Source organism: Bidens hawaiensis, unplaced genomic scaffold (assembly GCF_021521415.1).
Source record: "Bidens hawaiensis isolate Kalapana, Puna unplaced genomic scaffold, B.hawaiensis_p1.1 tig00010607_1, whole genome shotgun sequence".
Classification (NCBI taxonomy): domain Eukaryota; kingdom Viridiplantae; phylum Streptophyta; class Magnoliopsida; order Asterales; family Asteraceae; genus Bidens; species Bidens hawaiensis.
Window position 1 is genome coordinate 1 of NW_027504987.1, and position 72,089 is coordinate 72,089.

General features: G+C 38.8%; 1 protein-coding gene and 1 pseudogene across 1 annotated transcript; one reads left to right on the plus strand and one right to left on the minus strand.

The window, feature by feature from the left end:
• Positions 1-12,358: 12,358 nt before the first annotated feature.
• Positions 12,359-12,629, minus strand: LOC143609715 (18S ribosomal RNA; annotated as a pseudogene).
• A 19,004-nt stretch (positions 12,630-31,633) lies between these two features.
• On the plus strand, positions 31,634-32,594 carry LOC143609714 (uncharacterized). Its single transcript, XM_077084392.1, has one exon. The coding sequence runs from the start codon at positions 31,659-31,661 to the stop codon at positions 32,394-32,396; it is 738 nt and encodes a 245-aa protein (XP_076940507.1). The 5' UTR covers positions 31,634-31,658; the 3' UTR covers positions 32,397-32,594.
• Positions 32,595-72,089: the final 39,495 nt, after the last annotated feature.

Consider the following 72,089-nt stretch of genomic DNA (forward strand, 5'->3'; position numbering starts at 1 on the left):
TTCTATGCTAACTAACCAAATGTCAAAAGTTTAAGTTTTCTTGCAGGTTCAAAAGCACCGTGATCGATGACGGGGAATAAGAAGTTTAAAAAGTCAAATTTTTCTAAAACTTTTCCTCATTCGATCGAACATGTAGCCATTCGATCGAGTCAGTCAATCGAATGTGCCAAATCGATCGGATAAGTTATTATGAAAAATCAGTTTGAGGGAAGAAATCCATCCGATCGAATAGTGTGTCTCATTCGATCGGATGAGTCAAGCGAACAAGTTTATTCGATCGGATGAGTCAAAAATCTGTATAAATAGCAGAAGTCATTCGATCGGACATTTTCATCCGAAAAGAATTTGAAATTTCCCTCTCAAAATCGATCGGGCTAAAACCTCTTTTTGATCCGACCAGTTTATTCACTTTTTCGCGTAGATTTCAAAAATGTAAGTTTTATTGATTTTCGTCCGCGTTTCGATAGGTTTTCGGGCCGTTTTTGGTGTCGGAAACGGTCCCGACAATAAAACTGAGTTTTTTTTTTTTAGTTTTCGGGTCATGAGGGTCATTGGGAAAACATGGTAAACAACATCTTTCAATGTTTCGCACATGTTGATTGTGGTTAATCGGTCGAAAAAACCGATTCGGGTCTCGTTTGAAATCTGGGTTCTGGTTGAAGGAATCGAATGAGTCCATTCGATCGAACCAGTCTAAATCGATCGAATATATGTCTCACTCGATCGGATGATTAGTTCATTCGATCGAATCCTTTATAATTCGATCGAACCAGTCCAGAAGTTAAAAAAAAAAAAAAAAAAAAAAAAAAAAAAAAAAAAAAAAAAAAAAAAAAAAAAAAATTTTTAACAAATTCAGTCTTTTAGATATCTGTCTGTTTTAACATGTCTATGTATACAGATTCAATGGCTGAAGCTGCACAGGTTTTTGCTCCGTACAAAACGTCGATCAAACACAACATTGTGGCATTTTTAGATGAAAAATCAAGTCACGGCAAGGACTTTGCGCAGATGATTAAGTTTTTAAAGAGGTCAAGGATCTTCATTCCTATCTCAAGGATCGTTGAGCCGATAATGTCGGTTCAACAGGAGTTTTGGAGAAACGCCACGCACGACAAGTCCGTCGAGCCGTCGGTGATACGCTCCACAGTCCGAGGGCATCAAATTGTTGTTTCTGCCCAGATTCTTAGAGATGTCTGCGGGTTTGCAGATACAGACTCTGACCCGACCACATTACATCCTGCAGCAACGAGAGGATGTTTCGCACGCATGAAGTATGACGGCGATCTCAATGCCGGTCTGCTTCTCAAAGCAAATTTGTGCCCAGAATTCAAATATCTGGCGCACGTGGTGATGCACTGTCTGGGTCCTCAACGTACAAGTTTTGATAAGATAAGGGAGAGCATGCAATTCACCGTGGCAGCACTCGTGATGAACCGCCCCTTCAATTTCTCTCAAATGACATTCAGTCACATGGTGGAAAACATCACCATAAAACAAGGGGCGGGTGAGAAGTTTCTACGGTACCCGAGGTTTGTGCAGATGATAGTTGATGACCAGGCACCGGGGCTGTTGAAAGAGAATGACGGAGATGTGGTAAAGCTAGACCACATGAAGAATGAGACTTTGAACCGTCTCAAGTCGTACAAGGATCGTCCAACAAGGCCCCCACACAAACGTTGTTTTGGGCATGTGGCGAATCCGTTTTATCAGGCTCCACCAAAGAGGAAGTGGAGGAACACCTCAAGTGACTCAGATGTCGAGGACCTTCCGTATCAGAAAACCAGTGATGAATCAGACACTGAAGAGGAAGTAGTCCCTGAGGACACCAGGACTGATGCAGAGAAGGAAGCTGATACCTACTTAAATGTTGAAGATTTGGAAACCGGTGAAGAAGTAGTGTTTGAGGAGCAGCCTGCTGATCAACCGACAGGTGAAGAAAGGCCGGCGAAGAGACAAAAGAGGAAGGTTACTCGAAAGTACAGGAATTTATTTCCCAGCCAACCTCGTCCCGCAATGTTACCATCAGTTGGGACCTCTTCTACTGCTCCTCCAGCACAACAAGCTCCTCCTCCAACACCTCAGTCCGCACCGCCACCTCCTCCTCAACCTCAACAGGAGATCTCCCTCCCTCCCAAGGTCGCTTCTGAAATTGCCGACCTGCACAAGGCGATGATGCAGATGTTCATGTTCAGGACACAGCAGGAAGAGCATAACAGAATCAGAGATGAACAAATGGCTCAACTTCAAGCTGACAACGACAGGTTGAAGATTGAGAACACTCAGCTCACTGCTACTGTTGCTGAACAGGGATCTGCTATCACAGAGCTCAAAGAGTCAAATCAAAGCCTGGTAGAGTCCAATAAAAGCCTTGTGGAGTCAAACAGAAACCTTGAAGCTAAGGTGACTGAGCTTAAAGGAGACGTTCTTCGTCTGGAAGGTCCAGCTAATGTTGATGTGGACACCGACGAGCTGAACTCAGATGATGATGAAGGTGAAGGTAACTGAGTGATTTTTGAGTGAATGTAGTGAGGATTTTAATGTTTAAATCTTGTAATCCTTATTTATATCCCATTGTCATATGTAATTGTTTTGTACTTAACGTTTATGATATTACATATGTTTATTTAAAAAAAATTTCTTTTTTTTTACTGTGTTGTGATTATTAATCAAGCAGGTGATGCTGATACATCAAATGTCCAACCGCTGCAGTCAAAAACAGCAGCGGAGTTTTTTCACGTATCTCTTGGACAACCCAGATGAACAGCAAATCTTCTCAAGTGGAGACTTGGAAGAAGGTGAGATTTCGCACAATTTCACGGAAGAAGAGCTAGAGCAAATGTTCGAGTTTTCAAACGAAGAAACAGGCAAAGTTCTGGCCTTGCCTTCAACAGAATCCACATCTGCTGCAGCTGCTTCAACCGACTCACCATCACCGACGGCCGCTGATCCGACACAAGTCGATCCTCCTCACTTCGAAGATGTCGAAATAGAAGACTTGACAAGGGAAGAATATCCTGAATACTACACGTCGCAAACTGACGATATTCCCAACTCATCAAGCTTCTTTCAAAACGTAAACGAGGAGGAAGTGCAGAAGAAGGCTGACGAAAGGTCAAATGCTATGAAACAGCCGTCTGAAGCCGATCAAGCCGAATTTAAAGACAAAACAGAAGAATGCAAGAAAGCGTTCAATGCTATTCTTGAAAAGATCAAGTCTAAACGCCAAGCGAAACCGACCATTCCTCACACAAAGTCATATGATACTAAGGGTCGGAGAACCTCTGGAGAAATCCTAGCTTGGGCGTGTCTGAAAGACCTGAACTGCGTAGCTGTCAAAAGGGAAAAGGGGGTTGAGTACTATCAACGAATCACAGACTTGAAGACTCTTCCAACTTACGATCTTAATCGTCTTAATTACCTGGACATGCTATACGCAAGCTCATCTCCATTCGCATCGTACTATCAGAGTGTATTACGAAAGGAATACAACTCAAAATGGAGATTGATTACACCGCAAAGGCCAAAGCGTTATACAAGTAAAAAGGAGATCGATCCGATCACCAACAGGCCGAAAGTCATTTTGAAGTACATGCCACCACTTACAATGAAGAAGATTCCGCTACGAAAGATGAAGCAGGACTTCTACAAATCGTTCAGGCATTGGTACTACGACGGAAGACTACATGAAGCAGTTATAGTGCTCAACGACAATGGTAATTGGAGCACAATCCGCATTTTTGATCCTATGTGGCTCACCAACTTGTCAAGGGAGGATGTTTTTACTCTATACAAGACAGAAATTCTTTATGCCCCCGATGACATGGAGCAAGCGCTAAAGTACAGAAATGTCATTAGGATCTGTTTTGCCTATGACATACATGCAGGATCTAACTGGAAGGAACAACAGAAGAAATATACACAGGGAACCAGTGATTAATTGTTATATGTTTTGTTTATTTGGTTTCTTTGTAATTCAAAGTTTTATCTTCTGGTTGTAATTGTTTTTGGAGTGATTTTAATATACTTTGGAATATTGTGCTAGATTATGCTTTACTTTCATGTTTGATAATCTACTACAACTGTGCTTAAATGTTAATCTTATATTCCATTTGACAGCATCTCATGATATGTGGAACCTATGGTAAGTCTGACAGACTGCACCATTGGATCGTGAGATAACTCCATGAAGACAGGAGTTTGGTGGATGCAATGAGGGCACCACTAGCTTTGAGAACAGAGAGGGAGAGATAACTCCAAGGGGGAGTTGCAGTCGAGCAAGAAATCTCGATTGGTTAAAACATAAATAGAACTGGCTCCAAGGGGGAGTTTGTTAGGACATGAAATGTCATATATATGTCCCCAGTTCTATCAGGGTAGGTCGGCGTGAGACTAAAGATAGTGAAACCTAGTTAACGTATTGTAAATGTCAAACGAAAACTGGTTCGATCGAACAAAAGGTTGATTCGATCGAACCAGGCTCATTCGATCGAACAAAGCTTCACTCGATCGAATGAGAGACTCATCCGATCGAATGAGTCTTCGATATATAAACGTTACTTAGGGATTTTCAGAAACTAGAGCACACATAACACACATACACATCCGACCTGTTCCCCGGAAATCCTCTCTGCCCGTCAACCCCTTCGGTCCTTTCCTCCGCACCTGGTCGTCATATCATCCTAGGAATTGCTACCGTTTGTGTCGTTGATTACCACCGAGTCGCCGTGTTAGTAGGATTCCGCACTCTAACACGTTGCCCCCGAGAATCGTTGGGAAACCGTCTCCCGATCGGTCCTAACAATTGGGATACTCACTTACCACTTGTAGAGTTTTCCTATAATAATAGTTTTCACACTAGTATTGGCATGGCACCCTTTGAAGATCTCTATGGTCGAAAATGTCGTTCCCCGATTTGTTGGAACGAGATTGGTTAATTGAAAATTACCAGTCCCGAGCTTGTTCAAGAAACTTCCGACCAGATTGCTCTTATTCGTCAAAATCTCCTTGCCGCTCGTAGCCGTCAAAAGAGCTATGCCGATAAGTGTCGTAAACCCCTCGAGTTTAATGTTGGTGATCAAGTTCTCCAAAAAGTATCTCCTTGGAAGGGAGTGGTTCGATTTGGTAAAAGAAACAAGTTATCTCCTCATTTTGTTGGACCGTTTGAAATCGTTGAAAGGGTTGGTCGAGTTGCTTATCGTCTAAATCTTCCCGAAGAGCTCTCCAATGTTCATACGACTTTTCACGTTTCCAATCTCAAGAAGTGCTTAGCCGAGGGGAACCTCCACATACCCCTCGACGAAGTACAAGTTGATGAATCTATGTGTGCAATCGAGAAACCCATTGAAATCATGGATTATATGGACAAAGAAACAAAGCGTAGCCACATTCCGCTTGGCAAAGTACGTTGGGAATCCAAGCGGGGCCCCGAGTTCACTTGGGAACGGGAAGACCAAATGGAAGCCAAGTACCCACACCTCTTCGTTACAGCTTAATCTCTAATTTCGAGACGAAATTTCCAAAAGTAGGGAATGCTTTAACATTTCGGTTTTCTGTTTTTCTTTTACTTGTAATCATTACATGACCCGATTCCTATTCGGGTAAATAATCAATAAACTTCCACATTTTTAGTACATTTTATTTGTTAATTTAGATTAACTATCAAAGATGCACACAAACGACCTTTAAATAACTAAAAATTCAATTGTGTATCCAATATCAAAAAGTGAGGACCTAAGTGCAAATATTATACATAATTATAACAATAAAATAATATTGCCTTCTCCTTCCTCTAAACCGTCGGCCAAAAACCATCAAACCATTTCTTGGACCTCAATTTTCGGACATAATCAAGAAATTGATTTCACCAAATCGTTTAGTAACAAAATCGATCCTACCGACACTCTAAATTGGGAAAACGAATCAAAATCGCTTGCTAATTAACCATAATCAAAACCGTGGCTCAACCGACTCTGAATTACTATATAAACACAATGATAATTCAATTAAACATGCACACACATTCCTCATAGCATCGCGATCATAAACCCTAACTCAATTGCCCTATACGAAGCCGCCAAGAACCTGTTTGACCTTAAGCGGAGCCGCGACCCACTTGCTGTTCGTTAACCCCCAATCCGCGACCACCATAGGTAATTGAAACATGCTTATGAATCGCTTATGTCTGCTAATCAATAACCCTAAACTAATTTGAACAGACAACAACCAAATCATCGGATTTAGATTCTATGGTTTTAAAGGGGATTTGGGGTTAAACTAGAAATTAGTTATATATTAATCTGCAGGTATTTCTCACAAACCAACACACCAGCTCGATGGCTGGTGTGTGGTGTAAGGCCCCGAACCCCGAGAACCCCACAGTTGGTAATCATTCCAAACACTCGCAAAAATGATTAAACTTAAAAACAATTCTTTGCATTAAAATAACATTACAGAGTATAATTCGGCGGAAAACGTAAATAGATGAATGAGTTCCCAAAATCAAAATTAAGTATAACTTTTAAAAGTCTTTTGAAATAAAAGGTTCATAAGTAATTCTTCATTCCAGTATGCCCTTCACCGTCCAAGTAGCTCCGTACACATCCAAGCGATAAGGCATCCTCTTCCTAACCTGAAACTCACACTAACATGCACACAAAGTCAGCTTAAGCTGAGTGAGTTCAAGTTTTAAATAAGTAGCAACAGTTTTAATAGTCATTCCAACGGTTTTAAAACAGCAAATGGAAGTACATCGGTTAGGTCACCACATTCAATAAATTGTCATTCTCACGTATGAGCATCTCTATACGTGCATTCCTATATATATCAATATATATATATATATATATATATATATATATATAACATTCAATAATAACATTCAGGGCCGAGAAAACGTACAACCCAAACACGTAACATTCAGCGCATGCAAACACAAAGTAGGCATACGCAACATTCAGTAGTCGAGACGACTATAAACATTCAGGGTCGAGCAAACGTACAACCTAAACACATAACATTCGGCGCGTGCAAACACAAGGTAGGCATACGCAACATTCAGTAGTCGAGACGACTGCAACATTCGCCAAATATTGGCCATTCTAAATATATATAAATATATATATACATACACATTCTATAACATTCCAAGGCCTACCAATACTAGCAAGCCTATGTAAAACCATTCAAAACATTTCATCAAGAAAAACACTTAGGTGTGCATGCTAGCCCAAAACTTAAAAAGAGTTAAACGGGGCATCAAGAACTCACCTGAAATCAATCGAACACCTGCAACGAGCTAGGAAATCCCTAAGTGCACAATCACAAGCAAGGGCCTGTAAAGTATACACAACGTGTTACTAAGCTAGACCGTAAGAAGACTCTTGACTAATGGGCCATTCAAGCCCAACAACTTGGCCCATGGCCCAACACTTGGCCCAAGGCCCAACACTTGACCTAAGGCCCAACAACTTGGCCCAATGCCCAACACTTGGCCCAAGGCCCAATACTTGACCCAAGGCCCAACAACTTGGCCCAATGCCCAACAACTTGGCCCAAGGCCCAACAACTTGTCAAATCGAGTCGAATACACGCGTAATAAACCTTAAAACCATTTGTTAAACGAATCAGCCCCAGATGGACCAAATTCCTATTTTAAACCTTTCATTCATCATGATTATGTCACCCGAGTTGATCGGGTTGACGGTTCCTTTTTACAACTCTCAATTTGACATATAAACGAAAATTTCGCGAACCGCTGACTCGATTGACCAAGCACCAACCAAAACAGGCCCGGGCATCAAAAAAATAATTTTCCCACAGCCCTTAGACTCCCCTAGGGCCATACAAACTGATTCGATTGGTCGTTCAACCGATTTACGCATCAAACTCAACAATTTGGAATTCTACACCCGATACACCCTAGTTTTCGAACTAAAGTCGATTGACCGACCTAAACACCTCCAATGACCACGAAATTTTAATATGATGTAAATGCCATACCTGGGGATCTTTCTGCACCGGAAACTCTAATTTTTATCCACGGGAAGTGGGTAAATTACACCTTGGCCGAAAATCTGTCCAACGAAAAGTTTCAGCAAAATTGAGTATCAAAACGATTAGGGGTGAACAAAAAGAGTGTTGGGGATTGTAGTACATACCTTGAACTACTTTTAGGAGCTTGGAATTGATCAAAAAGTCGAAGAAAAGAAAGGAGGGGGGCTGGTCAAGTGACCGATCGGCAGCTGCACTTAGGTTTAGGGTTTTTTTTTTGTTTAATGTTATATTTTAAAACATTTTCATTCTAGCCCCCAAAATTTAATAATAATGAAACTTGGAAGGAATGTTAAGCGATTAGACGTACCAGGATGACGTAAAGGCTTCCGAGAAACGTCGGATAAATCCCGAGAATTATACATACTCTACAAGCTTTAATTCTTGAAACAGTAATTAAAGGGCGTTACAAGTCCACCCCCCTTACAGTGGGATTCGTCCTCGAATCCCGATGCGACAGGAACAACTGCGGATAATGCTTCATCATCTCGTCTTCGGACTCCCATGTGGCCTCGGAACCCCTACGGTGTTTCCACTGCACCTTCACTTGTCTAACCACCTTATTCCTCAAACGCCTCTCCTGACGGTCAAGAATAGCAATCGGTTGTTCAGTGTAGTTCAGGTTACAATTGAGTTCAATATCATTGAGAGGCACATGGGCCTCTTCGTCCGCTAGGCATTTCCTCAGATGGGACACGTGAAAAGTAGGGTGAATCCTCGCGAGCTCCCCGGTCAATTCCAGCCTACATGCTACCTCACCGACTCGGGCCAATAAACCTCGGACTGAGCTTTCCCCTCTTACGAAAACGAATAATGCCCTTCCAGGGAGAAACTTTTAACATAACCCGATCCCCAACCTCAAACACAATAGGCGTTCGCCTTTTATCTGCATAAGACTTCTGACGATCCTGCGCGGCCTTCATAAATGCTTTAATCTTGTCGAGTTTCTCAGTCGTAGCCTCGACCACCTCCAAACTACCCAACTGCTTCTGACCAATGGAACCCCAATAGACCGGAGTCCTACACCTCCTACCATACAACATCTCAAACGGTGGAATCCCAATCGTGGCATGATAACTGTTATTATACGAGAACTCTACCAACGATAAGTGACGGTCCCAACAACCACCAAAATCGATAACAAAAGACCGCAACATATCCTCGAGAGTCTAAATGGTCCTCTCGGACTGACCATCCGTCTGCGGGTGATAAGCAGTACTGATGAGGAGTTTGGTGCCCATCTCCTCGTGAAACCTTTTCCAAAATCTGGAGGTGAAACGCGTATCCCTATCCGAAACAATAGATACCGGAACCCCGTGCCTAGAGACGATCTCACGAATAAACACATCGGCCAGCTGCTCAGAATTAAAAGTCTCTCGAATTGGCAAGAAGTGAGCGCTCTTGGTCAGTCTATCCACGATTACCCAAATGGTGTCATAATTACCCCTAGGAGTACGAGGCAGTTTAGTCACGAAATCCATAGTAAGATGCTCCCATTTCCATTCAGGTATTTCCAACGGCTGAAGTTTCCCAAATGGCTTCTTATGCTCGGCCTTAACTTGCAGACATGTCAAACAAACACTTACTTACATACTGAGCTACCTCAAACTTCATCGCAGGCCACCAATAATTCTTTTTCAAGTCTTGGTACATCTTGGTCGCGCCCGGATGAATGGAATCGCGCGACTTGTGCGCCTCATCTAAAATTTTTACCTCTGAAACGTCCATACCTCGGTACCCATAAACGCCCATCCTTATACTTCACCCCATCACCGACGTCTTCCAACAACTTTTCCTGACCCCAAATACGCTCTGACATAATCCATTCCACCTGCAACGCTTCATTCTGGACGTTGGCTATTTGTTTCAAAATGTCGGGTTTGAGAATAAGCTGGTAGGATTTCACACGAATAGGTTTTGGTCTCTCCTTCCGGCTTAACGCGTCGGCCACCATGTTAGCCTTAGCCGGATGGTACATGATCTCCAGGTCGTAGTCCTTAATCAATTCCAACCATCGACGTTGTCGCATATTCAGTTCCTTTTGCTCGAAGAAATACTTTAAGCTCTTATGATCGGTATAAATAGTGAACACCGTACAGATAATGCCTCCATAACTTAAGCGCAAACACAACCGCCGCCAGTTCTAAATCGTGGGTAGGATAATTCACCTCGTGAGGCTTTAATTGCCGCGAGGCATACGCGATGACTCGACATTGCTGCATCAGAACACACCCAAGCCCCTGGTAGGAGACATCAGAATAAACCACCAGATCGTCGGTGCCATCAGGTAGAGCTAAAATAGGGGCATTCGTCAACCGGTTCTTCAACTCGAGAAAAGCCTCCTCTTGCTCAGTACCCCAAACGAACTTAACACTCTTCTTAGTCAACCTGGTCAGCGAAGAAGCAGTTTTCGAAAAGTCGGGAATAAAGCGGCGGTAATACTCCGCCAAACCCAGAAATCTATGGATTTCAGATGGAGACTTTGGAGACTCCCATTCATTCACGGCTTCCACCTTTGCAGGGTCAACCAGAATACCACTCGGGTTAATAACATGACCCAAGAATTGAACCTCACGCAGCCAGAAGGAACACTTAGAGAACTTCGCATACAGTTTGTTCTTCCGTAGAGCCTCCAACACTTCCACGAGATGACTAGCGTGATCGGATTCACTTTTAGAGTACACCAGAATGTCGTCGATGAACACAATAACCGAACAATCGAGCATCGGTCTACACACTCGGTTCATAAGATCCATGAACGCAGTCGGTGCGTTGGTCAAACCGAAAGACATCACCAGAAATTCATAATGTCCATAACGAGTGCGGAAGGCAGTCTTAGGAATATCTTCCTCCTGAATCTTCAGCTGATGATACCCAGACCTAAAGTCGATCTTCAAGAACCAACTAGCCCCTTGGAGCTGATTATATAAGTCGTCGATCCTCGGGAGCGGGTACCGGATTTTAACAGTGAGCTTATTCAACTCACAGTAGTCAATGCACATTCGCATGCTACCGTCCTTCTTCTTAACGAACAAGACCGGGGCACCCAAAGGCGAGATGCTCAGTCGAATAAAGCCCTTATCGAGCAAGTCTTCCAACTGAGCCATAAGTTCCTTCATTTCATTCGGTGCTAGGCGGTAGGGAGCTCGGGCAACGGGTTTGGCGCTCGATACAAGGTCTATCTGGAACTCGACCTCGCGATCCGGCGTCACATATGACAAATCATCTGAAAATACATCCAGGAAATCCCGAACAATAGGAACATTATCGACGGTAGCCACCTCGGTATTCACATTCATAGCATACGCCAGATACGCCCCGCACCCCCGATGCATCAACTTTCCCGCCTTAAGCATGGATATAATATGTGGTGTCGCAACATTCCGATCACCGAAGACCGTAATTCGAGTCCCATCCGGGGCCTTTAGACGAAAGAGTTTCTGACCACAAATGATCTGAGCATCAACATTCGCGAGCCAATCCATCCCGAGCACCACATCGAAACAACCAAGAGGCATCAAATACAATCGCACCGGGAATCTATAACCAGACAACTCGATGGAACAACCCTGAATAGCCCTAGACACGAACATGGATTTTCCTACGACAACCTCAACCTCAAACACATCGACTACGCGCTCGGGTGATTTATTCAACGAGGAACAGAAAGCTGTAGACATAAAACTCCTACTGGCGCCCAAATCAAATAAAACTGACGCCTGTAACTCATCAAGTAGAAAACTACCTGGGACGATATTATACTACTACTTGGCTACATGGTCAACACATACGATTTCAAAGGAACAAGAAGTTATAACGGTGGAATGAAAGCTAAATAAGGAAAAAGTACCTGAAACGACATCCGCATCCTCTTTCGCTTCCTTCTTGGAGATGTTGAAGGCCCTTGCCCTGGCCTTCGGCTTTCCTTCCATCTTTCCTCTTGAGGAAGTCCCCTGACCGGACCCCCCCCCCCCCCACTTACTGGTAGGACAGTTTGATAACAAGTGACCGGAACCCCTACAGTGGAAACAAGTCAGATTCGGACACTCGTAATGGGGGTGCCCAACCTTATCGCAACGAAAACAGGTGCCGGACCCACTATTACATTCCCCCTTGTGTAGTTTTCCGCACTTCTTGTAATTACCGAACGCCACATCCCTCCTAAACTCAGAAATTTTAGTCTTCACCCTCTTGCCAGACAAACTAAAATTGTTTCCCCCAGTCTGCTTACCATACGAATTAGTGTTCAAAGTCTTCCTAGCCTCGTTCGGCGGTAACTTCTCCCTCTGCTCATATAATGTACCTGCCCATTCGTTTACGGCTAGGACTACTGGGGTATCTAATCCCATTCGCTCCCCTAGCTTTCGTCTCTCAGTGTCAGTGTCGGCCCAGCAGAGTGCTTTCGCCGTTGGTGTTCTTTCCGATCTCTATGCATTTCACCTCTCCACCGGAAATTCCCTCTGCCCCTACCGTACTCCAGCTTGGTAGTTTCCACCGCCTGTCCAGAGTTGAGCCCTGGGATTTGACAACCACCGAGTGAAAGGAGTTCATGTCGGTGGTCACCACACCCCTACGAACATCCACCGGGAGGCCCTACACTTACTTCTTAATCCTTTTTGCCTTAGTGGTAACCAAATCGGGACATAAGCGAGCCACCTTGTTGAACTTTGTGGTGTATTCCCAATGTGTCATACTGCTCGCCTCCAAGGTCAAGAATTCCTGTTCAATTTTATCCAATTCGTGTGGAGGACAGAACTAATCGAGAACCAACTTCTTCAATCCATCCCATGTCATCCTCCTAATCGATCGATCACCCATAGCCTGCACCAGATTATCCCACCAACATAATGCCTCGGAACGAAACGAGGCGGTAGCATAAGTGACCATGTCATCTCCCTTACACTTACTAACCCTCAGAACAGCCTCCATCTCTCTCACCCACTGATGCGCTGCCAAAGCGTCTTTAGTACCATTGAAGGAAAGGGGGTCGCACTTCTTAAAATCACAATACGAGCAACCCCGGGTCGATGCACTAACAGTCCGCACCTCATCTTCATCCCTACTCGGCACATACACTTCCTCTTCCTCTTCGACCTGCACTTCCTTACTCTTCATTCCCCTATCCGAACCCTTACCAACCAGCGACTCCTCCATGGCCCTGACGGCCTCAGTAACGATCTCCGGAATGGTGCTATGGAGCACCTGGTAAACCTCATCCACGATAGCCGCGCGTAAAACTGGATCTAAGGCGGGGTTATCCCCCTCCTCAAGAATCGGGGTCTCCTCCCACTGGGGAGTAGGAATCTCTTTCTCGGCTGCGGCACGTGGCTTATGACCACGGCCGCTAACACTAGGACCACCTCTCTTAGCAGCTCGAGTATTAACCATGACTTATCCCTACAAAGACAGAATTTTAACACGGTCAAGTACAAGTGGTAATTAGAACATGTAAGGTAAGGGTAAACTGTTAATGACGTTGATCAAGTGTAATTAGTCATTTACTTCACCCGCCCGTCCTAACCACCCCCTGCCCCTAACCTCTTAGCCTTCCATCTAACACTTAAACAGTTAATCACATACCGGGAACTTTTAAATTTAAAGGAATGACTAAATAATTAAAAGTTACCTCTTGACGTGAAGCTACTCGCGGTAGGCATACTGGTCTCTTTTCTTACAGTTCGAGTCCAAGAATTCGGGGATGCTCGGATCCCTCGAACCATGGCTCTGATACCAACTTGTAGGGCCCCGAACCCCGGGAACCCCACAGTTGGTAATCATTCCAAACACTCGCAAAAATAATTAAACTTAAAAACAATTCTTTGCATTAAAATAGCATTACAGAGTATAATTCGGCGGAAAACGTAAATAGATGAATGAGTTCCCAAAATCAAAATTAAGTATAACTTTTAAAAGTCTTTTGAAATAAAAGGTTCATAAGTAATTCTTCATTCCAGTATGCCCTTCACCGTCCAAGTAGCTCCGTACACGTCCAAGCGATAAGGCATCCTCTTCCTAACCTGAAACTCACACTAACATGCGCACAAAGTCAGCTTAAGCTGAGTGAGTTCAAGTTTTAAATAAGTAGCAACAGTTTTAATAATCATTCCAACGGTTTTAAAACAGCAAACGGAAGTACATCGGTTAGGTCACCACATTCGATAAATAGTCATTCTTACGTATGAGCATCTCTATAGGTGCATTCCTATATATATCAATATATATATATATAACATTCAATAATAACATTCAGGGCCGAGAAAACGTACAACCCAAACACGTAACATTCAGCGCATGCAAACACAAAGTAGGCATACGCAACATTCAGTAGTTGAGACGATTACAAACATTCTGGGTCGAGCAAACGTACAACCCAAACACGTAACATTCGGCGCGTGCAAACACAAGGTAGGCATATGCAACATTCAATAGTCGAGACGACTACAACATTCGCCAAATATTGGCCATTCTAAATATATATAAATATATATATACATACATATTCTATAACATTCCAAGGCTTACCAATACTAGCAAGCCTATGTAAAACCATTCAAAACATTTCATCAAGTAAGAAAAACACTTAGGTGTGCATGCTAGCCCAAAACTTAAAAAGAGTTAAACGGGGCATCAAGAACTCACCTGAAATCAATCGAACACCTGCAACGAGCTAGGAAATCCCTAAGTGCACAATCACAAGCAAGGGCATGTAAAGTATACACAACGTGTTACTAAGCTAGACCATAAGAATACTCTTGACTAATGGGCCATTCAAGCCCAACAACTTGGCCCAAGGCCCAACACTTGGCCCAAGGCCCAACAACTTGGCCCAAGGCCCAACACTTGGCCCAATGCCCAACACTTGGCCCAAGGCCCAACAACTTGTCAAATCGAGTAGAATACGCGCGTAATAAACCTTAAAACCATTTTTTAAACGAATCAGCCCCAGATGGACCAAATTCCTATTTTAAACCTTTCATTCATCATGATTATGTCACCCGAGTTGATCGGGTTGACGGTTCCTTTTTACAACTCTCAATTTGACATATAAACGAAAATTTCGCGCACCGCCGACTCGATTGACCAAGCACCAACCAAAACAGCCCCGAGCATCAAAAAAATAATTTTCCCACAGCCCTAAGACTCCCCTAGGGCCATACAAACTGATTCGGTTGGTCGTTCAACCGATTAACGCATCAAACTCAACAATTTGCAATTCTACACCCGATAGACCCTAGTTTTCGAAATAAAATCGATTGACCGACATAAACACCTCCAATGACCACGAAATTTTAATATGATGTAAATGTCATACCTGGGGATCTTTTTACACCAGAAACTCTAATTTTTATCCATGGGAAGTGGGTCAATTACACCTTGGCCAAAAATCTGTCCAACGAAAAGTTTCGGCAAAATTGAGCATCAAAACGATTAGGGGTGAACAAAAAGAGTGTTGGGGATTGTAGTACATACTTTGAACTACTTCTAGGAGATTGGAATCGATCAAAAAGTCAAAGCAAAGAAGGGAGGGGGGCTGTTCAAGTGGCCGATCGGCAGCTGCACTTAGGTTTAGGGTTTTTTTTTGTTTAATGTTATATTATAAAACATTTTCATTCTAGCCCCCGGAATTTAATAATAATGCAACTTGGAAGGAATGTTAAGCGATTAGACGTACCGGGATGACGTAAAGGCTTCCGAGAAACGTCGGATAAATCCCGAGAATTATACATACTCTACAAGCTTTAATTCTTGAAACCGGAATTAACGGGCGTTACATGTGGGTATGATAAGCCTGGAACCGGTCCAGGCGCGGGTTCGAACCCCCCCAGGACCCGGTTTTTGTTTATTTGTTTTATTTAATTTAATCCTTTGTTTTATTTTTGTCTTTATAATAACTGAAGGGTAAAAAAACTTTGTTTTAATGAAACCGAAACTCGAAAATGTTATTTTGTCCATGGCTTTGCGTCATAAGTAAGTATATACATATAAACATAAACATACATATAATACTTTAAAACAAATATTATTTTATTTATTTATTTATTCATATTTATTTATTTATTCATTTATTTATAGTACTAAACCAATCTAGTTCAAAGGTCCGAATAAATTCTCCCTTGTTTTATATATATATATATATGAATTTGTTTTTTTATAAATTAATTGGTTAATAAATAATTAATAAATAAAATAATTTAAACCCTAAACGACTCCCAAATATTTCAAACCGATTAAAATATAATAATAACATTGAAACTAATAATACCTCATCAAATCTCAAATCGTTATTAAATCTTATCCTCATTTATTAACACTATCGTTAAACAATTAGGGCATCCTTGTTGATGTATCTCGAAGACTTGAACGTGTTCACCTTCACTCTTTATTATTATCTCATCCTCATCAATCCACCTATAATGTAAGTAATTCACATCCCCCCTTTTTACCATTTTATATTTTGGGGGCGTTATGCGTGAAACGAAAACTGTTATATTATTGTTATGTTATTGTTATGCTAGTTGTAGTATTTCATATTTACGCAAGGAATTGTCATTTTTAATATTATTTGTATTCAAAACTGTGATTACTTGCTTAACTTTATGTTGACAAACTATGTATTTTCACGCATGGCGCGGGTAGCTTTTTGGGATGAAGAAACAAGCTAAGGAATAGTTGACCTTAGGTTGCATGATGAATTAAAGACTTATTTATATCTTTTTATTGAAATGTTTATTTCCATGAGACAATGTTTATGTTTTTGTGTACTTGAATAATATGAAATGAATAATTTAGATATTGACACATGTAATTACTTTAGTGTCTTTTGAGCTATGATACAATTATGTTGCGCCCCGGCATATTCCGCCGTAGGTTGGGGTGTGACATATTAAAATAAATCAATAACGTCGATCTTTGAATGACCCGAAAGTCGCCAAAAATGTGAATATGGCAAGGGCACTTATATATAGGATGTACCAGCGGCGTATCCACTATGTCCTTATCATATTTCATTTGTCCCGTCTTTCAAAATCATTCTAGGTTTCGAGTTATTGCACACAACGTACATATTATGTCTTCCATGCGAGGACTTGGATAATTACATGTCGACCCATAATTACCTTTATCGTCGGATGGTCCACATAATCTGTCCCATTGTGTGGGTTTAAAATATAATAAGTCCTTATGTGAAAAACTTTAGAATTCAAGAACGATGAACTATACAGATCAAGATTTAATAAAATATAGAAACCAATCCTTAAGGTCAAGGATAAGCGAGAATATGAAATCATCGAAGTTTAAAAGATACAAACATTGTGTACCAAACAAAATGCGAAAAACTCTTGAGTAGTATGAAATAATTAGGATAATGGATGACACCAATTAAAATCATGAACATGAGATAATAAAGTTGAGAATAACATGTTAAGTAAGCATATCATTGAGCTACAAAATGTAAGCACGTAAGTTAATAAGTATTGGGTCCGAGAATAATAACTAAACTTTAATAAAAGAATTAAGTAAGTTCTTGGAGTCAATAATGACTATTTAAACAAATGAAAATTTTCAATAAAGAAAATATCAACGCAATATAGAAATAAATAATTGTAACTTTAAGATCATAGTAAAACATTGATTCAAATTGATAAAGCATTGAGAACAAAATAATCGAAACTTCAAGATTGAATTATGATATTGGTCCCAATTTTGGCAAAACATTGGGATTAAGGAAATTAAAGTAAAAAGTTGAAACTTCGAGATCAAATTGAAATATTCGCCTCAAATTGATAAAATGTTGAAATTAGAAACAAATTAACCAATGGAAACTTCAATATTAAAGTAAGACATTTGTCTTAATTTGATGGAGCAAGGATCATAAAGTAATACGACGAAACATTGTGCGAAAGGAAAACAAAAACATAATCAAACGATTCACATAACAATACTAAACTCAACATGTACATGGTCCCAATTTCCACCTAAACGATTATGTTTATGGGAAATCGGTTATAGACCTAAGACGATTCAAAAATGCAACCATGAATGAAAGTAGTACATTAACGACTAACCAAACTCAATATTAACTTCGTAAACAGCCTTTGAAAGAAATCGATATCTAAAATTATTTCGAAAATGTCCAAACAGAAATTAATATACGTATATAAAGAAGAAAGAAAGGAAATCAAAGTTAGCCTATGATGCTTGTCTTTTCGAAGGTAGGTTTTTTGGTATAGAAGTTATTATGGGGTGGTGGTATGGTTTACTAATCCGAAACTTGTTGGCGTTGACAAAGAAGTGAAAAGAAATTATTGATGACATTGTTTGTGAAAATCGTTTGTAGGGACGCGATGTTTTAAAACTCAAAGGAAACTTATGATAATAATCTTGCATATATACTTAGCTAGTTAGAAAATTTTGGAAAACTTTCGATGTAAAGGATTTCCTAGTTAGGTGACGTTTTAAGAAAATGTAAGTCGTTAAATAAAATAACTCGTTGATGGTAATATAATAGCCTCACGGTTTAGGAATTGTTTAAAGAAAAATATTTTATTTTATTTTAATAGTTTTATTGTAGTAATAATAATAATAATAATAATAATGGCAATAATAATAATAATAATAATAATAATAATAATAATAATAATAATAATGTATTGATGATAACAATAGTAGTAATAGTAATAATAGTAAAAAAAATGAACCATTGGAAATATTTCGTATAATATAATATATATACTTATTAATGATTTATTTAAAATAATAAAGGTTTGAAATTTCACGAAAGAGAATGTTTATAAAAGAACTAAATGTGAAAAAAAAAGTGCAAGAAATAATAACATGTTTCACTGAGTGTTTTTAGTCTATCATAATATATGATTGTTTATTGGATTACATCGAAACAGAAGGCAAGCGGGCAACAAGCTGCGCCGCTACCCCTTTTTGAATCGCAAAACCCAATCTTTTAAAAACTATATTTGCTGATCTTGGAGTCATAACATTACTATGCATGACCCGCTGAACACGGGTAAGTAGCTCCACAGCTTCAGGCTCGAGGAAACCAAAAGTGTTAAAAGCAAAAGGAATAAATACATGTTGGTTGTCAAGACACGCCTTTTCATGTTTTGCCACCTTACTTGAAGCAGCTTTTAATGCGGCTTGACCGACCGCGAAACCACTACTCCCTAAGCCCACAAAGGAGAAACCCCTGTTAAATCCACACACACGTGTTTCCATCCTATCCATCCAAACACCAAAATGTCAGCCGGTCGAAGAGATGATCTTCCCTCCGACGGGTCAGTCAGGAAATTCACAGGTGCTTCTTTCTTAACAGAAATTCCAGCTCGTCTGAATATATCAAAGAGCACATCCCTAACCAGATCGTGTCGGTACTTGAACCCCGGGAGCTCTTTACAGTGCACCGCGTGCTCCCCATATGAGTCTAAACACGCTTTACGACAAACAGGACATATCTCATCAACCGGAAATAGAGGAACCATAAGACGATACTTAAGGATACTACGATACTCCACTGGAGACATATGCTGGCCTAACCCATCTATAGGGATAGCAAGAAGAAAATCTTGAGCATGTGGTGCTTGTAGACACTCAAAAATGGCTTTTTATCTGCTTGTCATGTTAAAGTGTGACTCTATGTCGTGAACAATTTTACTAAAAAGAGTGCTCGCCAATGCATGCTGGGCTTTAGAGGGGGCGGTCTCTTTGTTAGAGAAACTGCTAAAATCGAAGCTTGGAATCATATCACGAAGACAAGCCAGAGCACAAGAATAATCAGAATCCATCCCACATATACCACTGTCTCGCAAAATGTGATCCTGAAGCACCCACGATTGGGCTCTCGAGGCCACAAACGCATAAGAGGAAGCCTCTACTGCCGAATACAATCCCAAACCCCCATTCTTAATGGGTAAGGAAGCAAGTCGCCATTGGAGGTCTCCAAAGAAAGGACCTCCACAAACTACAACACACAAAGATAAGCTACTTCACTTTAATTTCACACAAAGATAACATGTTTGAAAAGGCGAATTATTGAAGTAGAAAATCAAATAAACCTTTGAGAGGTCAAGGAACACGGGGTAAGATTTTGTATGGTGGGAACAAGTTAAGCCTTATAACTAGGGGTAATGAGCCGAGCTACTCGCGAGTTACTCGAGATCGGCTGATTAAAAAGCTCGATCGAGCCGAGCTTAATCGAGCTCGAGCCTAAAAAAATAAGCTTGTTTAATAAACAAGCCCGAGCCTGAGCCCGAGCTTCACTTATCGAGCTCGAGCCGGCTCGCGAGCCTAAACGAGCCTGTCATTTATAAAACTTTTTAAAATATATATTTAATAATTATTAATTAATATATAAAATGTTATGAAAATATAACTAAATAATATATATTATTTTATACATTTATAATAGGAAAAAATATATAAAAATAATTATACTTATATAAAAAAATAGTTAATATATAGTCAATGAGCCGAGCCCGAGCCGAGCTCGAGCTTAAAAATCTACTCACGAGCTCGAGCTCTGTGTAAGCTAAACGAGCCAAGCTCGAGCCTAGTCGAGCTCGGGCTCGGCTCGGCTCGTTTGCACCTATAACGGGTGTGCTCGAGTCACTATAATAGTAACAAGTTTGAAATTTGAACATGGGGTAAGACAGAAGGTAGGGGATAAATGGTTGGGTAACAGGTGGTGGGAATAAAGATATGTATAGTTATGAGACAAAAGTTGATGACTAGACCAAACTTAGCACCATTTGTGAACATTTCGACATCGCGGTAGCGGATTGGGGGAATCGTCCGTGTTATACAAAGAGTGGGTTCTCGTGTAAATATCTTGGTTGGGTTGGGTTTGAGTATCCACGGGTTAGGTTGGGTTTAGATTTACTTAGGTGTAGCTTTGAGGTTTGAATGTATTATTATGGTTGGTAATGAGTCTCGGTTTGTCATTTTGTGGTTTGAGTTTCGAGGGCAACATCGAGGAAAGCGAGAAGATATGCTACGAAGCGCGAAGAATTTACATGACACGGGACCTATATATGAAATTCGTATAAAAAAATCAAAAGAAACTTTACATCAAAGATTCCTAAAATCGGAATATGTAAATAAATAAGTACAATCGAATGAAACAAGATTTGAAATCGAAATCGAAGTGCTCATAAGTCAGTACTGATCTCGTAAATTTTTGAATAAAAATATATCAAATTTTGAAATAAAAACAACGAATCAATACAACCTAATATGAGTAATGAAATCGAATTGAAAATCGAGTGTTTATGTACTACCATAACTTTTCGAATTTTCAATTAAACCTATAATAAAAGAATTATATGAAGAAAACGAATTGAAAATCGACAATTCATGCATCACCATGACTTTTCGAATTCTCAATTTAAAACACACGAGAAAATGAGCATTAAAAAATCAACTATTCATGTATCACCATGACTTTTCGTATTTTAATTTAAAGTATAAAAAATAATGAATATATACAAATAAAGAAAACGAAGTGAAACTCGACTATTCATGTATCACCATGACTTTTCGAATTCTCAATTTAAAACACACGAGAAAATGAGTATTGAAAAATCGACTATTCATGTATCACCATGACTTTTCGTATTTTCAATTCAAAGTATAAGAAATAATGAATATATACAAATAAAGAAAACGAATTGAAACTCGAGTATTCATATATCCCAATAACTTGTAAAAGCCACAATATAAATGATTGAGTATTCGGAATCACACGTTGTATGAATCATCATAATTTGTAGGTTCCAATAACAATAAAAATGTGTAATCAAATCGAACCAAAGGCTGGTTATTCGTGTATCACCACGACTTGTCAGACTTTAAGTTAAAACACATTGTAAAACATTGTGGGTCGGAGTCACACGTCGCATGAACCACCATGACTTGTGTAACATCCTAAGGAGTGCAACCATATCCTTATCACAAAAAGGATATGATCACGGTTGAAAACATAAAGTTGTGATTCGTATGGCGTTTGGTGTGGTACGTTTTGGCCTAATAAGTTTCATGCCCTTCCCGAACTCTGCAAGTAAGCAACCACGTCCGATGTCTGATTGGATATATGCGTATTGCTTATCCTTAGGTTTCAATAACCTTGGTGTCAAGAGTTCGAAAAACAAGCACGTCTCCCTTCCAGTTACTACATACCCGCCACGTAGAACCATCTTTATGAGAAAGAAATATCGGAAAACCGAATTTGAAAATTACTTGAAATTGCGTTTGAGAAAACTTATTTTAGGCCTAAGCCTTGGACTTGTGTGTATGTACTTGTGTTCATGAGGCGTTAATGAAATCAGCGGTGCAGTAATATAGTAATAGTAAGTGCGTTTAAACAATCAAGTAGAGGTTCACATAATTCTATCATGCAACCCTAACAAGTAAAAAAATAAGCTATAACTAACTAGGGCACTGCGTCTAATGTCCTATCTTATAGTTACAGCTCTAATACCAATCTATAACACGCCGGCTAAACCGGAAATGCCTGAGTGTGACGTACAGATTGCTCAAACACACATGACACTATTAGGTGACCATAATAACATTATTTCATTTAAATCTTCATGTAACACAAGTTTATCAAATAATACAAGTTGTAACAAATAAATAAACAAAATGATAAGTTTTCTTTAAATATCCTCTAAGCATGCTATGTGTCTTCTAACTTTCATCCTCGTATCTCTACACCTGCAACATATGTATAAAATAAAGTCAGCTACGAACATAGTTGGTGAGATTCTCACAATTTGATATAATACGTAAAAATCATACAATTCATGGACAAGTGATAAATGAGCAACTAAAGTCCTTTCCGGTTGGTATCAACTAACATACTCGGGTAATCGCGCAAGTAAGGTCCTTTCTAGTTAGTAACAACCAACTTACTCAGATAATGAGGCCCTTTTACACCCGATACAATGGACCCGAGTGCAAAGGGGAGCGTACGATCATACTTATTGAGGCAACCACTGAGCAAGTAATTCTGAGCAAGTAATCAAGTAACACACAAGTCCAGATAGTGAATTGTAGTTTGTAATCGAAATCATAAATACTTGAAGTTTCGTAGGATACATATGCCACCCCAAAATAAGAAAACGTTTAAAAAGGGGTTGCGAGAAACTCACCTTGAAATCAAATCTAAACTTGTAATATAAGCCGCAAACATGATAATGAAACGAAGCAACCAAAAGTGTTGTAAGGTTGTAAATGGCGTATGAACCGAAAGCGTCACAAAATCCGGCTTGAATGATCCACACTAGCTAGGATAAATAATACAAGAATTTAATCGAGAATCTAACGGGATTATATATTGATAAGTTATGTTGAAGTTTTGAGATTATAATACAAGTTTTACCAATATTGATTATTATAATATTACTCTAAGTTTTAATGATTTTAATGAACTAAATATTATTTTAACTAATTTTAGATTAATAGTTTAACACAATTATAGTAAACATAATGTTTGCGAATTACGGATTTTAAATGATAAATTTAACTCGAAATAGATTATGTTAACAAATTACAATGGTTAACAAAGTTGAATTATAAAGTTATCTTTAATGGTTTGACGAATTATAAGTTAACGAATTAAAGTTTAACGAAAGAACCTAACGAAATTTAGTTTAACGAACGAATTTAAATAAACGGATTAATAATTTGTTAATTAGCTAACATGAGAATTATATTACTTGTTGAACACGGAATTTAACAGTAAAATCTTATTTTTAGTATATTAAAAGTTAGCGAGTAGTTAATAGTAATATAATATTAATCGGGTTTTCAAGAAACTTTAACGAAAATAAAAGTTAGTTTTTAGATGAGAAAAGATAATATATATATATATATATAAATTTATTTAGCTTGAAAAATAATTTTATTTTATTCATTATGATTTTTATAAGATTTAATTGATTTTTATATAATATAAAACTGCTATGACCCAGGTTCGAACCCGGGTCTGTGGTCTAACACCTTAGAGACTTAACCTCCAGACCAAGACAACAGTTTGTTAAACATTCAAAACAAATTATATAAATATAATATAGTTCATGGTCATCTTCAACCTAACAAAACCCTAGGTTCTCATCTGGTAAATCCTTCCTATGTTTATTGAAATTGGATTAGGGTTTTTGATTAACAGTGGATGAAGATCATTATTCATGTAAAACTTACCTCGTAAAGTTACGGCTTGACGGAGAAAGAGGGTCGGCCGGAATCCGATTTTGGAGGATTAATACGAGTTATTGAGAGTATTTGATGTTGTTGTGATGTTTTCTGCCAGTTTAGCCTGTTGTTTAGGGTCTATTTATACTTGTAATTGAAGCGTGTATTGATTAATGCTCGTTAATTGATTTCGACGAAATTCCGACGATTATTACGGATTTATAATACATTTTAAGGATGTTAAAATACAAATTAATTAGTTGATTAGCGTTTATTAATGAAGACCAAAGCTGTTACAATAATCAATTTGGTCAAGATGGGATTTTCGGAGGTGTTTAGGGCCTTGCCGGAACTGCTGACGCCGCCGGAAATATCGCCGGAATTTGTAGCCGAAAAACGATGCCTGGGGGGTGGCGGCTGGGTTGGGTTATATATTAAGTATAATATTATGATTTAAATTAAGTTACATAACAGGCCCCTAAAGTTCCATAGATGTTTTAAGTTACACTGTAAACTTAATTAATATAGATTTACAACTTAAACCTTGAACTTCGGATTGTTTTAATATCAAAAATTAAATATAACTTACGACTTGGATCCCGAACTTTGATATGCTTAATAAAGTATTAAGGATTTATAAAACTTGGACAATTTTCCATATTATACCTGCATAGTTTGATGACCGTTTACATCGCAACTTAAATTCTCAGAGTTTCGAAAAAGAATAATAACCGAACAAACGACATCATCGAGAATATTTATTAATGAGGAATAATAGATAAAAGGCATCAAAAAGAATTTTGTGAATATAAATTTACACACACGTATATTTGTAAACAAAACCGAAAATTTTAAATGAGTCGGGTTTTCGGGTTTGAAAAGTAACGAATGTTACAGTAGTAATGATAATAATATGGGTTACTACCCATTTGGTAAATGAGATTTCTTTTAGAAAAATATCCTGGTTATACTTTGTATAACGAAATACTTTTGTGGATATATATTTGTTAATTGAATATTTAATAAAATCGGGAATTGAAATTTTACGTAAAAGGTGTTTGTAAGAGAAATAAACGTGGGAAATTTAGTTACTTAAAAATTTTAGGCAAGGTTGATGGGTTTGAAAAGATTAATCGTTGACGTCGGAAATCGAATAAACGTTTGGTGGACAAGGGATGCGGGGTAAAGTATTGCATGGCGGAAATAAGTTAGGTCTTTCAAAGTATTGCGGGTGTGTTCAGGTTACTACAATTATGGTAGACTTGAAGTAGGAGTATACGATAAAAATATGGTTGGGTTAAATGTTTAGGTAACCGGTCATGGGAACAAGTAGGTGGTGTTGAGTATGCTTAGTTTCGTGGCAATAGTTGATGAGGTGGCCGAATTTATCACAATTTGAAGAATTGCGTCATTGTGGTAGCGGAGTGGTGGAATTACACATGTTACACAGAGGGTAGGTTTCTCGTGTAAGTATTTTCGTTGGGTCAGGTTTGAGTATGCAAGATTTGTATTGGGTTTGGATTGATTTAGACATAGCTTTGTGGTTTAAACCTATTGTTGTGGTTAGTGATGAATTTTGGGTTAACATGGTCAGGATAACGACGGTCAGTTTCTTGATGATCTGGGTTGTCGTTTTGTAGGTTGAGTTTCGAGGGCAACGTTGAGGAAAACGAGAAGACATGCTACAAAGCGTGAAGAACTTACGTGACACGGAACGTAAATATGAAATTCGTATCAAATATCAAAGGTAATTACAAGAATGATTCCTAAAATTAGAATCAGTCTTTATAAAAAAATGAAATTTCATGAGGCAAAATTTGAAATTGAAATTGAAATGCTCATGAATCAGCATGAGTTTTTGCATTTCAATAATAATCTCGTAAATCTCGAATAAACATATGAAATATATCAAAATTTTGAAATAAAATACATGGATTTAATACAAACTTAGTAGTGAAATCGAATCAAGTGTTTATGTACCACTATAACTTTTCGAACTTTCAATTAAAAACATAATAATAACTGAGGTATATAAACAAAACGAATTGAAAATCGGCTATTCATGTATCACCATGACTTTTCGTATTTTCAATTTTAAACCCAAAACAGTAAATGAATATATAAGTAAAGGAAACGAATTGAAACTTGACGATTCATTTATCACCATGACTTTTCGAATTTTCAATTCAAAACATACGAAATAATAGATATTTACAAATAAAGAAAACGAGTTGAAAATCGAATATTCACAATACCCAATGACTTTTCAAAACAATTAAGTGTTCGGAATCACACGTTGTATGAATTATCATAACTCTTATGTTCCAATAAATATCAAAAAATGCATAATCAAATTGAACCAAAATCTGGTTATTCGTGTACCACCACGAATTGTCTGACTTTTAGTTAAAACACATAAATCAAAATGCAAAATCAGGTCGAACCAAAAGCTGGTTATTCGAGTATCAACATGACTTGTCAGACTTTTAGTAAAAACACGTTGTAAAACATTGAGGGTCTGAGTCACACGTCGCATGAACCACCATGACTTGTATAACATCCTGAGGAGTGTAACCAAATTTTTTTCACAAGGAGAATATGGTCACGTTTGAAAGCATAAAGTTGTGATTCGTATGGCGTTTGGTGAGGTATGCTTTGGCTTGATAAGTTTCATGCCCTTTCCGAACTCTCCAAGTAAGCAACCGGGTCCGCGTCTGATTGGATTTGTACGCATTGTTTATCCTTAGGTTTCAATAACCTTGGTGTCAAGAGTTCATAAAACAAGCACGTCCCCTTACAGTTTACTACATACCCGCCACGTAAAGCCAACTTTATGAATAAGAAATATTGGAAAACCCAAGTAAAACTCATTTGTAAATCTTTGAAAAAATTTGTTTTATGTCGGAGCCTTGGACTTGTGTGTGCTTTGTGTACATGACGCGTAAACGAATTCAGTAGTACAGTAATAGTAAAGGCATTTAAACAATCTAGTAAGGCACACACAATTTTCTAATCATTCAACCTAGATAAAGTAACGCTCACAAAATTTTCTAATCATGCAATCTAGATAATTAACAATTAAGCTATAGCTAAACTAAAACACTACGTCTAATGTCCTATTTTATAGCCACGGCTCTGATACCAATCTGTAACACCCTGGCTTAAGCAGAAACGCCTAAGTGTGATGTACAGATTGTTCATACACGCATGGTACTATTACGTGACCAGAATATCATTAATTCATTAAAAGCATTCAAATACACAAAGTTCAAAAGTAATCATAAATAAAAATTAAATTGTTCAACAACTCTATTTTTATCTTTATTCTAGCCTAGCGTCTTCCATAGGTAATTCAGCCTCTAATCATAGCACTTGTAGCATGCATATAAAATAAAGAGTCAACTACAAGTAGTTTGTGAGAATCATCACAGTTTGTTACAATACATATAAAGCATACAATTCTATGAACCATGAAATCAACGCAAGTAAAGTCCTTTCCAATTGGTAACAACCAACGTACTCGGGATATCGCACAACGCACGCAAGGTCCTTTCCAGTTGAGGCCGATCAATGTACTCCGATAGCACGACGCACATAAGGTCCTTTCTAGTTGGGGACAAACAACGTACTCGGATAGCATAACGCACATAAGCAAGTAAACACACAAGTACATAATACGAATGGTAGTTTGAATAAGCAATAGGATATGCATACTACCACCAAAATGTAAAAACATTTAAAAAGGGGGTGTGAGAAACTCACCTTTGCAATCGAAGTGAAATACTAAAAATAAACCGAAAGCCTCAAAGAACCCAAAGCAAACGATCCAACCAAACTATAACAAGAATAAATACGAACTTCAAAGACTAAACTAACAATGTAATTAAGGTTAAATATTGCATAAATTTATTTAAGAAGTAATTGGTATTTTATTGTTATTTTTACTAATTTTAAAGCTTTTGGGTTTATAATAATAATATTGCACATTTTAACAGAAATTTGGTTATTATTATGATATGAATATTTTAATGGAAAGGAATATGAAGCTAAATGTTCGTAAAACTTGGACTAACGATTACGAGTTGAATTTGTATTTTAACGGTTTCCACGAATAATTTTTAAAGAGTTAAAGTTTACGTTTTGATTTACGAACGAATTTTAAATACGGTTTACGAAAACGAAAGTTTGGTTTTTAAATGGAAAAGTGATGAAATATATTTAATATTTAATTTATAAAATTTTTATTTGGTTTAAAAGTGATTTTATTGTTTTATTTTGATTTTTAGATAATTTATTTGATTTAAAATGATTTTTAATAATTTTAATGAATTAATGATATTATGGTCATGTAATAGTACCTGTGTGTTTGAGCAATCTCTACGTCACACTCGGGATTTTCCGCTTAAGCCGGGGTGTTTCAAAATGGGATTGGTTCAAGGAAACCGTGTCTACCAATCGCCAGGAGACTAACTATGTTTCACAAATGAAGGTTCAAGGCTAACGTTACCTATCCTGCAACTCTCAGCCCCTGTAACTCTATTTTACACGTGAGTGTATGGATCGATCTCCATTCATGTGGGGGATTGTTGGAAATTTTTTGACTAATAATAATTATTAGTATGTGTTAGGGATAAATTAATTATTAATGAGTCCAAAGAGTAAAGATGAATGCGATATCGATACTCTAAAGTGTGTAGTTGAAAACTTAAACATTGGTAAAAAGGGAATGGGTTTGTTCAATATTGGTAGAACGCTTGAAAGTTGCCTTAGTATTTTTGTGTGGTTCGACCGGGTCATGTAACAAGTGTCCCCGTGTGGCAGCACGATGCGTATGAGCTTGACAAGTGTCGGTAAGAAAGCTGACTCACCATCCACGTGTCCTCCTCTGGTGATGAGCTGCTATGTGCCGCCATGTGTCATGTGTGAAGGTGAATCAGCATGCTAGGTGTCACCTCTTGGTGAAGTGTGTTCCATGAGCTAACACATGTCATGGTGACTCATCACCTAACTCACTATATATAGAAAGGTAGCATGAGTAGTTTTTATACATCGACACATCGACAAACCACATCAGTCACGACCCGAATGCTTACACAGCCCTCTCTTGTTTACCACGCACATAGAACCAAACGGCTTCCCGACAATGATACGTTCTCTCAATTCCAACTCTCACTCAATCCCGAACTCGCGTTACAAATATGGTTCGGGTGCTAGGGTAATCCCGGCAGTACATACTGCTTCGGCTGTTGTATCCTGGGAAATAGACGGGCTCGCGGAGGTGGCCCGACATCTGTTTTAAGGGACGTCTGTTTAACAGAAATCCTCAGCCACAACCGAGAACCACAGTTTATTCAATTTTGCAGCTAGAAAGGTGTAGATGTTTTTGGGTGATCACGACGGGTTCACCAAGCGAAGCGGTGTACAAGATGACTCGAAGGTGATGCTCAGGTCTCGGTGAGCATGAGCTAAACGATGTGAGCACGGTTCCGATGCGGATTCAAAACGATGATCAACTCGGCTCCGGTCCGGTTTCAACTCGTCAAAGAATTCGGTGTTCGAGCACAAGTTAGGGACTTCAGTATGAATCAACACACACACACACACACATATAAATATATACATATATACATATATATATGTGTGTGTGTGTGTGTTATATTTGTTGTAATTCTCGTTTAAAATTTGTATACGGTATATGTACTACAATTTCCCAAATTTGTATAAAGAGAGTATTTGTTTATTTTATTGATGTTTAATAAAATCGTGACTCACACCCTACATAATTATTATTATTTAAAAGGTCAGATTATCGGTTACGTTTTACCAACGCCCAATGTTTCACGACCGAACAAATGTCGTCTTACATATTTTAAGTGTTTATATGTTAGTCTTTTTTATATGTTAATTCGATGAAGTTATTTTTTGGGTTTAATTGTGGTACCGTTTTAAATCGACACCGACCAAATACGTGTCAACTTGCTGCTGCATCATTTGGGCTTTACCAACGCCCGCGTTTTACCGACCTAATAAACATTGTTATAAATAGGTTAAATTCATTTTTATAATACGTTATACGAGGGCCACTATTTATTTTGTGTTTTTTTAATTTAAATATGTTAATTTAATGAATTTATTTTTAGGTTTAGTTCTAGCACCGTAATAAACATAGCCAATACCGACTGAATTCCCGCTGACTCACCACTACAACACCTGATTTTTACCGATCAAATTCTTTGCGCAGTTCATGTGGGAAAATAAGGGTCATTATTGTCACGACCCTTTTAATATGTTAATTTTTTTATTATAACTTATACGAATGTCGCTACTGTTTTCTGCGTTGACGGATTATTATTTTTTGTTTATTGTCGCATCTTCACGAATTTAACTCATACCATTGAACCCGCATTAGTGCACCATCATAACGCCATTGGTACATAGACAGATCCGACCTGGCCTAGCGCAACGCTATTCACGACAATACATTATTTAGTATATTATATTTAATTTTAATACAAAATTTCTTAAACGCAATTAACGACACTGGTGACCTACACATCAAAGTTTATGTTTAAGTTGAAATCTAAATACAACAAAACCAAAAACCCTAAATATTTAAAGGAAAACTAAAATACAAGAAAAATAAAAAATAATCAATACCTCACAAATCATAAAAAATTAATAACATCGATAATCGATAAGATGAAAAACAGACAAACAAAAATTTAAACGTTAAACGACCTCGACACTAGAGAATGAAACAGTAAATATGGTACATCCAACAAAAACAACAAACATTAGCCCATTGCTTATACTTGAAAGTAAACTTCACCCCAACAATAATATATGGTTCATCTCGGTTGAAAAAAAATTTACAAACAAAATGACATTAAAAGTTGCAGCTATAGTCCATATAGTTTAACTAAATTAATATAACAAATTATATATTTAAAATGATATTAAAAAAAACCACTTAATACGGGAATCAAAAGCTAGTTAAATATAAAAGCCGTCGGTTTAATAGGCAGAGGCCAGTTTTTGAAATTCTACAAATGTTATTTATGGAATTTTTTGGTCAGTTCTTTGAATGGAGACTACGAAAATATATAATGACACAACTGCCCTGAAAAGATGAGCTAGAATCATCAGTCATGCAGTACACATAGATAGATAGAGAGATACATTGTCTCTAAAGTGAAGAAAGAATTGAATATGATGATATATCATCAAAAACATGTCTTCTTTCTGAACACACGTGTGCAATGCCATCTCTTGCCATTTCACTATCCTTCCACCAAGACACGTACCATGTCAACAGGAATACACTTATCTACATATCTGCCCTGTATATAAAGTCACCTCTGAATATTTATTATTACCTCGTACACTTCACACCCAACTGATCATAAAATATGTTGAGTTCCGTGATCAATGGCGGCGGCGGAGGCGGAGGGAGGAAACAAGACCGGAGGTCCACTGCTCAGGCGAGTTCGCGAAAAGGCTGCATGAGAGGCAAAGGCGGTCCGGAGAACGCTTCGTGTACGTACAAAGGCGTCCGCCAACGGACCTGGGGAAAATGGGTGTCTGAAATCCGCGAGCCAAACCGTGGTAGCCGTGTTTGGCTCGGGACCTTCAACTCGGCACGTGAAGCAGCAATAGCGTATGACGCTGCAGCCCGTAGACTGTACGGGCCCAATGCGCATGTTAATCTTCCCGAAGAGACCGCTAACGCGCCACCGACGCCACCCGCGGTGACCGAGGCGGCAAACGAGGCTCGGTACCACCGCGCGATTCAACAAAAGAAGAAACAACAGGAGTTTGAAAGACAGATACAAATTTACATGCACCAGCAGCAACAACAGCAGCACCAGCAATATAATAAGGTCAAAGTGGAAAGTGTAACGGTGCCCGAGATCCCAGATCTTAACGGGCACTCGGGCCAAAACTATCACAGTTTCACCGGAGATAATAATTACGTCGTTCCAAATGGAAACCTGAACGCCGACCTGCCCGAGTTTGATGACTCGGGTTTGTGGACCGAAGCGGCTTCAACGTTGGATTATCAATCGCAAGTGATCGATCCGGGAATCGGTGCATCTTCATACAATGATACAATTGGCATTGAATTAAACCATCCATTAATGGTGTAATTGTCTTCATCCTATGCTCATTTTACTCGTCGGAAGGAAAAGATTTGGTATCAAGGTGACATGGCACGTGACACAAAATATTATGTATATAGTTAAAATAATGCCATAGTATATATGAGATAAATATATATATAGGTATGATGGAAGATAGTCACGTGATATGGGGAATGATAAAAGTGTAGTGTTTATTTCAAGGTATATCATACATGTGTGAAATCGTCCAACTTGTTATGTACCTATGCCGCTGTGCGTATAAAATACATATACTTTATGTACCTATTGCCGCTATGCGTATATATATAAAATACATATACTTTACTTTTGTGTTGATTTTAATATTTACGCTATAATATGTAATTACTTTCTATCATAAATAACATAGAAACCTATACCTAAAACATTTAATTTTTCTATATGGCTTTTATATCCGCATCATATATTTTTCTAACAAAAACTTTAGATTTATATTTTTATTTAAAGGAATTGACCAAAGACCAATAACAAGAGGTTATAGGTTATGAGTGCTTTGTCACTATAGATTATAGGTTATGAGTTCGAGTAAGACATGGAACAATTTAATTACAAAAACTATAGATTTATATTTAATCTAATTACTAAAACTATAGATTTATATCACCTTAGATAAAGGGATATGACCCATGACCCATAACAGGAGGGTGTGAGTTCGAGTATCATATGGAATTATATATTTTTTAGATAAAGTGAATATTTTCTTTAGATAAGGTGAAAACTATAGATTTATATTTTTTTAGATAACGGGATACGACTAAAGACTAATAATATGGAACAATTTATATATTTTTTTAGATAAAGTGAATATTTTCTTTAGATAAAGTGAAAACTATATATTTATATTTTTTTAGATAACGGGATATGACTAAAGACTAATAACAGGAGGTTGTGAGTTCGAGTATGACATAGAACAATTTAATTTGTTTCGGGTTTACTAAAAGGCTTTTTGTTTCAGGTTTAGTAAAAGGTTTTCCTAGTTGTGGATTGGGCCATCACGTTTTGTTTTTCGGACTAGCAGTGACGGACGGACTTCTAGTTGTGGATTTTCTGGTGGGTGGGTGGGTGGATGGGATGGGTCTTCTCGTTTCATTCTTCGGACTTGCAATAAAGGGAGGGTGTGGTTTCGAGACTTCTAGTATCACCTAGAGTAATTTGTTTCGGATTGAATTAAAGAAGATTTTGTAATTTGTTTCGGATTGAATTAAAGAAGATTTTGTAATTTGATTCTCTTGTGTAATTTGGTTCGGAGGAAATAAAAGAAGATTTTTTAAGTTATAGGTTTTCTTTTGGGTGGATGGGTGCACATTCTATTGAGAAAAGGTGTTTATATGTGGATGTGCAGGCATAAAATATAAAAGAGATTTACTATAAAATTAATAAAATTAAAACGTGGTATATTTTTTTAAATAAAGAGATTAAAAATAAATAAGGCTGTTTGATAAAATCAAACAAAATGGCAAGAGAAATAAAATGGCAAGAGAAATAGCATAAGCCATTTTTTTTATAATTTAATTGTTTCAATAAACTAAGTGTATTTTCTTATACATTTAGAATTTTTCAAGATATAATTATGGTTTCAATAAAATGATGGTTTCTAGGTAGACAATCTTTCGAAACACGGAATGGAGAATGCAAGAATTCGTGAAAGGCATGGGGCTGATACAGAATGGGAGAATTCGTGAAAGTGGCAGGCTTGGTCAGCCTCGTTTCTAAATAGTCCCAAGGCTTGTTCAGCCCCTAAACATTCCCCCCCGCCCTCCCCAGGAGCAGGAAGAGGGAGGGTGTTTTGTTTTCCACAAAATTCGTGAGTTGCGGAATGGAGACAGGGAGAATCCGTGAAAGCCCTTTCCTCGATCAGCCCTATTTTTAAACACCACCGAGTTCTATTTTCCACGATTTTCACCACCTGATTTTAACGGGGAATGGGAATGGGAATGTGACCGTTGCCAGTGGTTAATAGATCGTTTTAAAAAAAATAACCTTATACTCACTCAACATTTTCATATATTTCTACTCTCTCAACTCTACACCCTTCTAAATTAAAAAAAGGAATATTGGTTTTAAATAATCCCTACTATGACCTATTGGTAAATATCAGTCCCAACTTTACACTTGCCTGTTGACCGTCCCAACTATTGATGTATTTGCTTTTAACGGGTCGCGACTAACGGATGTTAACTCCGTTAGTGATTTGCTGACATGGACCTTCTTCTCCAGCCGGAAACTTGCCGAAAACCTGCAACTCGCCTCCATTCTCCCTAATATCATTACACCATCTCTCTCTATCTTTCCCCTCATTCGAAACCTAACCGACGTGCCGCCGTTGTTGTCTCCAGCGAAGTCCACCCTCGTCAATCGTGCACCATTTGAGGTAATTGACACATCATTCAACTCGTTTTTATCCTCTTAACAAAAGCCCTATGCTTATTTTGTAAATCGTGTAACATTGATTTCAAATTTTTGAAAATAAAATCGGGTTTGGTATATAGGGATTGGCCATGAAAGAAGATGAAATCTACTTAATTTTCTAATTTCCGATGTCTTTTGAAGAAGGAGGGAGACGGTATGACGATATTAGAGAGAATGGAGGCAAGTTGCAAGTTTTCGGCCGGAGAAGAAGGTCCACGTCATCAAATCACTAACGGAGTTAACATCCGTTAGTCGCAGCCCGTTAAAAACAAATACATCAATAGTTGGGACGGTCAGCAGGCAAGTGTAAAGTTGGGACTGATATTTAGCAATAGGCCATAGTTGGGATTATTTAAAACCAATATTCCTTAAAAAAAATAAAAATATATGTATTTCTATATTTCTCCAAAAACATCTCTATAGATCAACCAAATCCGATCCCATTCCAAAACCGAGAATTAGGATAATGCCACGGTCATGGAGCTACGAAGAAAACATGTCGTTGCCAAAGGCTTGGGTCCATGTATATGAAGACCAGGATCCTGTGGACCATCGAATGTTGGGTTTTTAGCAACGAGTTTTCAACTATTTTGTGCAACAGAGAGGATCAACATATTGTAATTAATGTAGTAGCTAAAGCATTAAGCAGAATAGAGAATGAGAACCCCAAGGGAGTCAGTGCATTGAAAATAGAAATCCAAATCCATCTAATCGATTAAATAAAGAATGTTAAAAAACAAGCAATAGAAGAAAACCAGATTGCTGGAGAAAAACAAAATTGTAGTATTGAATCATAGTCAAAGGAGATGATAATATTCACAGAGTTAGGAATAATCTGATAGATAAAGTTATTCAAATTCATGAGCGTTTAAAAACGGCTAGAGAGAGACAGAAAAGTTACGCTAACAATCGTCAAAAGCCGTTAGAATTTCAGGAAAGTGATAAAGTAATGTTAAAAGCATCACCTTAGAAAGGCGTGGTATGTTCGGTAAGAACGAAAAACTGAGTCCTCGTCTTGTTGTACCATTTGAAATTACAGAAAGAATTAGTAAGGTAGTTTATCGCTTACGCTTACCAAAAGAGATGAATGGAGTACATGATGTATTTCATGTGTCTAACTTGCGTAAATGTTTAGCAAACGAAACTTTAGCTATGCCTTTAAGAAATGTCAAAATTAACGAGAATCTAAAATTTTTAGAGCTACCTCTACGGATAGAAGATTTCAAAAACTAAAATGGCGGATAATAAAATTAGTCAAAATAAGATGTAATTCCCATAGAGGTCTAGAGTTTACATGGGCATTAGAATCCGAAATGAAACTAAAAAACCCACACTTATTTTATCAATCTCAAGGACGAGATTCATTCTAAAGTGGGGAGGATGTAATACCCGGAAAATTTTCGGTCCAATTTTGACTACTACAAAAGTCAAGGGACCAATCTGTCATTAAGCTAAACTTAAAGTATAAGGTTCAATCTATAAAAAAGGCAAAACTTAGATGAGACGGACTTTCTCATCCATTAAATGGTTAATATCAAGTGTGAGTTGTCCGTTAAAGATATTTATTCAGACAGATGTAACTCCCGTAGAGGTAACTCCCGTAGAGGTCTAGAGTTTACATGGGCATTAGAATCCGAAATGAAAGTAAAAAACCTACACTTATTTTTAGCAATCTCAAGGACGAGATTCATTCTAAAGTGGGGAGGATGTAATACACAGAAAATTTTCGGTCCAATTTTGACAACTATAAAAGTCAAGGGACCATTCTGTCATTAAGCTAAACTTAAAGTATAAGGTTCAATCTATAAAAAAGGTAAAACTTAGATGAGACGGACCTTCTCGTCCATTCAATGGTTTATATCAATCGTGAGTTGTCCATTAAAGATATTTATTTAGACAGATCGTATCACACACCTACTATGTGAGACGGCCCCGTCTCAAGTCAAACTTACCTCAGAAGTCACTACTAAACGAACCATTTAATCATATGACAGTTTGTCACAAAGCTGAGTCGGCAAAGAATTTTATAACACATGCCATAACATGTCAAACATGACGTGATGATGATCCAGAGCCTTGTGCCTATAAATACCTTGAATACCAACATTAACAATCCATCATAACATCATAAATCATCTCATAATCAAACGCACACTCCAAATTAGTGTTCTTAAGGTATTATAAGCAACTACTAGCCATCCAAGAAACTGTTGTAACCAGTGCGGAAGTTCTGATCAAGCTATTCCTGAAGTATAAGAGCTATCTCTAAGTCGTTACCAATTTTCTAAGTCCCTTAGCAAGAAGATAAACATGTTATAAGTGGTGTGCGTTGGATAACCCTCACAACTAAGCTTTAATTATAAAACGAAAATTCTAAAACCACACACAACCGGCAAGTGTACTGGTCGCAAGTAGTATAGACCTAGGAAGTCCGAGTATCGAACACGAAGACACGTAAGCACGCTAAAGATCACTAACCCTAGACAAGACCTACCTAAGAATAATATCTAATTGATTTTTTGATTTTTAACAACTTAACTGGACTAACTAGACTGATTGACAAAAGTTACCAAAAATAGAAAAATTAACGGGGAACTAACTGTGTTAACTTAGGATGGAGAAAAGCGTCTACCTAGGTGTGAATCAAATTGTAGGCCTAACAAGCAAATGGATTGAATGATATCTAGACACCGGTCCCTAAAGATGACACGACTAAAGATCGCTCGGGCTCACTGGATCACCTCTCGGTCTCACTCAACAAACCCTAACTACTCTTAATCGGCTAAAACGACCAAACCGGAAAACAATTGTTAACGTGTTCTAATGTTGACTCACCTCTCGGTCTCACTAACACTCGACCCTAATGGCAATGAATACTACACAACCACGGATAGAGGAATAATTCAACTTAAACCAAAATAGATCAACTAGTCGCTCAAAACACCTAAGCCTGACAAGAAACAAACTCGCTTTCGCGCAATTCTTATTCTAGCATGCAAAGGCAATGAGACAACCCTAACTTCCTATCACCTCTCGGTCTCTAAGAAGGTGTTTAACCGCTATACTTTAACCACAAATTCATGCAACAAAACCCTACGGTTGTACCTACCGCAAACAAACCCTAAACACAAAGTCTAGAATCAAACAAGCATCGATCAATCAAGACAAAACTAATCAATCAACACAAGAGGTCTAAGAAATGAATTACCAAAATTTCCAGCCCTTAAACACAACCTATTTCATGTCTAAATCAAACTTTACAATAACAAGTAAAGTCTATTAATCAAACAATCCATAAAACTCATCAAACACTAGCAATTATCATCATTCCTAGGTAGAACCGACAAAATTAGCCTAGCATACTTTTTGGACAACAGCAAATACTCAATAAAAACATCTTATACTTCATTCCAATCATCTCAAAAATCATTCAACAATCAATACTAATCAATAACAAGTCAATATTTCAAGTAATTGCAAAACTATGTATCAATTTAGCAAGAACAATAAAGATGATGAACAATGTTAATAATGAAAAAATATGTAGGTATTTTGGGGCTGCTCTTGGCTGTAAAACTGATGAGACACGATCCCAAGGCTTTCTCTTGACTCCTTCTTCCTTCCTTAGCCGTCAAAACTCCAAGAACCCTAGCCGAAAAAAGTTTTCTTCTCTCCTTCTCCCTGTTGTGTTTTGCGATCGGACCAAGGCTGCCAAGCTTAGGGTTTTTATTTTTTTTATGTTATAATATTGTTGTAAGGCTTAGGCTTCCATAGTGCATATGGGCCGGGCTTTGAGTTGTTTCTTGAAATCGTATGCGTAAAAGGCCCGTAAGCTCCTCGAAACATCCGGTTTCTTCATTCTTTCATCCATAGCCTACAAGATTATTAAAACTACGTAAAACCTATATAAAGCAAGTTAAAATACATAAAATATAATATAATAACGTAGATAAAAGGCACGAAAAATAAGTGTGTTTACAACACATCAAACATCCCCACACTTAAGACTTTTTCGTCCCTGAAAATGAATTCTACATAGGATCGTAACCGAGTTAAACCGACAACTCTTGGTCTTATTTATTTATTTATTATTATTATTATTATTAAAGTATTAGAACAAGTGACCCGTTACCCAAATATTTCTTCCAACTTTTACCTAATAAGCTAGATCAGGTCGATTGCCGGTATTGCTATCCACTTAATACTTACTGAGGCAAATAAGGCGTGACAATTTCATTAGTTTGTATGACTAAGCGGGACCCACACTTAAAAGCCCTACCGCCACTTCACCACGTTCCATTATGGTTTTACTGGGCCGAATCACCCCAATTTGACTTCAACCTATTGCCACATGATCAAAACATTTTCGACTCATATACAACCTATAAACTCTAGCTTGGTCTTTGATCGACCGACAGTAGTTTCCTTCATGGTGGTTTTGATTTGAAATATTTTTTTTCTGCCTTTTGGCTTTTTGCATTTTTTTTTTTGAAAAATTTCACCATGTTGGACGATATTACAGACTGCATCAAGGCTCAGGTCTGCGCCACCGCGCAACAAAGGGCCGAGCAAAACTGTCTTCTACTATTTGCAGGAATAGATACGTATACATAAGATTATAAATATAAGTACGTATACAAAAAAATTAGGTTTTTATATAAAGGTGATCATATGACTCGGCTTTTCAGTCCAGTCCTGTTACGGTCTTAGTTAAACACTAAGATGTTTTCAGCCCATTTAAAAGGTTCAATTAGGTCAACAACCAAACCGCCCTTTCATTCTCAAAGGCTGAGCCTACCAGCACATCGATTACTGAGTCTAAACTGTTCGGTTGCCATGAATTACGTGCGGGTCTAATGGGCACTGTTCTTATTTAATATATATATATATATATTGAAAACACCAAGTGTTGGGCTACAATAAATGGTTTATGCTTTTAGATACGTTGTTGGGCTTTTGTTGTAAACCGAAAGGAGTTCTTGGTGCGCTTGTGATTGTGTTGGTCTTAGGTATGGTATATGTCTATAAATACCATCCACTTTACTTTGTTTTGGTTGGTTGTTCGTCCATTGTATTTGGAACTGTGTAAGTTAAGGGCTTAAGCACCCGACGTATAATATACGTGTGTTTTGAAGCTTGTTTATTTGTTTTGCTTGTGTTCTTTATTGCCTCATAGAATCAGCTTGGTGATTAGTTTCCGCCTAATCATCGAGTATATTGATATGACATTGAAAGATCCGTTCACGGGACTTACAATTGGTATCAGAGCCTATAGACCTATTCTAGGCTCGGTCATTGGTGATATCAAGGATTCTGTTTTTTTTTTATCTAAGAAGGTTTCTCGTGTTGAAGGTTTCTGGATCTCGAAGAATGGTGTTCTTCGTGTTCTACGGGTGAGGAAGGCTGAATTCATAATAGATTTTAGTATATCTTGCATTTAATTTGAATCCGATCTTTCTCGGGATTTAGTTAAATATTCAAGAATTACCATATCTTTGTCAATTCTTAGTTCTCGGGTTGAATTTGAAGTTTTTGGGAAGATTTCAAAGTTCACGGTCTGCAGTCAAGGTTTTCAAGGACATTCTCAAGTTCTCTGGCTAAATTCATTGTTCTCGGGTTCAATTCGTCGTTCTCGGGAAAGTTTCGACAGTTCTCGGTGGTTTTCTGTTGTTTTCGGGAAGTCTTTCGGTGTTCTCTGGTGGATTTCAGCATTCTCGGGAAGTATTCTATGTTTTCAGGCAAGTTACAGAGTTCTAGGCTTGTTTTGCTTGTTTTCGGTCAAGTTTCAGGGTTCTCGGGATAGTTCTCTTGCTTTCCGGTTCTCTGTTTGACTCAGCAGTTCTCGGGTCTTTATCAGGTAACTAATTGGGTTTTTGGATAGACGAGTCAGTCCTTGGGTTTTCCGTTTACACTTGGGCTCTCTGTTGGGCCTTCTGTTCATCTGGGCCAGTCATCTGAGGTAATTTCATGGCCTTCACCTTCACCAAATCCTTTGAGGTAAGTCCTGTATTATGTTCTCAATCATGTATTGATAAAGTGGGACTGTACAAAATTCACTATAGTAATCTACTTAGAGAAATGGAGAAAATTAAATATGAAAATACAACCCTTAAGAAACTGGAAAAGGCATTAAAAGAGAAAATAGAGGCACAACAAAAGGATTTTTCAAAACTTCAATATGATTTCAGCACAAAATGCTGTCAACTCCTTGATACTAGAAAGAAAATTGACGAACTAACCGCTGAGTTAGATGCATCAAAGTTGGAGAAGACCAAATTAACTAATAAATTTGAAAATGCTGAATTCAATTTTAAAAAATTTGATATCTCTAGCGTTGTTGTTGAGTGAATGATAGAAAACCAGTTGAAATGGAAAGAGAATAAGGGGGTGGGCATTGGGTACAAAATGGTTCCCCCACCATACAACGACAATTACACTGGGCTTCCTCTTACTAAAGAAGAGGAAGAAAGGAAAAGGGTATGCGGTATGGTAAGTCAACTGCAACTGGCAAAAGTATGGTTGGTCCAGTTACGGCAACTTAATCAATATCTGGGGTGAATGATTCTAATGTGTTTACTCAGTGTGCAGATGAAGTAAAAGTTGAGGATTGGACTGATGAGGATGATGATTCACCTATAAATTCTCATGTTTCGTTGAATCTACCTGTTTCGAATACTGTTGTTACAAATGTTTGTGTGGGATCTGGTTTTAAGAGCAAGTTCAATCGTTCTGACACTTTTCCTGGAACTTCAAAAGACAGTGATCTATCTTTTAATAAAATTGGTGAACTTAAAAAAAACTTAAAAAATCGTCAATTAAATTTGTGAAAGAAAGAGGTTCTTGTAATACTAAAAGTGAGGTCTCTATTGAAAAATCCAAAGATGTAAAGGCAAGTTCACACAACGATGCAAGACCAGAAATCAGCCACAATGAATTTTACGTAAAGAAACAAACCTGTTTCAACTTTGGCATTCCCGGTCACATTGCTAGAAATTGTTCTCGTCTCCCGTATGTTCCATATTACAGATGCCATCAGAGGACTATGCCTCAAAATACCTATAAGAATTTTAACTCGAATAAAACGAGGTATTATAGTGCAAAGCCCTCTGACGATGACTGGAGGAGAAACAAGGCTGACAGGTCAAGTTCCCATCAGACCAAGCCTGTTACGGTTCAAAAGCTGAACGGAAACTCGGCTTCGCCTCTGAGACCCAAGTGGGCCTCAGAATCGAAATCGTTCAAAAGGTCAAAGTCAAATGTGTATTCCGTTTGCAAACCGGTGACGAAGCCAACCGTCTGTATAAACAATAGAGCTTTAAAACCTAAATACAGTTGGTTGCCTAAGTCTCCGGTGACCAAGTCTTCAAAGCCTTCCTGTTCGATATCTGATAATCAGAAAGATATGTCATGGCAACTCGTGACACGGTTTAACAAGTCAGGTTTACCCAGAACGACTATGGACTGGGTACCTAAGACTAACTAATCTCGCACATCGTGCAGGAATAGCTATGGAGGAATATCATCAGACCATGGTATGTTGATAGTAGTTGTTCCAGGCACATGACAGGTGACATCTCTCAATTGCACGACATTCAAATTTTTAATGGAGGGCATGTTTCCTTTACGGGATGAGAGAAGGAAAAGATTACACAGAAGGGTGTAAGAGAATGATGTTCATAGGTCATATGTATATAACATCCATTGCTGGATTACGGTTTGGAATTTTTTGACACTCCCATTTTTGTGATAATGATGCTGCTATTGCTATTGTTAAAAATCTTGTTCAGCATTCCAAAATCAAGCATATTAACATCAAAGTCCATTTTATTCGTGACTGATACGACCGGAAACTGATTCATCTTGAACAAGTCCACACCGATAATAATGTGGCGGACTTATTAACTAAACCGGTCGGAACAGCCAGGTTTAATGTGCTTGTGGGATTCCTTAAGATGCTTCGTTTTGATGATTGAGTCTTACGTGAGGTAAATTTGTACATAAAAGTTTTTCGGTAAAATTTTTGTACAAATTTAGGAGGAGAAAAAGAAAAATACAAAAAGAGTGTGTGTGTGTGTTTAAAAAAAACGTTTTGGTTTTTTGCTTAAAATCATGCCGGTTACTCAAGTTCAACGGACATATTTCATATGTTTGGTCCTGTCATCAATTCTTGACTCACGGGATAGCCATTAACCTTAGGGCTTAAAGTGACCGGGGCAACTGAACATACATAAAAATTGTTTTTGTTTAACTATCGTTCTAAGTTCTCTCACTGAAAATTATGTCGGCCGCCTAAAGTTCGAGGGACACATTTTATGTGTTTGGTCCTATCGTCTACCTGTAGACTCATAGGATAGCCACTCACCTGAAAATGAAGGTAACTGGGGTGATTGGATTTAAAATTGTCTTCGGGATCATCATCTGGGAAGTGATATTATTATTCAGCTAAAAGCTTTTTAGAAGCTCAAAATATTTTCAAATGAAAATTGATCCAACCTTTGAAAAATGATAGATAAATTGATTTTGTGTGCCTAACGTGTGAAGTTATTAGGCTAAAAAGGCTTTTGAATAGTCATTGATGTGTATGGTAGCTTTTCATGATAATTAAAAGTTTGAAGTGATATAAACTAAATCTGCTAAACTTACTGTGGAGAGTAATTTTGAAGATGCTTTGCATGTCTCTAGATACATCTCTTCAAATGATAGGCAGAAAAGTAATTACCTAGTCATACACGAGTCCGTTAGTGTCTTGATCACCAAAAATATTATATTTAAAAAAAAATTTGATGTAAATATATATGAAAATTATTGTCCTTCAAATTTGTTTTCCTTAAGCTTAAAAGGGTCCCAGGGAACTACAGGGGTGGGGCATACAAATAAGTCCTAAACACCCTGAATGTAAGGCTTGTAAGTCCGGATGGCATGTAAGTCCAACGTTCAACCTTAAAGCTTAAAATTATCTTTGTATAGAGAAAATTCTTTTGATCAAGTATTAGGGGGTTGGAGTCAAATTGGGATGATCTGGGGAAAGCCAAATACGCCTTGAGAATAGATAAGGGGCAACATAGGTCCATAAGTAATGTCCATGTAAGCTTTATGCCTAATTGAATCTAATCATATCACTGGCGCAATGAAAATCATGACAATTACCTGCTATCAACGTTTTCACTATGTCTCAATAATACTGAAAATGAATCATTGTGAAAGTATCTTAATCACTTTGATTTCATGTTTGGATCTTTTCATAAAAAGGTGTCACTTGTTTAAAACAGCTGAAATTTGATCCCAAAAAAGTGTTAAATTTACTGAAGGCCAGATGGTTAAATCTTTTTGTTTTAGTTTTTATCTTATTTTTAATTTTTGGTTTTACCTCATGTTTACTCGTGTCGAAACAAATGTCTTAAGAAATCGTTTTCACATGAATCGGGATCGGTTTTTGATTTGACGGGTGCAAAATGTCATGGGCAATTTAGTTGGGCCAAATGTGTCCATAATCTCTGTGTTCTCGGTCCTGTCATCTTTGGCCCAAATTGTTTGAGTTTAATTGTGTTCTCAGCCCAAATCTGATCACAATTGAAGTTTAAGAGGCATAATTCAAAATTGGAATTTTCATTATCATTATAGTCATTCAAATCCTATATCTAATTTAAATCCTATATCTCCTCTGCAAACACATTAGCAGGATCTTTCATCAAAGGACAATCATCTCATATACATTGTGTGTATCATCTAAATAATCAAGGTATGAGAAACCAAATCTATTAAACTGTTCACGATGAACCCTAAATCGGGTTTATGGTTTCTTGGACATCACACACTTTGTTGGATACATGATTAGGATATATTGAATGGCGATTTTGGTTGTTTTGGGTGTATTTGTGGTCTTGACTGGTTTTGACTGAGTTGCAGGTTCCATGGTGTTCAAGTGAGGAAGACGACACTGTTGATGGAGACCCTTGGTGTCCATAAACAGAGATCTCCGTATTCTCGGGGTTTTGGTTGACTGAGAACGACTGGTCAACCAGAGAACTCTGGTTTCACTAGAGATCCTATGAGCTCTCGGGAAAGATTGACTGAGAACTCATGGGCAACCGAGATCTCTGGGTTCTTGATCTTGGTTGCCGAGAACAATATGTTCTCGGGTACTTAATATAATATTGCCAGAGAACATGGTTCTGAACCGAGATCTTCCTTAAAAATATAAGAAAATGCAATCTTCTTCAAAAATTTTTCACCTCTTGTTACTTTTGATCCTCAAACTGTTTTACATGTTCAAAACTAATCAAACTCTTGATCTTATGTGGTGTTTCTGTCACCAAGCATCTAACTTGACTTGTTTATTGCAGATATGGCTAATCAAGCACTGTTGAAAACAGCTGATTCTCACCATGCAGCTGGTTGTCTGTTTGATCCCCCTCATGCTCACTAGGAGTTCAAGTCAATGATTGTCGGGCTTAATACATGCAGCATTTCTCACGCTCTTCGAGAAAATCCTGTTATATGCAAGAAGATGGTCTCGGATTTTTGGAATCATGCTTCCATAAACCAGAAAGGACCAGGGGGAGCAACGGTGATTGAATCAAATATTCAGAAGGTTCCAGTGGTCATATCTGAGTCCATCATCCGCAAAGTACTTCTGTTTGGTGATCAACCTGATCACCCTACAGAGTACCCAGTGGACGTGATCGCAGAAATCTCCTCTCGAAGGAGCTACGAACGTACTTACCCTCCCGCCATCAAGAAGCTATTCCATCCGTACTGGTGTTTCCTCATTCATACCTTTTTCACCTGCATATCCGGAAGAAAGGGGGTTCTGATGAAATAAGTCATCCACAGATGTCCACGGTGGTTGCTTTGATCATGGATTGGGATTACAACTATTCCAAATTCGTTTTCAATGAAATGATGAGCAACCTCAAAGGGAAGAAAAATGAGATATTCCTCATGTATCCGAGGTTTCTAAAGATGATTTTTGATTCACATTATCCACAACTGGTGAGATCTGTAGAAACACTCGATTTGAAGAGTTTGGGTCCTACTACTTTTGGTCTGATGAAACAATCAAGGAAGGGAACAAAGCTTACATACCAGGGACTCCGTCCCTTGGTAAAATTCGGGAAATTTGCGTATCTTAATCTGCAGCTGCACCAATCGTTGCTGAGGAGCAAGTGACTCCGGTTCGAAGGCCTGCTGCGCCGACCTTCGAACTATCCTCTGAGGATGAATCAGACAGTCCTCCGTCATCTATGGAAAGAACTGAATCTCTTATACCTTCAGAAACATCCATACTAGCATTCGCTCAAATCGAAGCAATTGAAGCAATCAAAGCAAAGCTCCAGTTGACTGCATTGAAACCTCCTCAATCAGTCACTGTGACACATGAAAAAGAGTTAGAACAAGAAGCGGACACCGGTCTCGTACCACGTAAAAGAAGGAAGAAAGATCCTAGACCGGGTGTCCTGATAACTGAGGCTTCAACTAAACCAACAACAGCTCCAACTGTATCTGCTGCATCACCATCACTAGTTCGTTCACCACCGCCAGCTCAATTTTCACCACCTAAGCCAGCTACTCAAGCTCAGGTGTCACCAAGTTCTGTTCATGATCCATAACCTTCTCAAGATCTGTTATTTGATGATCTCTTTCCAGATTATGACTTTGAAACTCAGGTTGAATCCATTTCTGGACCCTCAAGACCATCCGATCCAGTTGGTCAAGGGAGTTCCAGTGCGTTGGAGAAGGTGGCCCAAATTCTTGCCATGCAAGACAAATTTTTGCAAAACAAGGGCAAAGGGATAGCACTAGAGCAAGCACCAGTTGATATACATGCTTTACAACAGCGGGTTTTTGAATTGGAGCAAGACTCGGCTGTCAAAGTTGTCCAAATTCAAGAGCTTGAAACAAGCAACTCAGACAAGGATTCCAAGATTAAAGAACTTCAAGCTAGTATGGGAGGCCTCACTGCCCTTTACTACGATCTCCAACAAAGGCTTGTGAGTAAATTTGGAGATGAATTCAAAGGTGCTGACGAAAGAGAGAGCGTTCCAACAGCTCAAGATGAGTTTCGTCCAACTTCAAACATTGAGACTTCTGTGGGTCTACAACAATATATGCCTGCTCCACCTAGAACTGCCGAACAACAACAACGACTTGTACAAAAAACTTTGATTCGCAAAAACTCAAATCAGAATGTAACTTCGTCTGATCATCCGGAGAAGTTTGTTATTGAGCTTCAAAAGGGGTTCTCTGATAAATACGGCGATCGTTCTGGGATTGTGTCGTGGGGATTTGATGTTGCCAAAAATATGTGGTGGGTTAAAAGGAAGTCTGGAGGTCTCGAGTATTACAAGAAAATGAAAGACTTCGGTTCTTGGACAAGGGTGGATTTAAGTGAATTGATCAAGGCACCTTTCAGTAACCCAAGTAACGAGTCAAAGGCCACTAACTTCTGGTTCTACTTGAGCAATCAAGTTGAGAAAAGGTTTCCTTCGATGCCTACTGCTGAATCTTTTGTGAAGAAGGCCAAGGGTGTTCTTGATCCATGCACTGGAAAGACGATGTTGAATGTAATGTGGTCACCCTCCAAGAAAGCTACTTCAATTCCTCTGAACTCAAGACTACCTGATGGTGTTCTTGAAGGCATGAAGTTTTGGACTTATGACGGAGAAACCGCCACGGTTATCATTCGTTTAAAGAAGGGATCGTTTAGATTTGTTGATCCACGAGACTTACTTCGCTTTGGTGAACAAGACATCAAGAAGCTTAGTGGTTTTCAAATCACCGCTGAACCCCTGTATGAGCCTGCTGCCAAAGAATACACACGTATGGTGGGATCGATGATACACACCAAAATATGGGCTGGAGCTTATAGGGAAGCTGATAAGGAAGCTGATGCAGAGATACTCGAACATGAAGATTAGTTAAGCAATAAACCAAGGGGGAGAATGATGGGCTACAATAAATGGTTTATGCTTTTAGATACGTTGTTGGGCTTTTAGTTGTAAACCGAAAGGAGTTCTCGGTGGGCTTGTGATTGTGTTGGTCTTAGGTATGGTATATGTCTATAAATTCCATGCACTTTACTTTGTTTTGGTTGGTTGGAAGTTCGTCCATTGTATTTGGAACCGTGTAAGCTAAGGGCTTAAGCACCCGACGTATAATATACGTGTGTTTTGAAGCTTGTTTATTTGCTTTGCTTGTGTTCTTTATTGCCTCATAGAATCAGCTTGGTGATTAGTTTCCGCCTAATCATCGAGTATATTGATATCACATTGAAAGATCCGTTCACGGGACTTACACCAAGAATTTATAAAATAACCACTACTCGGTAATAATATCATTTCCAGTTTAACGTAGAGAAAACAAATTTCCAAGAGACTATATTTTCAAATTTTTCAAATTTATTTATTTATTTTTTTTTTCTTTTTTTCAAAATTTTTCTACAACTAAGTAAAATAAATCTCATCCCCACAATTAGAACGAAATCATCCTCGATGAGAACAAGGAAAAGAAATGAAATAAAAAAAATAAAACAGAAAGTAAAAATAAAGTATACAAGACTAAAATAAAGAACGGGTTACTCCCCTGTTTGTGTGCAGAATCTTCAACAACTGAGTAGTAACCAAGCGACCGTATAGCATTTCATTCGCGGCCGCAATTTCGGGAGAACCTGTTCCAGAACGCCATCTTAGCTACCATGCGCATAATATAACCTGCAAAACTCAATCTCGCTCGCATGTAGCGGCGTACAAAATGGAAAACAAAAACATAAAGAAATAAACTTATTTTTGTGTTTTTGGTTTTTATGATTTTTATTTTTATTTTTTTATTTATTTATAGAAGAACACCCCTTAAATCGACCGACTCGAATGGAGATTGAGTACGAGCGGTTTCATTATGGAACATCCTAAAATAGACAAAAAACCATATAAAACAGATAGCACAAACAAATAACAGAGATACAAACTTTACAACTCGGGCAGTCTCCCGAGTGATGCATGCAGCGCGTCTACGTCTCGGTGAACGAGTCAAGGTAGAATACCTCGACAGTCTGATCAGCCATCGGCTCGCCAATGTAGTGCTTCAGTCTATGACCGTTCACCTTAAATTTCCCGCCTTTATCCTCTATCTTGACAGCGCCATACGGGAAAACCTCAGTGACCGTGAACGGTCCCGACCATCAGGATCTCCAATTTCCCAGGAATAACATCAACCGGGAATTATACAGTAAGACCAGATCGCTACACTTGAACTGCTTGTTCCCCTTCAATTTCCTATCATGCAGTTCCTTCGTCCGCTCCTTATACCTAAATGACTGCGCGTAAGCGTGATCCCTCAGCTCCTCTAACTCGTGCAACTGGTGGAAACGAGTGCTCTCTGCGGCAGACATATAAAAAATGACCCTCTGTAGGGCCCAGGAAGCACTGTGCTCCAACTCAACATGCAGGTGGCAGGCCGTCCCATAGATCATCTGAAACGGTGTGGAACCGGTCGGAGTTTTGTAGGCTGTACGGAAGGCCCACAACGCATCATCCAACTTGTCGGACCAATCCCGATGATTTGAACCAACCGTTTTCTCAAGAATCCGTTTGATCCCCCGATTACTCACTTCTACCTGCCCACTAGTCTGTGGGTGGTAGGCGGTTGCAAGCCGATGGGTGACCCCATAGCGTCGCAACGCCTTCTCCATCTGCGCATTGCAGAAGTGAGTACCTCTATCACTGATCAACGCCTTCGGGACACCAAAACGAGCAAAAAGGCTCTTGAGAAAACGGAGTACAACTCGGGCATCATTCGTGGGTAAGGCCTTGGCCTCAACCCACTTCGAAACATAATCAACCGCCACAAGTATGTACTTGTTCCCACGCGAAGATGGAAACGGTCCCATGAAATCAATGCCCCACACATCGAAAACCTCACAAACCTGAATAGCATTTTGGGGCATTTCATTTCGCGACGAGATGTTGCCGAAACGTTGGCAACGATCACAACTCCTAACAAACGCCTGCGCATCCTTAAAAATGGAAGGCCAATAAAAACAACAATCAAAGACCTTCTTCGTTGTCAAACTCGCACCGTGGTGACCTCCTGTTGGTCCAACATGGCAATGGCTCAGAATCTGCCATCCCTCCTTAACGTCAATGCACCTCCTGATCAACTGGTCAGCACCTATACGAAAGAGATACGGGTCGTCCCAAAGGTAAAACTTAACATCAGCAAAGAATTTCTTCTTTTGCTGGTAAGACATCTTCAGGTAGTACCCGTCCGCAAGATAGTTCGCGAAGTCAGCGAACCATGGAAAACCCTCATTCTGAGCTGAAACAAACATGAGACTCTCTGTCAGAAAATGGTCATTAATCCTGACCCTCGGCTTTCCTAACTCAGCTCCCTCAAGACGCGAAAGATGATCGGCAGCCACATTCTCGGCCCCCTTTTTATCATGGAATTCAATATCAAACTCTTGAAGCAACAGGATCCATCGGATAAGACGCGGCTTAGCATCCTGTTTGCTAAAGAGATAATGAATGGCAGAATGATCCGTGTACACAATCGTCTTGGACAGAACTAGATAGGACCTGAATTTATCGAACGCAAACACCACAGCTAAAAGCTCTTTCTCGGTGGTGGCGTAACTCTCCTGTGCACCATTCAAGGTCCGGCTTGCATAGTAAACCAGATGGAAGTGCTTATCCTTCCGCTGTCCAAGAACCGCTCCGACTGCGAAGTCGCTCGCATCACACATCAACTCAAAAGGAAGCGACCATTCGGGAGCAATCATGATCGGGGTGTTAACGAGTTGGTCTTTTAAAAGATCAAACGCCTCAATACACTGCTCAGAAAACACAAATAGGGCATCCTTCTCTAGAAGTTTGGTCACGGGTCTCGCGATCTTAGAAAAATCTTTAATGAACCGACGATAGAACTCGGCGTGACCCAAGAAACTCCGGATGGATCTCACAGAAGTGGGCGGGGGAAGATTAGAAATGGTCTCGACCTTCGCTCGGTCGACCTCTATCCCCGCACTCGAAATACGATACCCCAAAACAATACCCTCGCGTACCATGAAGTGACACTTCTCCCAATTAAGGACTAGGTTGGTGTCAACGCATCGGGCCAACATCCTCTCAAGGTTGGAGAGACAATGATCAAAAGAACTCCCAAACACAGAAAAATCATCCATGAACACCTCCATGGATTCCTCGATCATGTCATGAAATATAGCCACCATGCACCTCTGAAATGTGGCTGGAGCATTACACAGTCCGAATGGCATACGTCTATAGGCAAACGTTCCGTATGGGCAGGTAAACGTGGTTTTTTCCTGGTCATTGGGAGCAATCGGAATCTGAAAGTACCCGGAGAAACCATCTAAGAAACAGTAGTACTGCTGACCTGCCAGACGCTCCAACATCTGATCAATGAAAGGTAAAGGAAAGTGGTCTTTCCTCGTGGCATCATTCAGTCTGCGGTAATCAATGCAGACTCTCCAACCGGTCACAGTCCTAGTGGCAAGCCTCAGGATCGTGTCTCATCAGTTTTACAGCCAAGATCAGCCCCGGAATACCAACATATCCTTTTATTATTAACATTGTTCATCATCTTTATTGTTCTTGCTAAATTGATACATAGTTTTGCAATTACTTGAAAGATTGACTTGTTATTAATTAGTATTGATTGTTAAATAATTTTTGAGATGATTGGAATGAAGTATAAGATGTTTTTATTGAGTATTTGCTGCTGTCCAAAAAGTATGCTAGGCTAATCTTGCCGCTTTTACCTAGGAATGATGATAATTGCTAGTGTTTGATGAGTTTTATGGATTGTTTGATTAATAGACTTTAATTGTTATTGTAAAGTTTGATTTAGACATGAAATAGGTTGTGTTTAAGGGCTAGAAATTTTGGTAATTCATTGCTTAGACCTCTAGCGTTGATTGATTAGTTTTGTATTGATTGATCGGTGCTTGTTTGATTCTAGACTTTGTGTTTAGGGTTTGTTTGCGGTAGGTACAACCGTAGGGTTTTGTTGCATGAATTTGTGTTTAATGTACACCGGTTAAACACCTTCTTAGAGAGCGAGAGATGATAGGAAGTTAGGGTTGTCTCATTGCCTTTGCATGCTAGAATAAGAATTGCGCGAGAGCGAGTTTGTTTCTTGTCAGGTTTAGGTGTTTTGAGCGACTAGTTGATCTATTTTGGTTTAAGTTGAATTGTTCCTCTATCCGTGGTTGTGTAGTATTCATTGCCATTAGGGTCGAGTGTTGGTGAGACCGAGAGGTGAGTCAACATTAGAACACGTTAACAATTGTTTTCCGGTTTGGTCGTTTTAGCCGATTAAGAGTAGTTAGGGTTTGTTGAGTGAGACCGAGAGGTGATCTAGTGAGCCCGAGCGATCTTTAGTCATGTCATCTTTAGGGACCGGTGTCTAGATATCATTCAATCCATTTGCTTGTTAGGCCTATAGTTTGATTCAGACCTAGGTAAATGTTTTTCTCCATCCTAAATTAACACAGTTAGTTCCCCATTAAGTGTTCTATTTTTGGTAACTTTTGTCAGTCAGTCTAGTTAGTCCAGTTAAGTTGTTAAAAATCAATTAAATATTATTCTTAGGTAGGTCTTGTCTAGGGTTAGTGATCTTTAGCGTTCTTATGTGTCTTCGTGTTCGATACTCGGACTTCCTAGGTCTATACTACTTGCGACCGGTACATTTGCCGGTTGTGTGTGGTTTTAGGATTTTCGTTTTATATTAAAAGCTTAGTTGTGTGGGTTATCCGACGCACACCAAGTTTTTGGCGCCACTGCCGGGGACACGGTTTTAGGCGTTTTGAGAGCGACTCGAGTTAGGACTTATGTTGTGTGCTACTTGTAATTATTTTTGTTTTGTTTATTTATTAGGATAGTTTGGCTTCTTTTATTGATTTTTATAGTTTTATGCGACAAACTCGATCTCGAGGACCACCCGACACTGAATCATTTCCCGAGCCTGAGAGAATTTCGTGAGAGACTTCGCACCATTTCACCATCATCTACTTCATCATCCGTTGGTAGTTTATCTTCTTCTCCTACGTTTTCCGACTTTGACGATAGGGATAGGATCATGGGCGACAACGCAGCACCGAGGAGGACAGTTGCAGACCGGGCCCGTCCAGCCAATGCTGGCGCGAGATCCAGCATCGCACCACCCACCATTGGAGTTAACGCGAACTGGCAGATTCCGTCGAACATTCTGAATACTATTTCTGATTCTGCTCAGTTCAACGGGTTACTTCACGAAAATCCGCATCATCATCTCACTCGTATCGCGCGTATCTGCGACACTTTCCATCTTGCCGGTGTATCCGAAGACGTTGTGAAACTCCGCGTTTTTCCGTTCTCACTCGTCGATCATGCGAGTTTATGGCTCGAGTACCTCCCACAGGGCTCCATAGCTACTTGGGCTGCTATGCAGACCCAATTTCTTGAGAAATACGATCCTCCGGCTAAGGCCACTCATCTACGTAATCAGATTCATTCTTTTCAGATGGAGGACACCGAGAGTTTCTATGAGTCATGGGAGCGTTTTAAAAATATTTTAGCGTTGTGCCCGAACCACGGCTTGCAAGATTGAGCGCTTGTTGAGAAGTTTTATAATGGAGTGACATACGTGACGTAGAACATGCTTGACACGGCACTGGGAGGAAATTTGCTGACGACGAAGGACCCGGATGAGTGCATCGCTTTGTTTAATGGGTTAGCTATGAGTGGATACCAGCGACCACCCGCCAGAGGTGGTAAGACCGGCAATTCCATATCACGCGCATGCATTCGGTGGACACGAGCACCGCTCTTACAGCACAGGTCGAGGCGTTGGTGAAGATTGTGAAGGACTTGCATATGAAGAGCAAGTTGTGCGAGATATGCAGAGGAGGGCATGACCGTTCAGTGCCCAGTCAGTTCGCAGGAGGAGGCTGTAGACTATATAGAAAATCCAAACCGAAATCAAAATTCTTTCAATTCTTATAACTCGGGATGGAGAGGAAATCAGAATTCGAACTGGAGGAGCGGGAATCAGTCCTGTTTTCAGCAGCGTCAGAGTCTATTTCGGGATGTGGGTGAAGGAGTGAGCAATGGGGAGAAGAAGCCCACTTTAGAGGAGATGATGGCGTAGCAGACGCAGATGTTGTCACAGCTCATGACACGAGAGGATTCCCAACATAAAGAGACGCAGGAGAAGCTTCACGAACATGAGCAGTTCATGAGGAATCAGGGAGCGTCGATTCAGAGTCTCGAGCGGCAGATGGGAGAGATAGCTGGTAGGTTGAACGAGAGGCTGCAAGGTATGCTACCGAGTAATACCGAGCAGAACCCGAAGGGATTCGCGAAAGCTATGACGACGAGGAGCGGTGCAGGGGCACGAGATGAGCCCGTGATTTAGCAGAGGTCCAGAGGAGGAGTTGTCGAGGAGCCTGCAGTAGTTGTAGAGGAGCAGGTGGATGAGGAGATTCAGATGGAGTCTCCGCCGGCCTAGGTGCATCAGAGGAGCAGCCCAGGGAGTTCTGCCCAGGCCGAGAGACAGCAGTTACCGAGCGAGCCACCGAGAGTCTACAAACCTAGAGTGCCATATCCCGGGAGACTCCGCAGAGATAGAGATGAGGAGCAGAATTCTAAATTCCTTGATCTTCTGAAGCAGCTTCACCTTAATATTCCATTCCTTAAGACACTGACTCAGATGCCGAAACATGCGAAGTTCCTTAAGGATATTCTTTCGAATAAGGAGAAGTTAGCTGAGGTCGCTTCCATCCCTTTGAGTGCTAGTTGTTCTACTGTCTTACAGAGGAAGTTACCTGAGAAGATGTCCGATCCAGGGAGTTTCACGATTCCCTGCATCTTGAGCGATGATACGGTTATTCATGCGCTGGCTAATCTTGGTGCCAGTATTAATCTCATGCCGTATTCCGTGTACAGCAAGCTGAGTTTAGGCGAACCGAGGCCTACCAGGATGAGTATCCAACTTGCTGATCGTTCTGTAAAATACCCTCGAGGGGTGGTCGAGAACATGCTTGTTCGTACCGACAAGTTCATCTTCCCGGTGGACTTTGTCATTCTGGACATGAACGATGATGATAGTGTACCATTGATCTTGGCCGACCATTCCTTGCCACTGCACAGGTGTTGATCGACTTCTGCGAGGGTAAATTGATTTTGAGAGTTGGGGATGATAATGTGACTTTTGACGTTCGACAGTCACTTAAACACCCCAAGTCTGCTAATGACTCCTTGTACTTTATCGACACCATCATGGAGCATGTTGGGGAGTTTTTCAGTGAGATCTGTGGAGGATCTGCCTCCGACACTCAGATTCTCGATAGGGACATTCAGGAGATTGAGATGGTTGCCATGACCTATCAGTCAACGGAAGATGACACCGAGTTACATACCCCTGAGTCTGAAATGTCAGCTGGGATCGTACGAGACGATCCGATGGACCGACCTTCTGTCGAGAGCCCCCCTCCTTCCTTAGAGCTTAAGGATTTGCCCGCCCATTTGGAGTACGCATTTTTGGAAAAGGAGAGGAAGTTCCCGGTTATTATTGCATCTGTTTTGACGGAGGTCGAGAGAGAGAGACTGTTGAGGGTGCTTCGAGAGCACAAGGAGGCCATTGCATGGAAGATTATTGACATAAAGGGTATCAACCCTTCGTTCTGCACTCATAAAATCCTCGTGGAGGATAATTTCAGATCTGTCGTTCAGCCGCAGCGGTGGCTTAATCCGAAGATGCAGGAGGTCGTGAAGAAGGAGATTATCAAACCCCTTGATGCGGGGATCATTTTCCCTATTTCTGATAGGTCGTGGGTTAGTCCAGTCCAAGTGGTTCCTAAAAAGGGTGGCATGACTGTCATTATTTTTCTTTATTGTAAGAAAGTTAATAATATATTTAGGGTTTGATGATGAAAGGGTTTCATAAATAAATGATATGTTATAACCCGTTTAAAAGCTATCTGGATTTAGTGATCCATGACCCGCTTATGTTTTTTACTATAAAATTGTTTATTAATTATAAATAATATCTTTTTCTTTTTAAATAGGATATTAAATTTTAGTATATACCTATTTTATAGGATTTTCACATCAAATAATTGGTAAGATCAATTTTTAATTTAATGAGATGTTATAACCCGTTTAAGAGCTATCTAGTTTTGTTAAGACCCATACCCATGAATTTGGATTAAATAAATGAGAGGCCTCCATTTAAAAATTAAGCAATCTGGTGGCTTCCAGGGGGAGCGACCACATCGCGACACATAGGATTTTAGGGTTTTGGTTTATATATATTATAGATTCAAATCACAATGTAGTCCTAAAGTTTGAGGCTTTTTCACCCATCGATCTCTATCCATGTTTACAATCTTGTTAATCTGTTCATATAATCAGTTTGTGTGATATGCAACCTCTGTTCAGGTGTAACCCAAGTCCGGTTTCTTTAACAGTGTTCATACTGACCTGGACATTTTTTTTAAATGAGCTAGCATGCTTGGGTGTCATATGTGGGTCTCACATAACCACCTCATATTTTTTCTTCATCAAATTAACCCTAGCAACCTCCATCACCACCTACCAACCTCTACCCCACCACCGCCAACCTCCACCACATGTCACCACCATCATCATCAAAACGAACTGTACGTGTAGGCCATTGGGAGTCATCATCTTCATTAGGGTGTAACAGATTGTATAGCCAGAAAGGTGGCCTATTCAGAAAACTTGTTGTCGTTATCAGGCCTCGTCATTGAAGAACAGTTTACCTTTAATCATTGGGCATCGCTGGCTTACAATATCACCATCCTCTCGCGCCACCTAACGATAACCATCAATGTCACCGACTACCCCTATTATGCCGGAACCCTAGGTCGTTGGGCATATCATCAGACCTATCTCTCTCTCTCTCTCTCTCTATATATATATATATATATATATATATATGTTACAATTTTTCACTTGAAGCCCTTTTCTCCATATTGGGAGAGAATATAACATGTGATTGTTTGTGGGCTAGTTAATGGAGGCACCAGAGGAATTATAGGATGAGTGGTGGTGGAGGCCTATTGTGGAGGTCGGTGGGTGGTGATGGAGGTGACTAGGGTTAATTTGATGAAGAAGAAGACAATAAGATGGCTACATGGGACCCACATGTGACATTTGAGCCAAAACAAGGTACACCTCAGTACGTATTTACCGATTAAGCAAATAAACGCCTGTTGCGTAACAAACGAACGATTAACCGAACGGGTTGGGTTATGACCCAGATATCTCGGGGGGCCATCTATAAGTGACATACGATCTATACAAGCTAAAATATTAGAAATATGGCCTTAGTTTGATAGCAAACAAGTTAAACGAAAATATACTCGTTTGACTACCCGCTATAGATTTAAACGCGAAAGATAGTTACAAACCAAGCATTGTATCATTCGTTAAGCCGAAAAAGACTTACTAAACACTTATTTGAAATGTTTTAAGTGATCCGTGAAAATATTTTTGAATTTTATAAACATATAGTATGTTTTTATAATTTTACACAAAACTAGCCGAAAAACACTCGTTTTCACGCTGTTTAACGCACCCGATAAGTTTTTCGTGCCAAAAACCGAACCCGAACTAAATTTGGACCGGGCTTTTTGTATTTGGGCTTGAGATACAAGATTATTGGGCCAAAACAGGCCATCATGGCCCATATGATGTTCCGATCGGACCAGCCCACCCCACCCCCCATTCTTTTTATAAAACTTGTTTTGGAAGCTTGGTTATTCATTTTGGTTTATAAAAACTGAGGTCCAAGAAGCTGCAATCTGATTTTCTAGAAAAACCTTCAAACCCTAAGGTAAGGAGCTTAAATAAGTAGCTTTTGTACTTGTTTAAACTTGTTTAATACCATAAAAACATGTCTTGGTTACTAAAAATCATTCCTAATTGTGTAAAAATCCTAAAAATGGTCCATAAACATGTTTTGATCATAAACACAATAAGGAACCTGTTTTGATATTTTTTTTTTTGGCCATAAACTCGGATTAAAAGGTTGAAACGGCGTTTTCACGGTTCAAAAGGTCGTTTTTGTGCACTAGCCGAAACCCTAAGTTAAGGGCTGTTATGTTAATGAAAAATTGCTTGGTTTGTGATATAGGACTTGTACCTAGCTTTCTTAGAAGCACAAGAACCTGAAAACTTGATTAAAAAGTCAGAAACGAGCCAAACCCGCTAAGGTAATGCCGAAACACTCGCTTACGGGCTATTTAGGCTAAGATTGAGATGTGCATATTTTTAGGCCTTGAAATTTTTCAGGAACCTCAGGGACAATGTCAATGAGTCTCTGTTTAAATTTGCTAATTTTTTGACCATCCAAAAGTATTTGGCGAACTTATTACCGAATTGGGACGTTTATTTGGGAAAAATAGCTAAAATACATCACAAAATTATGAAATTTTTCTGGGAACTCATATTTGATGTATTTTGATCACATTTGAATTTTGGGATCATTTGGAGAATTTTAAAGGTGTTTTGTTTATTTGCGTTCGTGTGAATTTTTATAGCCGAATTTGGGCCGAAAAGAATATCGCACGAACTTTTTACATTCTGGAATTGATACAGGTTGATTTGGGACATGATTTGAGCATTCAGGAATTTTTGTGGAATTTTTGGAAATTATTTGGGGTAAACGGACGATTTTCAAGCGAAATATAGCTGATAAAATGAATTTTTATAAATTAATAAATCAGTAAATAAATTCCAGAAATATTTTTATAAAAATCTACATATTTTATTTGATAAGTGGTTAAATTTTCATAATTTAATGATTAACGGTTAATTAATTATGCTAATTTGAATATTAAACAAATTCAGTTTTTATAAAAACCGGCAAGTTCGCGACTAACGAATCTGCGGGAATATCAAAACACCAAGAATGATCAAAAATCATGTTTTTGGACTAATTAAGTGAAAATAAACTTTTCTATGAGAAACCTGGACAATCCGGATGGATTGTACGCGTTTCTTCTCAAATCAAACTGAATAAACGGAAACGGGCCCCGTGGCTAATCCGGGACCCCAGTATGTGATCCTTCTTTATAACTTAATCATTTTATTAACCAATACATTTACCCAAGCTTATTTTCCCATAACTGTTTTCTGAACGCGTAAAACGGGAATCTGAGCCAAGTTCGGTTTTAAGTATTAGACATTGAAGAACATCACAACCTAAGCCTATTGCCACTTTCTGGGCATTCCAACTATACCCAGATTAGTTATACGGCCCAGTTTAGTATTGAGATTATAATAATATTAAAATATTAATATTATTATAATATTGATTATAGGAACTACTGATAGCGGACCGAACAAACCACGAGCTGATACAGTACTGATTATCTACTAAACCGTGAGTTTCATGACCCCACTTTTAAACTGTTTTACGAACTTTTGGGGTGAAAAGCATGTTTGATTACATATATATACCTGAAACATGTATTGATGTGAATTATCTAAGTGCTAACACACGAAAGTCCCCACGATCACAGTGATTAACTTCGAGCCGGTGGCTTGTGAATAGTACTATTGGTTTGACAAACCCAAACGGAATCGGCCTAGTTGTCGTGTCACATAGCGCCATTTGCACATGGCCATATTTATACAAACAGGCTATGTAGTGTTAGACATAGCTACCGGGGCATGTTGTGGGCGGAAAGGGGCCACAGTGGTTGATGGAGCGTGGGAAATGGATGCACGCAGCACATACAGTCAAGGCTTCACTGTAGCTTAGCATAATTACATCACATACATCATTTACATACATACATACTTATTTCATGATTACAAGTGTTGACTTGTGAATACTCATTACTGCTTTCTTGAAACTCGTGAAACTCACCAACTCTAGTAGTTGACCCGTTTTAAACTGCTTTTCAGGTGTACCTAAATTGGAATGATTTGGTGACCTGTTACTTGCCTGAGGTGTGTGGTTGATGCTACGTGAAAAGAAGCAAGGGCGATAGTAGTAAGAATGTATAGTTAACGAACTAGTTTTGTTTGTATCGCCTAGACTGTGAAACAATGATAGAACGAAGAAATATAATATATTGTAAATTAGTTTGTAATGTTTCTTTATAAACAATGTGTTGATATCAGAGGTGTCTATTACATTCCCATTTTACGCTTCCGCATTGTGCTAGTCGGGGTGTGACAGAAGTTGGTATCAGAGCCATTGGTTATAAAGGATTAGGTTATCCCTTGGGGTACCTAAAATATAACCGTAGGCTCGATTAACTCTGGGAAATATTTAAATAATAAATTAATATTGTATACTGATGGATGTCGGGATGAACTTGTAGGGCAAGTGAGTTATTGTGGTCCGGAACATAATAACAGACTTGCTTGTACGAGGGAATTCGGGGAGAAGTCGCGGAACGTGTGGTTAGGTAAAAGTGGCAACATATGTGTATAAAAGGTAATGTAAAAGTATATATATATATATATATAACACTCATACGTGCTTATGTGAAACAAGGTGTATGAATACGTGTACGTACAATACTGTTGATGACGGTAAATTTTACTATGAATATTATATTCATTTATATTCAATATTGATTTAAATAATAATAATTAAAATTTTAATAAAACTAATATTATATTCTAATATAATTAATATTAAATTTGGTTTAATTAATTAATCTCCTCGACAATAGTTAGCAATAGCAATAGATATTATTCTTATAACTAACATTTGTGCAGAGTCATGTCAAGGAATAACGACTACGTACCGGAAGAAGAACCGGTAATCTCTGTTGAGGAGGATCCCGAGGAAGAATCAGAGGAGGATCTAGAAGAGGAGGACCCAGAAGAGGAACCGGAGGAGGAGGAGGAAGAGGTGGAAGAAGAAGTTATCTGTAGAGAGCTACCCAGGAATGTGCCAGATCTGTCCGGCTACAGATGCGATAGTTATCCACCCAGGTCACCACGCAGGGATCAAGACGAAGTTAACAGTCAGTATCGTTCACCTGCTAGAGTAGCCCGATCACCCACTCCACCTATACACCTATCGCCGACGACTTCAGCTACTGCGCGAGTCCAGTAGACTGCTAGTATTAGGGTAACCCCGATTGACCCTACCTTGATTCCATTCAGATCTACCCACGACCGGGGAGGACCTTCATGCCCTAGGGTAGATACTTCATCTTCCCGTTCATTGAATATACCTACCCCTCGCCCTGACCTCCCAAACGCAGGAAACAACTCTTGGATGGCTGTCCTGACTGACCGTGTGATAGACCACTCGATAGCCATAGCTAACATTGACCGGGAGAGGAGGGACGTGACCCGGTACTTATCGATGTTACATCAGATAGTACTGAACTTGCAGCAGTCAGATGCCTACCACCACTGGTGTTTGGATAGAGTGACAGTTCGGTTGTGGAACTGTTACTGGGTGATTACGGTGCTGTTATTTTTATGTTTGTGGCTAGCCTATCGTCTGTATTGATAGATGCGGAATATTACAATTATGTGTACATGATCTTTTGATACTCCATGTATGTATATAGTAGTATGTTATGTTAACGTGAAGCACAATTTTGTACATTATTACAAGCACTGACCCTTATAGGGTTAAGTCTAACCGTCACTTAGTGACAGATTTTGATATATACATGCAAGCATTGGCCTTTATCAGGCTAAGCCTATGTACCTTTTATTATCAATGTACAGAACAATTTGTGAAATGTCAGTATGTTATCTGGTTTACCTGTACAACATTTATTGTGATTATTATTACACAGTGACGTAGACTGGAATTAGTGCTAATTGACTTATATTTGTTTATCATTATTGAATGGCCCCAAAGAAAGCAAACTCTATGACTGAGGCAGAAATAGCCGAGATGATTGCTCGGCAAATGCAGGCAGTAATCCCGCTTATCGTAACACAAGTAACTACCGGTGTAAACACAAATATGCAAACAAACCAACAACAAAACAATAATGCTCCCCCAACCAACAATGAAACAGTTACAAATAACAATCCCCCACCTAATACAAATGCCCCTACCAATGCAAATAATCCCCCACCTGATGCAAATAATGTCAACAACAATAATCCCCCACCGAACCCAAACAATAACAATAACAACCCTAATCCCCCTCGAAGGGAATATTCGATCAAAAACTTTATGGCCTGTAAACCGATTGATTTCAAGGGCACTGAAGGGCCAAACGGGTTAATCAAATGAATCGACAAGACTGAATCTGTCCTCAATATCAGCAATTGTCCACCCAAAAACATTGTCAAGTATGTTGCTTCTACTTTTACGGATCATGCTTTGATGTGGTGGAACACTACGATACAGATAAAAGGTCAAGATCCGGTGAATCGCATGACATGGGCTGAACTCAAAACATTGATGCTGGAACATTTCTGCCCAAGGAATGAAATTCAAAGGTTAGAACATGAACTTTGGAGTTTGGAAATGAAAGGAGCGGATCATTTGGGATACACGAACCGCTTCAATGAATTGGCCCGTTTAGTACCATGGTTAGTAACTCCTGAAGATAAAAGAGTTGAATGTTATATTTGGGGTTTAGCCCCGGAAGTGAGGAGTTTGGTGAACTCCATGGGGCACACATCATTTGAGAATGCTGTGACCCAAGCCGGAATTGTGACTTTTGATGTGGTAAGAAGTGGAGTATTGAGAATGACCAGAAAATTAGTGGGTATGAAACGAACTGACTACGGGACGAGAGTACAAGGAGGACAATCAAGCAAACGTGCACGTCCGACAATAATAAATTATGCTGTAACTGGTTCCGATACGAAGCAAGACAGTTATAAGGGACCCTTGCCAAAGTGTGATAAATGTAATTACCATCATGTGGGAGAATGCAGATTCCCGGTATGCCAGAAATGTGGTCGAACTGGGCATTATGCCCCTAATTGCAGAACAGGTGCAGAAATTGTGAGCCGACCAACTCAAACAACTCAACCTCGTCGTCCACCGCCTCCCAGACCTCAGCCAATCCGCCAACAACTTATCCAACAGACTTCAGCCGCAACAACCTACCGTGCCTGTTATGAATGTGGCAGTACATAACATATTAGAAGAAACTGCCCCAAGTTGAATCCAAGAGCAGTTACTAGACCGAACCAAGCATCGACTTCAGATGCGCCTCGGGTACGCGCGTTCGTTATCGGGTCAGGAGAAGCATGACAAGACTCGAACGTAGTAACAGGTACATTTGTTGTTTCTGATCAATATGCTTCTGTGTTATTTGATACTGGTGCCGATAGAAGCTTTGTTTCCTATAGTTTTGTGTCTCTGGGTAATATGCCTGTTAGTGAACTAACAAATCCCTATACTATAGAACTCGCTAACGGTAACTCTATAACTGTCAGCCAAATAGTCCAAAACTGTTCCATTATTCTTAATGACCACCCATTCCTTATTGACCTACTCCCGGTAGAGCTAGGAAGTTTTGATGTTATTGTCGGTATGGACTGGTTAACCAAGTATAAGGCGGAGATTGTATGTAATGACAAGACGGTTAAAATTCCCTTTTCGAATGGTGAGGTGATTGTAGTACAAGGAGAGAAGTCTGGTTCGATATTACCTCTCGTGTCTCATCTCAAAGTATTGAAATGTTTACGCCAAGGTTGTATGGCATTTTTGGCAAACGTGACTATAAAGAACCCTGATGAGAAATGCATAGAAGAGATTCCCGTTGTACGTGAATACCTCGATGTCTTTCCTGACGATTTACCCGGATTATCACCGAACCGACAAGTTGAATTCCGCATAGACTTAATACCAGGATCAGCCCCTATTGCTAAGGAACCTTACCGGTTGGCACCCTCTGAAATGCAAGAATTATCCAACCAATTGCAGGATTTGTTAGATAAGGGTTTCATTCGTCCCAGTTATTCTCCTTGGGGAGAACCAGTATTATTTGTGAAGAAGAAAGATGGAAGCTTTAGAATGTGCATTGATTACCGGGAATTAAACAAAGTTACCATCAAAAACCGATACCCTCTTCCACGAATAGATGACTTGTTTGACCAACTCCAAGGGGCAAACTATTTCTCGAAAATTGGCCTTCGATCCGGTTACCACCAAGTTAAAATCCAAGGGAAGACGTGTCTAAAACGGCGTTCCGAACTCGTTATGGCCACTACGAATTTTTAGTTATGCCGTTCGAACTAACTAACGCTCCCGCAGTTTTCATGGACCTTATGAATCAAGTTTGTAAACCGTACCTCGACAAATTCGTTATCGTATTTATTGATGACATTTTGATATATTCGAAAACCAAGGAGGAACACGAGCAGCATTTACCAACTATTTTGGAGCTGTTGAGGTAGGAAAAGTTGTATGCCAAGCTGTCAAAGTGTGAATTTTGGCTACAAGAAGTACAATTTTTAGGGCACGTTGTTAACCGACACGGTATCCATGTTGACCCGAGTAAGATTGAAGCCATCAAAAATTGGCAAGCCCTAAAGTCACCAAAAGAAATCCGCCAATTTTTGGGTTTAGCTAGCTATTATCGGCGTTTTATTGCTAACTTTTCAAGCATAGCCCAACCTTTAACCCTTTTGACTCAAAAAGATTGCGCTTACGTGTGGGGAGAAGATCAAGAAGCGGCTTTTCAATTGCTGAAACGGAAACTATGCCAAGCCCCGATACTGAGTCTTCCAGAGGGAACTGATAATCTGGTTGTTTATTGTGACGCATCCCGGAAAGGGTTGGGATGTGTACTTATGCAAAGAAACAAAGTCATAGCATACGCTTCTCGACAATTAAAGGTGCACGAGAAGAATTATACCACCCATGATTTGGAACTGGGCGCGGTTATTTTTGTGCTCAAGATCTGGAAGCACTATTTGTATGGCACCAAATGTACAGTATACACCGACCACAAAAGCTTACAGCACATTTTTGACCAGAAAGAACTAGTCATGAGGCAGAGGAGATGGGTAGAACTATTGAACGATTATGACTGTGAGATTCGATACCATCCGGGCAAGGCTAATATAGTAGCAGATGCTTTGAGCAGAAAAGACAGGATCAAACCACTACGGGTCCGAGCACTTGAAATGATCGTCCACACCAGTCTCACCGAACAAATTCGTGTTGCTCAAGACGAAGCTCTGAATGGAGATCATTTAGAAGATGAAGACTTGCATGGGACCGAACAAAACTTTGAAGAAAGAACTGACGAAATTCTATACTACAAAAATCGAGTTTGGATTCCCACTTTCAGTAATCTGCGTGACTTGATCATGGACGAAGCCCATAAGTCCAAATACTCCATTCACCCTGGAACAGATAAGATGTATAAGGACTTGAAAGAGTATTATTGGTGGCCTGGTATGAAGAATGATATAGCCACATACGTCAGTAAATGTTTAACCTGTGCGAGGGTAAAGCCGAGTATCAAAAACCTTCAGGAATGTTGCACCAACCGGAAATACCACAATGGAAATGGGAACAGATTACCATGGATTTTGTAACACACCTCCCAAAAACTTCCCGGGGAAATGATGCAATATGGGTGATAGTTGACCGATTAACCAAATCCGCACACTTCCTTCCAATCCGAACCACTTACACAACCGAAAAACTTGCTCACATCTACATAAATGAAATCGTATCCCGACACGGCGTACCCGTTTTAATTATTTCTGATCGCGATAGCCATTTCACCTCTCGTTTCTGGCAAGCCGTACAAGAAGCTTTGGGAACCCGAATTGACCTAAGTACCGCCTACCATCCCCAAACCGACGGTCAATCTGAGCGAACCATTCAAACCTTAGAAGATTTGCTTCGCGCTTGTGTACTATACTTCGGTGGAAACTGGGATCAACATCTTCACTGGTTGAATTTTCATACAATAACAGCTATCACAGTAGCATTCAAGCGGCACCGTATGAAGCGTTGTACAGATGGAAATGTAGATCACCCTTGTGCTGGACTGAGGTTGGAGATACCCAAATTACACGATCTGACTTGATTCAAGAAACCACCGAAAAAATCCGTAAGATTACAAGCAAATTGAAAATTGCCCGAGATCGACAGAAAAGCTACACTGATGTTCGTAGAAAGCCGTTATCCTTTGAAATAGGCGACAAAGTTTTCCTGAAAGTATCCCCGTGGAAGGGCGTCATTCGATTCGGAAAAACCGATAAACTAGCCCCGCGATACATTGGGCCATATGAAGTCATTTCTAAGATAGGTCCGGTAGCTTACCGACTGGAACTTCCTATGGAGTTGAGTTCTATTCACGATGTCTTTCATGTTTCGAACCTGAAAAAGTGTCTTACTGACGAAACCGAAATCGTGCCATTAAAAGATTTAAATTTAAACGAAAAACTGAATTTTGTTGAAGAACCGGTGGAAATATTAGAGGAAAAAATAAAACAACTAAGACACAACAAAATCTATCTAGTAAAAGTTCGGTGGAATTCACAATGGGGACCCGAATTCACGTGGGAGCGGAAGTCTGAATTCAAAAAGAAATACCCGCACCTGTTTCCAAACAAAGACAAAGTTGAATGATCAAATTTCGGGGACAAAATTTTCTAACGGGGGGAGAATGTGACATTTGAGCCAAAACAAGGTACACCTCAGTACGTATTTACCGATTAAGCAAATAAACGCCTGTTGCGTAACAAACGAACGATTAACCGAACGGGTCGGGTTATGACCCAGATATCTCGGGGGGGCATCTATAAGTGACATACGATCTATACAAGCTAAAATATTAGAAATATGGCCTTAGTTTGATAGCAAACAAGTTAAACGAAAATATGCTCGTTTAACTACCCGCTATAGATTTAAACGCGAAAGATAGTTACAAACCAAGAATTGTATCATCCGTTAAGCTGAAAAAGAATTACTAAACACTTATTTGAAATGTTTTAAGTGATCCGTGAAAATATTTTTGATTTTTATAAACATATAGTATGTTTTTATAATTTTACACAAAACTAGCCGAAAAACACTCGTTTTCGCGCTGTTTAACGCACCCGATAAGTTTTTCGCGCCAAAAACCAAAACCGAACCAAATTTGGACCGGGCTTTTCGTATTTGGGCTTGAGAAACCAGATTATTGGGCCAAAACAGCCCATCATGGCCCATAATGATGTTCCGATTGGACCAGCCCACCCCACCCTCCATTCTTTTTATAAAACTTGTTTTGGAAGCTTGGTTATTCATTTTGGTTTATAAAAACTGAGGTCCAAGAAGCTGCAATCTGATTTTCTAGAAAAACCTTCAAACCCTAAGGTAAGGAGCTTAAATAAGTAGCTTTTGTACTTGTTTAAACTTGTTTAATACCATAAAAACATGTCTTGGTTACTAAAAATCATTCCTAATTGTGTAAAAATCCTAAAAATGGTCAATAAACATGTTTTGATCATAAACACAATAAGGAACCTGTTTTGATAGTTTTTTTTTGGCCATAAACACGGATTAAAAGGTTGAAACGGCGTTTTCATGGTTCAAAAGTTCGTTTTTGTGCACTAGCCGAAACCCTAAGTTAAGGGCTGTTATGTTGATGAAAAATTGCTTGGTTTGTGATATAGGACTTGTACCTAGCTTTCTTAGAAGCACAAGAACCTGAAAACTTGATTAAAAAGTCGGAAACGAGCCAAACCCGCTAAGGTAATGCCGAAACACTCGCTTACGGGCTATTTAGGCTAAGGTTGTGATGTGCATATTTTTAGGCCTTGAAATTTTTCAGGAACCTCAGGGACAATGTCAATGAGTCCCTGTTTAAATTTGGTAATTTTTCGACCATCCGAGAATATTTGGCGAACTTATTACCGAATTGGGACGTTTATTTGGGAAAAATAGCTAAAATACTTCAAAAATTATGAAATTTTCTGGGAACTCATATTTGATGTATTTTGATCACATATGAATTTTGGGATCATTTGGAGAAGTTTAAAGGTGTTTTGTTTATTTGCGTTCGTGTGAATTTTTATAACCGAATTTGGAACGTAAAGAATATCGCACGAACTTTTTACATTCTGGAATTGATACAGGTTAATTTAGGACATGATTTGAGCATTTAGGAATTTTTGTGGAATTTTTGGAAATTATTTGGGGTAAACGGACGATTTTCAGGCAAAATATAGCTGATAAAATGAATTTTTATAAATTAATATATCAGTAAATAAATTCCAAAAATATTTTTCTAAAAATATACATATTTTAATTGATAAGTGGTTAAATTTTCATAATTTAATGATTAACGGTTAATTAATTATGATAATTTGAATATTAAACAAATTCAGTTTTTATAAAAACCGGCAAGTTCGCGACTAACGAATCTGCGGGAATATCAAAACACCAAGAATGATCAAAAATCATGTTTTTGGACTAATTAAGTGAAAATAAACTTTTCTATGAGAAACCTGGACAATCCGGATGGATTGTACGCGTTTCTTCTCAAATCAAACTGAATAAACGGAAACGGGCCCCGTGGCTAATCCGGGACCCCAGTATGTGATCCTTCTTTATAACTTAATCATTTTATTAACCAATACATTTACCCAAGCTTATTTTCCCATAACTGTTTTCTGAACGCGTAAAACGGGAATCTGAGCCAAGTTCGGTTTTAAGTATTAGACATTGAAGAACATCACAACCTAAGCCTATTGCCACTTTCTGGGCATTCCAATTATACCCAGATTAGTTATACGTCCCAGTTTAGTATTGAGATTATAATAATATTAAAATATTAATATTATTATAATATTGATTATCGGAACTACTGATAGCGGACCGAACAAACCACGAGCTGATACAGTACTGATTATCTACTAAACCGTGAGTTTCATGACCCCACTTTTAAACTGTTTTACGAACTTTTGGGGTGAAAAGCATGTTTGATTACATATATATACCTGAAACATGTATTGATGTGAATTATCTAAGTGCTAATACACGAAAGTCCCCACGATCACAGTGATTAACTTCGAGCCGGTGGCTTGTGAATAGTACAATTGGTTTGACAAACCCAAACGGAATCAGTCTAGTTGCCGTGTCACATAGCGCCGTTTGCACATGACCATATTTATACAAACAGGCTATGTAGTGTTAGACATAGCTACCGGGGCATGTTGTGGGCGGAAAGGGGCCACAGTGGTTGATGGAGCGTGGGAAATGGATGCACGCAGCACATACAGTCAAGGCATCACTGTAGCTTAGCATAATTACATCACATACATCATTTATATACATACATACTTATTTCATGATTACAAGTGTTGACTTGTGAATACTCATTACTGCTTTCTTGAAACTCGTGAAACTCACCAACTCTAGTAGTTGACCCGTTTTAAACTGCTTTTCAGGTGTACCTAAATTGGAATGATTTGGTGACCTGTTACTTTCTTGAGGTGTGTGGTTGATGCTACGTGAATAGAAGCAAGGGCGATAGTAGTAAGAATGTATAGTTAACGAACTAGTTTGTTTGTATCGCCTAGACTGTGAAACAATGATAGAACGTAGAAATGTAATATATTGTAAATTAGTGTGTAATGTTTCTTTATAAACAATGTGTTGATATCAGAGGTGTATGTTACATTCCCGTTTTATGCTTCCGCATTGTGCTAGTCGGGGTGTGATACCACATATGACACATAAGCATGTCAACTCATTAAAAAATGTCCACGTCAGTATGAGCACTGAAGTCGTTAGTGTTCAGTTAGTGAGGAAGTGACAAAAGCAAATAAGGTGAAAGTTAAAAAGTGATATGTAGCATTTCGTTAGTTGGGAATGGTATCGACAAAAGAGTAAAAGTTAGGATTTTAACTAAAAACCAATAACCGTATGATTAATGAATAGAGTGCATGTGTGAAATAAAATTGTCCAACTTGATACGGCGTATAATACAGTTGGCCGTTTGGGCTGTCAAACGTTGACTTTATGCTAGAGCATTTAATTGACAATTATATGTATACACCATTATTTTTTAGATTTTTATCTGACAACTTATTCTGTCAATCATACCCAGTATTTCTCACAAATAGCCTAAGCTATTATAAGTAGGGTCTATGAAGGGTGGGATGTAGGTAAACCTTACCTCTATCCCTAAAGATAGAGAGGTTACTTCCAGCGAGACCTCCAACTCGAAAGTGTGTGTATATATATAATAAACTACAACACTATGATATTGATCAGTTTAATTCAACATTTCATTATAGCTAAACTTAAAACAAAACCACTATAGAAATTAGTAAATAATAATAAATAGAAAATAATAATTTTAATAGTAACAGTAATAAAGATAATAATACTAATAACAACAGCAATAATAATAATAATAATAAAGGTTATAACAAGAAATAGTCTCTCATTCTAAAGGTCTTTAACCTTAATTCTATGTCTCCAGAAACTCATGTCGTTAACTGTGACATTCGTGACAAAACCAAGTATACCTTGTTATTCACAAACCGAATAAGCGATTAACAGCTTATTGCGTATCGCACAAACGAATAACCAAACGGGTCTTGTTATGACTCAGATATCCCGGGAGGCCCATCTATAAGTGATATACGTTAAATATTAGCCAACACATTGATATCATGGCCTTAGTATGATAGCAAACCAGTTAAACAAAAACATGCTCGTTTAACTACCCGCTATGAACTTAAGCGCGAAAGATAATTACGAAACAAGCATTGTATCATCCATTAAGCCGAAAAAGACTTATACAACACTCATTTGAAATGTTTTAAGCTATCCGTAAAAATATTTTCGATTTTTTCAAAAATAAAATACAATGGTTTTCTAAATTTATAAGAAATTAGCCGAAAAAACCGAACCCCAAATAAATTTGGACTCGGGATTTTACATTCGAGCATGCAAAACGAGTCATGTGGGCCAAATTGAGGCCCAAAAGGGGCCCCTTTTACTTCCGGCGGCAAAAAAAGGGATACCCCCACTTAATTTTTTTCACACTTTAACATGTTATAAGATATTTATTTCCTTCTTATCATCTTCAAAAGCTGATCAAGAACTCTAGATTTCACACACACACAAAACTTTCAAGGTAATATGGTTATTTTTGATCATTTAAGCTTTGTTAAACATGATATTTTACATAAAGCTTGAACTTTGATTATCAAAAATCATCCCAAAGCATGCAAAAAACCCTTAAAATTGTTTATAAACGTGTTTTGATCATACACATGGTTAGGAATCAGAATCATACTCTTTTTTGGCCATAAACACGGATTAGAGGGTTTAAATCGCATTTTTATGATACAAAAGTTCGATTTAAACCCTTAGACAAAACCCTAAGTTTCAAGGCTGATCTCTTGATGATACATGCTTGGTTTTGTGATATAGGACTTCTAGTTACATTACTTAGAAGACCCAGGACCTGGATAATTGAGTAAAAGAGCGGAAACAAACGAAAACCGCAAAGATAATACCAAAACACTCGTTTAGGGGCTTCATAGGATTCCATTATGATAAACTTTTTTTTAGCATATGAAATTTTGCAGGGATATCAGGGGCCATATAAGCGAGTCGCTGTCCAAATTTGGTAATTTTTCGACCATCCGAGAATATTTGGCGAATTTATTACCGATTAGAGACGTTTATTTGGGAAAAATAATTAAAATGCTTTGAAAAATTATGAAATGATTTGGGAAACTCAGATTTTGTATAATATGATCACATGTGAAATTTAGAGTAATTTGGAAAACCCTAGCTATGTTTTGTGGATTCGCGTTTATTCGAGTTTTTATAGTCATTTTTGGCTCGAAAAGGTAATTTGGCAAGCGTATTAGATTTTGAAAATTTTGCAGGGTGTTTTCGGAAGTATTTGAATTAGGAATTTTTTCTGATTTTTTGGAAATTGTTTGGTATAAACGAATGATTTTCGGGCTAAATATAGCATATAAAATAAATTTTTGTAAATTAATAAATCAATAAATAATTCCAAAAATATTTTTATAAAAATCTACATATTTTAATTGATAAGTGTCTAAATTTTCATAATTTAATGTTAAATGGATAATTAATTGTGCTAAATTGAAAATTAAACAAACTCAATTATGATAAAACCGACGAATTCGTGATTAACAAACCTGTTGGATTATCAGAACATCAAGAGTGATCAAAAATCATATTTTTTTATTGATTAAGTAAAACCGAAGTTTTGTGAGAAATCCGGACAATTTGGATGGAGCCTGCGCATTTTTCTCCAAAACAGACAGAATAAAC

Excerpts from the sequence above, each read along its gene's own strand:
- LOC143609714 (XM_077084392.1), top strand. The coding sequence starts at position 31,659 with ATGTTGAGTTCCGTGATCAATGGCGGCGGCGGAGGCGGAGGGAGGAAA.